Below are 72,089 nucleotides of genomic sequence, written 5' to 3' on the forward strand. Positions count from 1 at the left end.
GACCTCCATGCAGTGCTTGCTCTAGTCAAAGTTAGGAGCTTTTCATACAAACAGCACACTTCCCTGTCACCCGGTGTACAGCCTAATCAGCACAGAGAGGCTCAGCTTTCATCAGGTCTTGTGGTCACTGACTAAATAACAGTCATAAATAAAATTAGCAGGAACTGCTTAGGGATATATTTCTACAGAGGCAATATGATTCTTTCTCCTGTTGTGTTTTGTGGGGCTCGCTGTCTCTTCAGTTCAGTTCTACTACAGCACAGCTGGTTTCTCAGTTTTTTGGATTAAGAAAATGTAGCATGTGCTCTTTTTCTTCTGGGCTACAAAGGCCTCACAAATAGACTTCTAGCCTGGATGTGAGGTTTTTATACAGCTCTGCTACTTTATTTTTCTTCTTCCCAGCCATGTGGAAAGAGGCAGGAAGAGACTGCATTACAAAGAGCTCAGAGTTGATAGTGAAATTGCTCATGAGTAACACTGTTGAATAATGCTGCTCATCAGTCCACAATAGAGAATGTGGAGCAGCAGATCAATGCTGCTGGTCTCCCCATTTTCAGCAGTGGGGCATCTCTTCCCCCTTTTGCCCTTTGTCAGAAATCCAGGTGTTCACACTGGATACTGGCATGATGTGCTCTGCCTGCTTCCAGGTCTGCACAGGTCTGCACAAACTCAAGTAGACACTTGCAGGATTTCCCGGAGATATAGAAAAATGGTGAAGATAACGACTCCATGATTCTATAAAATCGAATTTAGCTGCAGTGATCTATTTCAACCCCCCCCCCCCACCATTGGAAGATGCCACCTATTGGACATTCTTAGAAAAACAAAATATTTCAGAGAAATTAGCACCTCGAGGTATTCTGAGAAATGATAACACTGTCCTTTCAATTCATTCTCCATCCAAGAAATGCTGCCTTTGCTCTGTGAGATTTGGATGGAATTGCAGAAGTCTCCGCAGAACTACCTGATCACACTGTGTAAATACTTAAAACTTTCAAATACTGACACTTTAAAACTCCAGTTTGATTCTGCTCAAGTGAACTTCAGCACTCAAGTAACTCACACTTGTTTAACAGCCCAAGCCAAAAGTTAGCCAGAATTAATCATAAATAACCCTCAACTAACAAATGATAAATATTCTCCTTGGATTGATATCATTGTTTACTAAAAAAAGGAAAATAGAATTTAGGTATAACAACCACATCACTTCATAGACATAATAAAGGAAAATAGGAACCAGTTTTTCATTGCATTTATTAAATATATTTCACAGCATAAAATATTCAAATTTTCAGAATTTTGTTAGTCTGTTCCATTTCTGAAGAAAAGTATAAAAGTTAAAATTATTTTGGACTTCACATAGCTGAAAGAGAAAAATCCCAACACATTCAATAAAGCCTATCACTGTCACGTGTTCTTGTAACGCCATATTTATTACAATCCATCGGAGTATATTCTGACCCAAAACATAGGTGTGATTTGTTTGTCACCGTATCCCAAGCTTGACATTAGTTTTGCAGTAGAGAAAATGTTACAATCAGCAAAGAACGTATACGAGATTTTTTTGTTTGTACTATCTTACATTTTAGAATGTATGTATGAGTCACGTTCAATTACGTGTATTACTTGTATCTAAAAATGCAATCCTCTTCTGCACTGAAAGGACAATCCATTTGTTTAACACAGAGCATATGAAGTAAATTAGAAGTGCTTCAAGGACTTAAAGCAGCTGTGGGAAATGATTCCCATCCCCTTCTACAGGTTTCTCACTGTTGGTGTTCTTGATGCCTTTTTCCTTTTTTCCTTCAGATTCCCATTCATTTTAATAATATTATCCTAGAATCTTGAAAGAAGTACTTTTGTTCGGCTTGCTCATTAGCCCTAGTGGAAATGCTTGTTAATTATCTAACTTCTGTAATATGCCTGTGAAGACAAGAGAATGATTGGAACATTTTTTTTCAATGAAATAATCACTGTAAATCTTCATTCTGTGCATTTGAGTAAATATGAGCAGTCTGCAGATGTGTTGCTGCCTCTCCTGTCATTATTATGTTAAGAGTCCTTGAAACAAGCCGGACTTTATTTCAAAGTTACTTTAAAACTTGGCACTCCTTGATGAAAATCTCTTTCAATGTTTGACACACAGACTCATTTCCTCCTGATGTCTGAAATATGGTATCCATATCAGACCTATCCTCCAGCTTCTTTCAAGTTGTTTGGTTTACAGTCTTGAACTCAGCCTTCCTGTAACAGGTTTATTAATACAAAATTCTGCCCACCATGAAGGTCTGTTCAGAGCTTTGTTGCCTTGAAGGATCTCGGCCCACATATTTTTATATAACTGGGAAAAAAAAAGAAAAAAAAGAAGACTAGCTTACACAGAAAATAAAACCAGGAAAATTTCTGGAAGTTAGATTATCAAACATACTGGTTAAAATGAGACTGTGAATGATTTTCTAGACAATGAATGTGAATAATTATGTACAGAGAAGAGTAAAAACAAAGATAAAGCTCAACATTTCCAAGTGCTGTGAGAATCAGGTATTTGTATAAGTCATTTACACCATCCTTGGACTAACAACAGTAATCCTTACAATCTTTTATTTGCAATTTGACATGAGTCGTATTATCAAAAGTAGACTTCTGTTGTAAGCAAGGTTAAATTAAGCAAATCTTTGTTCTGTCCAAACCTGAAGACTGTGTCTGAAAGCACTCACACAAGTCTGTTTTTACCTTTATTTCAATACATTTCTGAAAAGTAACATAACTTATCTTCCAGATGTGTACTGCTCAGGCTGAACATAACAAATTTCTCTTATAAGCAGATTGTTAGCTCATCACTCTTCATCAATTTGAAATTTAATGTGGAACAGTTATAAAAAGTACATAAGAAGTCAATTCTGCAAAAATGTGATTTCAGAAATCTTTGCAGGTCATAATTCACTTAGGCTTAAAACTTTAAATTACTTTACAGAAGGAAGATGGCTGTATCTTCAGCAGTAGGGCTGAGCACAGTACAGTCCCACATTAATGTATGTAGCATAAAAGCAGTCGCTGGTACGAAGTGGAAAGCTTCTCATGTACATGAAAAGAAGGCTTGGCCCTATGTATTTGTGGTGATTTAAATAAATATTAACACAAAACATTTAAATATTAAATGCATTTTCACTATGGTTACATTGGCTAAATTTAACTATTTAATCCATTCCAAGCTCATTATTTAACAATTTTTAATTAAATTTGAAATAATGGAGATAATATATTTAAGCTGAGATTGTCCAGGCTTCTACGGCGGGAAACGTTGTCCAGATTATTGAAGCTCCTTTCAAATAAAATCTGAATTCTTAGTACTAAAAGCTGCCCATTGTAAATTTGGAAACATTTCTTCTGCTTATTATGTTTGGCTTGTGGCACAAATCACTCCAGGACTTGTACTAAAATGACTGCATTCATTTTTGATAAGTTGCAAAGATAGCTGTGAATAGAGAACTAACACTAGACAGGAGACAGGAGTTTTATTAAGTATTATCTTTGACTGAAGGGCTGGTAGCCTTTTTCAAATTAGAATTGAAAATATTTGCAAAAGTTAAAAGCCATGGACTCAGAGGCAGTTCAGCAAACCTTCCTGAATTCTACAGACTATGGGTTGGCCATCACTACTCAGAATTACCTTCTCAATATGACTTAATAATTTTGCAAAGACTTCAGCAAGTATTTAGTACAATAGGAAATCAGTAGTGTTTACAGTCCTATCTGCTTGTCTCACACTGTTCAAAGTCTGTACTGCAATTAGTGCAGGTACGGTTGGCTGATGGTTTCAAAAATCCCAAACTGCTGTGCTGCTGGGCTGAAGATACACGGTTGCTAGAACAAATTGACATCACTCTTTCACAATCGATTTAATAAACTAAAGAAATTCTGTAAGAAGTGCATAAATTGTCTTAACTTCAGTGATGTACGTAGAAATAAAACAGTCCCAAATTCCTAATACTAATCCCTAACATTAATAAGTCCCCATGGCTCTTGTATTTGTGGAAGAAATCAATCCAAACTTTTTGTTAGAGTGCACAAAATAACCTAAAGAGAGATAAGTAAAATCCATTACATGACAGCTTTATCAGCTACTGATAAGCAATTTCCAGCTGACTGCTAGAAAGGGCGTAGATCTTAGGAACAGATTACTGTGTGTTTGCCCCATATTTTATATTGTTGGCTATAGCATCCACAACTTCTGTGTGAGAGAGACTATCAGGCACAAACAGGCTTTTGGCCAATACAGACATCCTTAGTCTTCGTATGATGTTCCTCCTTTCAGAATTACCTTGGGAGTGTTCATAAATTTAAGCCTCAAAAATTTACAGAAAGGACAAAAAACTTTCCAGGGATAATTACAGTCCTTTTGTTGAGGTGGCTTGAAATGCAGAGCAAGCCCTTCCTCCTTTATTTGTAGAGACTGGGTTACCAAAGTAATTGTTCTGTTAGGTCAGCATCTCTTTAACATCTGGGCTGCCTTCTGTATTTCTTGATCACCATGGGAACAGTGATCAACTTTAGACATGAAGACACAGACAAAGAGTATTGAAAAGCATTGTGTACACTTGACTCAGCAATCCTCTCAAACTTCCTGGCAGTCTCCCCAGGCTGTAGTGATTTTCTGCAGGGTCTCTCCATGCTAAACCAAACTGCTGTACTGTGACATCAGTCTCTACATAACAGTTATCCCACAGCTTGGCTTGCTGAATAGGATTGGCCAGTAAGCAAGAATTTTGGTTTGCTGAGGCTTTGCAATGGAACACAGATCTTTAAATATGTCAGGAGAGAAAAAAAAAGAAAAAAAAAAAGCAGAGAGGCACTGTGACCTCACAAAGCAAATCCACGGTACAGCCACATCCTGAATCCTGCTTGTAGGTCTGGTTATGACCCCTCTGAAAGGATATGGATATGGCAGAACTAGAGGATAGATTATATAGTCAATAAAGTAAGGAGAGGTGCTGATAAAACGCGTTCTTTCACGTTTGTATTAAAATTAGAGATCTCTATAATAATGCTGGTCCTTGTATTGGCTAGTACCAAACTGCCACGTACTGCATGGTATGACACTTGGGAAGCACTTCCTGACAGGTAGTTCTTAGATGGTCAAAGCAGAGTAAAACAGTGAGAGTAAGGAAGAGATGCAGACTTCTTGTGAATCTATCACAAATCAAGTAAAACAAACAAACAAACAAATGTATTTTTGTCTTGAAAAATAATTATATTTTTAAATATTTAAATATAATTGAATAATTGAAAGAATAGATCTATCATTAAATGCTCCTTCCTATAGGCTAATAACTAAGCCACAAGTAAGTCACTATGCTGAGGTGGAACTCTCTTCTGAAGTTCTTCAGAATTATGCATAGTCCATAGTAGAAACATTTCTACCTTGAATACTCCCATTTATACATTGTTCTCTTCTGTTTTTATGCATTCAGTGTGATTATAGTTTGCCTCTCCTCAAAGGCAGGAATACAAAGGAATACAAAGCAAAGTGTTGGTGCTACTTTCCAATTTTCCTTCAGTTGTTGAACCACTGAGAAGAATACAGGAAGGAAGCTGGTATGACACTTGGGAAGCACATCCTGACAGGTAGTCAGGAAGCTGGTATGTGAAAGATGCATTTTACCAAAGGCACTCTGAGAACTGTTGTTGCAAAGGTAGCACTGTACTTGGAGTGCCTGACCACACACTCTCCATTCTGATTACTCCAAAGCAGTGTCTTCTTCAAGTGGAGACAGGTTTCAAAGTCACAAATAAATGGACACTGACTAGGGAACTGCTTGTTCAATGCAACCTATATACCAGAAGTCTGTGCAGTGACAGTTCAGGAAGATGACAGGATGTTTGCATTGCCTTGTTCTGTAAGCACCTTGAACAGTTCATCTCCAAAGAAATTCCAAAGAATGCTCTGAAAGCACAAGTGCTAATTCTTGATGGATTTACAGGTATACCCAAGATTAAATCAGATAGATAGTTTTTCTTTGGGAATCTATATGCACTTTGAACTCCTGAAGATGCATGTAAATAGCCAAAGAGATTTCCCAAAAGACTTTAGGTCAAAGGATTTAGCCCTCCTTCAGTTCAACACTATGAGCAGAAGCTTTGGTTGAAAGCACAGGTGTTTTGGGAAAAACACTCTGATGATTCAATTAAAATTCCACAGGTGTGAACTACCATGAACACTCTGGTTTCCTCCACTGAAGTTCAAAATATCTATACATTCCTTTCAAAGCTCTCTAGCATCATTTATGAGATTGTTTGTTTTTGGTGGTTAAGTATGCATTCAGAAGAGCTATGTGTTCTGTGATCAGCTTCACAAATTTCCCTGAGTAAAAAAAATGGAATTTGGACCTCACTCATCTCCAGAATCTGGTAAGTAGAAGTCCAAGACAGAACTCTTCTTAGGAACTCAAGACTTTCCTGAGCAGAAAATATGGTTCAGATAGATAACATTATTTCAGAGATATACCTTAAAGCCAAGCAAAGTCATAACAGTCAGTGGCTGAGAGAATTTTGGCTTTAGCATAGGTTGGTGGAATTGCATTGTTTATTTAAAAATAGTACAGAATGGGGAAAAAAAAAAAAAAGGAAAATGAAAATGAAAAAGAAAAAGAAAAAGCTACCTAGTACAATTGTTTCCAGACCAAAAGAAGTCAGATATTTAAAACACTGTAGCCCAAAGTTTCCCATCTGAAGCAGACAGCAAAAGCCTAGTATCATTGTATCATTAGAATAGAAAGTAGGACAAGAGAAAATGAGGAATAAGAAATTTGCTTATGTCCCTTTGTGCACATTCCCTTTATGAATAACACAAGAATAAATGGTATAGATATAAAACACAAGAAGTTTTACCTCCCCACTAGCTTTACCAATAGGAGAGTTGAGAATGAAGTCAGGAGGAGCAAAGACATCAACAAGGGCAACTGCGTCATCTTTCAACTGTTTAAAAGGAAAAGACACACATTTGGCAACTTCTGCAGTAGTCTATAATTACCTGTGAACCACAGAGCAGCATAAAGATTATTTTCATAAAGTACCAGCTAGAGGTAACTTGAGAGAAAGCCACAGTAAGATGACACAATTTACTTTGCTCTTTTTCCTTGCTGTAATTGTCAAAAAGAAGCTATACTTTAAATGTTTTTTTCCTTTGCTTAGGAGTTTTAAAGTATATTTTAACCAATATTGTACTGCTTTTACACATTAAAAAGTGTAGTCTTAAAAGCTTTTTTGTTGACAAAACTAATTCATGAGTTAATACAATAGTGAAATAAATAGAAGTGAATCACAATATTTTGCAGTCATTCCTATGGCAACAAATTAAATATCATTATTTTTTAAGTTATATTATTTTTTAGTTCCCAGTGAATAAGATAGGACTTGATTTAAAGTCAATCAGTTACTATTCTTCTCTTATATGAAGTTATTCAGAAACTCTTGAGTCAGTAACCCCCTAATTTACTCTTCCAAGTATGGAACAAATGCTATGTCTCCTTCACATACGATATTATTATTTATGCACAACAAACAATATTGAAATACTTACCCTGCTACAAAGCTCCAGAATAGCATTTTGAATAAATCTACCAGCTTGTTCACCTGAAACATAGCCACCTGCAAATATATTCACAATAACATTTTCAAAGAAGTTTACAGCAATTAAGATTACACTGATAAAAACCCTTTTACTAAGGACTTTATCCATTCAGTATTTGAGAGACTGAAAAGATGCTCCTATGTAATTGCATGTACTGCCTTTTGTTAATGAGATAATTGCAAAACCATTAGGCTAAGAAATTTGGATCCTCTGTTTTTGCCCCATGCACTTAATCACAATAAAATCTGTGAGTCCTCTATCATCTCTAACATAAAAGACAGTATTCTGGATTAATGTCTAGCTCCAGATCCCTGCTCCTGAAATTTTTGTCCAGAATGAATGTTTTAAATTATGTGGGCAATAAGAAAATGCTATAATCTAAATCCTAATAATGTGTCCCTCCCCTTGCTAAAATACAACATGGGGAAAGGTCTCTAATCTTAGGGCTATTACAAAATGACATGAACAGTGTACTCAGGGAGTTGTCTCACCTTGATAGAGCACAGCCAGATGTTTACTTAAAGACCAGAGTCCATACAGAGCACTGAGATTCTTAAGCACTGGCTGCAGAGTAGGTGGTATGTTGGGATCATGAGTGTAGTCATGGTATCTTTGTAAGACTGTTTGTTCAACAAAAGCAATGGCTAATGATCGACAGTAATACACCTTAGGAAAAAGCAGAGAAGGATACAGAACAATGAATACAAGGATACAATTCCCTGCTGCAAAATAGTGTTTCTGTGACGACATCAGTGGAGATTTGTTGACTTAGATCTGCTGATACAATCTGAGATTAAATAAAGTCTAAAAAGAAACTCCAGGAGTAAAGCCCTTCCACAATTTCTTTGCAAAGTTTAGTCATAAAATGCCAAATGAAATGCCCCTAAGAAATGAGATCCTAATTTTCCACTGTTTTCCATTTCCATTTTCTTTTCAATCTAAAGAGAGCACATACTGTACACCTAAAACATAAACAGTGTTTTGGCAGTGCCTGTTGCACCCAGACTGAACAGGAGCAAGTAGCTACATTAGAGAGAAGACCATGAAAAATCAGATCTGCTAAGTTCATGGTCATTAATAAACCTATGTAACTCTAAAATAATAAAAGTAGGATTACATTTATCTAGAAATTTATAAAGATGATAATGGGTTCAGTAAGCCCTTGAAAACTTACTACAGTTCATTTAAATAATAAAATCTGATCATGTTAGCAAGAGTGGATTCAGTGCAATATGTTTTAAAGGAACTATCCAACTAATCCTTGCCAACTATCTGATCAGAAAGGCAAGTCAACTTCATAGTCACTATTAATATGAAGTATATAACCTTAAGTGATTGCACTCACATAGAAAGACTTGTCTACTTTTATATACTTCCCCTTTAAGGTATGATGGTGTATGTCCTATGATGAAGTAGATGATGACTGAAAACATACAACTTGATGAACAGAAGTGGATTACAGAATAATTGTTGTGGCTGATTGCTGCAGCAATATGAAGTGATGTTTGCTTTTAGCTCATTTATTCACTTTGTATCATTTAGAATTATTCAATTAGTTTTCCTTTTTTTATTATTAAAAAATAATTGCATCATCTTTACATTTAAATTCATTGTTAGATTTTAAAAGGAACGTTCCAAAGATCACTGTCTCTTTCTTGATAACAGGACACTGGCATACTTACGCTCAATCTCAGATGCAAGTTTGAATTGCAAATGTTTACTCCCTGCAAGCTTAGGGATGATTTCCCCCTTACTAGATGAACTTATTTATATCAGAAGATTGCAATATAAGTTCTCTAATGAGACTGAGATAGTTCTCAATATTCCAAATGAAGCATTAAGAATTAATTCCATACTCTTCTCTCCTACAAATTCTATTTCCTCCTTTACTTACATTTCTGTATTGTTTCTATCCAGATCCTGGCTGAAAATAAATGGATCTTCCTACTTTCTGAGGTTGGTAATCTTCCAGCCAGTGTGAGACACCATAGGGAAGTAATATAAAGCACTTTTCCCTTTCTGCCTTGGGACATAGGTTAGGAATCTCCTCCAGATCTACCATACCAAGAGAAAACACTGGGCTGACAGAGAATTGTTTCTTCGTGCTCAGAAATTTTAAAATCAAATATGAATTAAAGCACAGGTTGGAAATCCTGTTTGAATGTTTTCGAGGTATGTTGTTTAAAATGGCAAATCCTCTTTTCCTGGAGACAAATTGTAGGAAGAAAAGAAAACATAATGACCTGGGCTGTATCAAAGCCTATCTGAGAAGCAGTTGTGTGCCTACATTTCTTTACATTTTAGCACAATGAACATAAAAGAGAAGTGAGGTGAATAACATTCATACTGCTGTGCATTTCTCTAACATGTTGAATCTGGCATCAGCCTTAAAAGAATTGGCCAGGTGACAAGTAATCAGATTTGAATTTCTGGAACTTATTTTGCCTTCAACCAGAAGGCAACTCTCATTCTGAATTTGACCCCAAAGGGCACCTCTAATAGGCTGCTTCAAGGGCTAGAATAGGAAGGGCTACCTCCACCATTGGCTTTATAGATACCATTCCTTTTTGAAGGCAGGTTGGCTTTTTACAGGTAAAGAGTTGAATATTCCTTCCCACTGCTTTTAATGAGCTTTGCAGGTTAAGGTGAACCACATTGACCATCTTCAGGGAACAGATTTCTCTATTCAGTGACAAATGGCAAATTTTCTTTTCTTGGATGCAAGCCAGTTTCTCATGGAGGTAACAGAAGGATTTGGGGACTTTAGGGATATAAACTGAAATTTGGAGTTAAGCCACTACTAGCTGTTAAAACTCTCTGGTGAGAGAGTGGATCTGCTATTTGTAGACTGTCAATGTTTCCTTTTCAGGTTCCAATCCTGTCAGTCTGGTATCTTTCATGAGTACTTTGCACTATAGAAATTGGAGATGGAAATGACCTATTAGGTCATCTAGTTTACCTACCTGCCAGAGCAAGATTCTTTCCTACAGTATGTATTTGGCCACAAGAGCAGATGGAGATGTAATAATCAGATGCCACAGTAGATTTAATAGAAGTAGATTTAGTTTTCAGAAGTTGTGATATCATACTTACATACACCACCTAGCATACGCCTGCAACTTTTTTGAAAGGAAATATATACTGGAAAAGTTCTGCTGACCATAACTGTCCTCTTTCTATCATGTTCAGTACAATGCAAATGGACAGGAATTACATATTATTAGTTAGATGATTTGCTGCCTCGTGCTTGAGGAAATTTTACTTAATGACACAAGATAAAAAACAACAGGATCTGGCAAATGTGAATGAAAATAAGCAAGTAAAATAGGAAAGCTGAATAAGCACTACCTGACAGTTGTTTTTTGCCTCAAAATCACTGTGCCCAGACTGCTTCTCCTTTCTCAGCTTTAGGTCACTTTCTCGGAGCAAGTAGCAAACCAGCCATTTATATGCTGCTAAAGGAACTGTGCAAAAGAGAAGAAAGCCAAAATTCTTAACACTGACATTTAAAATGCTAGAATTCACACGCAGATTCTATTGCAGTCTCATTTGTCATCTGAGATGAAATGTGAAGGTGTTGTTAATTAATCCATTAGTGTAACACTTTGCCTATTACTGCAGCTGGAATAAATAAAAGCTGAGTAAGATAGATTGTAAGGATAGAGTGATGACATATCATGCCTGTCCATACACCAGTTCTAACTGAACCAAAGCAAAAAGACAAGGTATATACACAGTTCAGTTTTGACGCAAGTATTTTCTGATCTCATGAATTTTTTTACCTTGTTATATTCTTTCCTATATTAAGACTTAGGTCTAGAGGTACTTAGTCTCTTCTGACAATACAAAAATAGAAGCAAGCCTACATTTTGTGAGCCTACCCCTTCACTTGAAAACAATGGTATAGTGGCAAAAAGTCTAGATCACAAATGCTATTCTAGAATTCTATTTTAAAATGAAATGCATTTTAATACATTTAATAAAAAGAAAGTCATCAAATAGTAATGTGACAATGCCTAATAATCTCAAATCTCTGAGTCTGAAAGGAATTTAAGATATACTATGAATTGAACAACACCAAAAGGATACCTGAAGAGTCCATGCAATCATCAACACTATTGGCTTTGAATTTCCAGCCAATGATATGATAGTAGTCTTGCAAAAAGTTTATTGTTCCAAGAGGAGATTCAAAAGACACTTTATCTGAGAAAAAACAAAGAAAATAAAACTGACTTACAAGAAAATAAATCAGACTCTTTCAAACTAAAAGCACACTATAAAGCCATGCATCCTCTTGATAGGTCACATGCAATTAAGATACAATCCTCATTTTATTATGGCCTAATCCAGGCCAGTGAGAATTGGTAGACAAGTGCTGAAGAAACAAACTGACATCTCTGCCTATGAGCCTCGTAAGATTCAATTCCTATCTCTAACTTTTCTAGCCAGTGAAAAACACTGCTAGGAAACTAAAACAAAATCATTTATCTACAGAACTACAAAATGTACTGACAGAGGAGACTGCTACAAAGTCAGCTGATATGACTTTCAGCAATGTTAGTAGTTTCACTGAACTAAACTACACTTCTAAAGAAATAAGATATTACTTGACATAATTAGGGATGGCTAAACATCTAGCTAGCTTCTGCAAGACTAAGGACATTTATTGCAGCACATTTCTGTGTATTTGTGAATGTTATCATATGATGGAGTCTGCAGCACATTATTTATGCTCTACAAAATGATTAAACGACTATCAGTTGCTTTCAGTTGGAAAATACCTCTTAATTCCATTATTTACTCACTGCTGAGTCCAACACATGATTCCAGAATCAAAACTTACTTCTAATGCAATTCATCCAGCTCATTAAGTAGTTGCTGGTTTGCTGAAGCAGGACATTGTTATCACCCTCATATGTGCAGTTTGGATCATTATCATTCCGGATTTCACCCAGACGATTCACTTTAAAAAAGAAAGTGCATATTTTAATACATTGTTATATATCAATGGAAACTCTGAGGGATTAAATAACTATTCTGTGACAAAATGTAGAATAGCTGTCTGTTCCTGTATGTACAGACATTCTTACCAACATGTGAGCTTGCAATTTCACTGTTTAGTTTGCGAAAATGAATACATTGTGAAGATTTTAGAAATGCTTGGCATTCATCTTAGAAGGGGAATTCTCCTCAGTAAAATTTGAGTCTTTATTTTCGGAACTAAGACTGATTCATACAGACCCTTATTCTGTCCAAATGCTGGTGCAGATACTGCACAGGTTTAGTCCTTTTTTTTTCCTACTGTCAGGTATAAAATAAATGTTAAAATACAGATATAATGGAAAAAGCCCTTTTTAAACATATTCCTAAAATTCAGACAACATGACACAGGTTTAGACTACATATTAGGAAGAAATTCTTTACTGTGAGGGTGGTAAGACACTGGAACAGGTTATCCAGACAGGTTGTGGATGCCCCCTCTGGAAGCATTCAAGGCCAGGCTGGATAGGGCTATGAGCAACCTGTTCTAGTAGGTGGTGTCCCTGCCTTTAGCAGGGGGGATGGAACTAGATGATCTTAATGGTCTCTTCCAACCCAAGCTATTCTATGACTCTCTGAACACCAGTCAAATTACATGTGAATGTAAAGATTCTCCTTCTGATCAGTGCATGCAGTAGTTTGTGACTTACTGGCAAGGTAACCATGTCCTCCACAAGCTTCTCGACACTCCTGGGCTGCCTGCTGAGCAGTCCAAGAAGACAGTGGTTTGCTGGCAGCAGATAAGGCATGAATCTCACGTCCCAAATCAGCCTTTGTGAAAATCAAGTTGCAAGTCAGTAATAATTTTTCTGAGATCTATATAAGTGCATTTTTTTCCTTTTGCTTCCCCCCAGAGTAACCTCCCACAAAAGTTTTTGGATACTAACATTCTCATATAGGACAGGAAACATTTGTGCCAGGGAATGGACATATGGGTAGGTGGCTGGGATGTGCTACTGACATGGCATTGCATGGGACAGCTCACTGATAACCTCCCAGAGATGGAGTGGCAGGTGGCTGAAGGTAGCTTGTCCAGAGAAAGCTTCTGCCTCTCTGTGATATAAACAATCCCTTTCTCTCAGGTCAACAAGGGCATATTTACATTATTTACTCCCTTCCATGGTCTTCACTGATCTTTTAAGCACCATTTTTGCCAAGAATTTGAAAACTGTAATGATCCCCCCCAAAGTTCCAGAGAATTACTGTAGCCTGCATTTACACTACTAATGATGGCCTTCCTTTAAAGAATGCTTGGAAATTCCAAACTGCAAAGAGTTTCTGGAAATGCTGGGTGAAATGAAATGCTATCAAAGACAATTTGAGAGCAATTCTCCATTTTTGTTTGTTTCTTTCCCTTTTATCCCCTCTAGAACAAAAGGAATTTATGAGGATTAAACTGTTAAAATTGTTACAAAGATTCAGATTTTTTCTACTGCAATATTTCTCTGAAGGCCAGTATTTTGCCTAACAGTCGTGAATGGACTGGAGATCTCTAGAGATAAAATATTAAACAATCAAATAACATTAAACAATCAAACAGACTCTTCTTCTGCTAGAATACCTAACACTAGCACAGAAATCCATCACAGACCTTATTTTAGCAGGAAAAATATGAATGTTTAAATTATCTTAGCAATACACAGCCACTGTGTAGGCCCTAACAGTTAAAACTGTCAAGATTTAAATACATATATATAATTTATATGCTAAAAAAATTCATTCTGCAGTTATTTTGGCTGAGAATCAGTCCTTGCACAGAGACCAATAGATCAAACTACTTCATTTATGAAGGAGTAACTTCTGATGGACTGAGTGGCTGAGAAATTCAGCATTAAGACTCAAAAATCTTAATGTATTTCTCCAAAAGAGTATTTCCTAATGCTAGCATATGAATTGCAAATTCAAGCCAGACTTACATAGTCTGTGCAATAATTAAGAATAGCATAATTTCAGAAAGCTTTTGATAAATACCTTCTGCAGTACCGTATTCACAACAGTCATAAACTGAATTTACATTATCATATAATTACAATAAACAGTTCTGCAAGGAAGCATAGTCTTAAATACCAGTGAAACCAATAAAACTTTAACCAATCCATCAAAACTCATTTGGGTGCTCTTCTAAATGCAGCTTTATCCATCACTTTGCATTACCATATTTCTGAGATGTCACTCTTGACTGTAAAATGACCTAAGACTTCTAAGTAGGTCCTTCACTTAAGAGTTTCCAGTCTGTTGTACTAAGAACTCAACTAAGAGGAAATGTTTAAGTATCTCACCTGTCTCTGACTCTTTTGCTTTGTCAACAAGCCTGCATAAAATTCCACAAAGTTCTCAAACAGTGATTTGGAGAAATAATCTAAGGCATATGCAGCAGCCAGATATGGAAGAAGACGCCATTGCTGGAATAATAATTAAACAGATTTGATTATTAGTTGATAAACATATATACTTTACAGTTTTATATACATAACTATCTCATAATTTTGAAACAACACATTCATTTTTACTTTGTTCAAATTGATGAACTGTATTTTATAGTGAAGACAAGTTAGCAATAGGTCTTTATAAACATAATTTAGTGTAACTAGTCTATAAATAAATTACAGTTACACTATTTCAGTCCATGAATTTTATGAATTTCTGATAAACATCCTGTTAAACCAGTGCAAAAGTTCACTGTAGCTTTGGGGACCAACGACATATTTTTTCTCTGTGTTTATACAATGTCTGGCATGCCAGGGGCCCGTCATGATTCATATGTTTCTTCAGTATCAACATCATGGAGGGTGCAATTATTTCACTTCTTTGTTAATTGCTGAATGTAGGTTAGTGCTTGCTGCATTCTGTGAAAAAAAGCACAGGGCTGGATAGAAGAGAAAATAACATCTTAATGTGTAAATCAGATGGAAGTCCATAAAGGAAAAGGGAAGCTGCTTAAGGAAGCTTTTGTGGTATAGCATCAAGGGAATGAGAGGTTCAGCAAGCATAGCCTACAAAATAGGATGAATCTGAGCAAACCAGAGGCTTAAGGAAGTGGGATGTTGCCCCAAGTTCATTCAAGTAAGAAGGAAAGAAAGCAGCTTTTGCTAAAGTTCACTGAAAGCTGTGAAAACTTTCTAAGTTGCAAGACTAAAAAGCCTGCAAAGCCTGGGGAAAAAGAAAAGGCACTCACTTTGCATGCACAAACTGGCTAAGTCTGTTTTTAAAACTTCTTATATAGTGAACTTTCTCTTTCAATTGATCTGAGCTCTCACTATTTCCCAATTTACTACTACTATTCCTGTTTTATTGTTTTTCAGAACAAAAAGTGTTTTTCATCTGCATATTCTTTGGAAAAAAATAATGGCTATATTCCTCTCAAAATCAGTGATGGCTTGAGATATCACCACAGTGAATGTCATTGATTTGTATGCTTTTAAAAAATAAAGTCTAAAAAAGAGAAAATGAGGGTAACTGCAAAAGATGCACTGACGTTTTTTACACTAGTTTCTTCATCAATACTTTTTTGTGTGCATAAAGAAGAGTCTTTCTCAGAAAAGGTTATTGTTTTAGAAGACAGATGTTTCTAGATATTCATATTTTGTTGTATTTTAGCTATTCCAAGAACTTATCTGGAAAGCCAAATCAGGCCAAAAGCAGTGTAAAGAGGTCTTGAGTTGGACAGAACACTCAAAACTGCACAAGATGTACATTTCAGATGAGAAGGACAACTTTAATGTCACCATCTCCAGCACTGCTATTTTGATTTGCAATAGCTCTGTGTGTCGGTACATAAAAATCTACAGATGCAAAGTGTGAAGTTTTTACCTGTGTTTGATACTCAATAACAGGTATTTCCTCTTCATCAGTCGGTCCAAACTGACGGCGAGTTGCAGAGAAGCGAATGGCTATCGATAAGGCAAGCTTTAGATTGGTTGCAGAAACTGCTGTGATCAGAATTCTGCCAGTGGACAAGGATCCAAGAGCTGCACTAAAACGCTCCTTAACATCCTAAATAAATAAATAAAAAGCAAAAGCTAAATGGTGATGCTAATACTTCATTGCCTGCCTCAAAGATACAATTCTGGTCGAATGATCAGAAGCCCAGTGGACTGGGAAATTTTTATTTACTGACACATTCAGTTAAGCTGCTCAGAAAAAATCCAATGTAGTTTCTCTAAGCTACTATTGGACTGCCAAGGTAGTTTAAATAGCAGGAAATAAATAAAACTAATTAGGTGAATTGAATCATCTCTGAAGGACAATTTGAATATCAGTATTCACATCAAACTGCTTAACCAGCCATTTAGGTCAAGGTATCAAGCACATCCCAACCTATGAAGGCCGCATGCTCAACCTCTGTGTATTTAATGAACTATATTAATGAAACAAAACTGATTCATACCGTGAAAGAACTTGAGTATTTTCCTTCAGGTGACACATCTCCAGTTATATTCAGTATGTTTTCTTTAGGTATCCTGACATTGTGGAACATGGCAAACCTGGTCAAACAAACACACAAGTAACTTAAAATCTACCTTGGAGTAGAGTAGAATGTCTACATTACAGAAAAAGAAAGTCACAACAAAAACAAGACTGTACAGTACTTATCAGTGAATCCATCAAACCAGGGAAGTAATTTTCACAACGTATGCCTGAAGAACAAAGGCTTTCATACTCAGGGCAGTAGAGGAAGTTCAAGCTGGGAAATGATTTGCCATCACTCTTAACCTCGAGGCTTTTTCAATAATTAAGGTGATGCTTTAAAAAGAACACTGAGGGAGCCTTTTGAGCAACTCCGTAAGTAAATAAGTAAAAAAAGAACAACTAATGGAAGAGCAATGTATACTCTGCGAGGGGAGAGACAGTACGTAAAGTTACTTCAAAGTTACTTATTAGAGACTGTATACGAAGTCAGTGCAACAGACACTTTCACCAACGACCTACAAACCTGAAATGAACTTTCAGTCTGTTTGAACATAGGAAAGTTAGTTATCTCAGTTTCAGTTATTAAAAAGCTTGGGAAGTTGAACAACTCAACTTCCTTCTCCTGCTCAGAACTAGACTGGACAACTCTAACTTCAAAAAATTCCTCACCACAGGAAATTCTGCTGAACCAAATGGTTTACTGGCATACTGAGGTGCTGTCTGGAGACAGTATATACTTTGGAACAGAGACACTACATTGTAGTGACTCTAAAATACAGACCTGTAAAGTTCTTTCATATTATTTGTAATACAAACGAGGACCCAGCTGAATTAGTGCAATAAGAAGGAACTGAATGGAGACCCTTTCTTTGCTTAAACTTAAACTAGAATTCCTATTCCCCAGAATGTACCATATTAAGAAGGAATGAATGACATTGTCTTTTCTAAATTGTTACACTCTTGCATCAGCTATTAGAACTGGCAGAATGTCCCAAGTACTCATATTCTTCAGGAAGAAAGCATATGAACCGTCTCACCCAAATGGGCAATACAACTTGGCTCAACAGCAGTAATATCTGCTCCACGCACTAATATCTCAGCATCTAATAGCACTTGAAAAGCTGTATTTGTAATCAAAGCAAATTCCTTTTGCTTGCCAATACAGACTGATCTACTTAATAAGGCCCATGAGATCGAGGTCTTTCACATTAATAAATTACATACAGGCTGCACTGCTGCACATGCTTTAAAATTACAAGTTGTTTCCAAGGAAACATATCTGCATACTGAATTTATTCAGCCTTAGAGATACAGAGTATTTTCAGACTTAGCCACAGAGAAGAGCAGGCTATCCTAACTGGACTTACCCATTCTAAGAAGTGCTTTGTTAAGTGCATGTTTCAGTGAGGCAACACAACTTCATAACACAATCAAATTCAGCATTAACAAAAAATATCACATCCACCTTTGTTAATATTTCTGCTTATCACTGAAAGTAAAAAGTCTCATTCAAAAAAGATCATTTGGTTAAATTCACTCTCTCCACTCTCTATAGACCAAATAAAATCCATCACATATAAAAATGTATAGCAACTCTGTTACTTTTTAAGCAATAGCATGCCCATTAGATAGAACTTGGGGGGTTATTTTTATTATTACTCATTACGTTAATTTCAAGTGAATGTGCATGGCAATGTTTAGGCTCCTAGTTCAGTGCTCTGTTTTGCTAGTTGTGCATCTGCAGAACAAGGAGGAGCTTGCTACTAAGAGCTTACAAACTAAGCATTAGATTATAAGCTACAAATGTATTCAAACAATAAGGCAGACAGTGACTACTGGAAAATGCTTACAATCAGACATATGCATAAGGTAGCTACTTCTGCAGCTTATTGTTACCTACAGTCATTTTGATTTAAAAAGGCATACTCTTCTTATAATCACTTTTTTCCATAGCGAGTGAACCATAATACTAAATTTCCAATTATTATATAACAACCTATTTTCTGAATGTGAAAATTAGCTCATATACTAAGACAGTTTTTGAAAGTTCAGATTTTTTCTTTGATAATGGCCATGAGAGATTATTATTTCCTTTTTCTGTAAGCTGCTATCAAATTAGAGGCATGTACAATGGCAAAAACTTCGAGAAGCCAAGGATTGAGGCAGAATTAGCAATTAAAAATCCTGTAGGAAATTCTCACAAATAAAGAAATATGATCTATTGTCTATGAGTGTTGAAAATAAAAGCAGAACCTTATAGGACCTGGGAGTTAGGCAACCTTATGAGTTGACTGCCAAGTGCTGTTATGCTCCTTCTCCAACAACTTTGCAATTTGAAAATGTTAGACATTCCAGCCAACTTGAACTTGATATCGGAACATATTAAAAATAAACAGTAAGATTTAATGAAGTCAACTATTACATTTCTAATGGTTATTAGCCTAGGAAGCATAATGAACAGACACAGACCACATCTGTCAACGCATTCAGGGGAAAATCTCCTTAAATAATTGAGAAAACGTAGAAATGTTTTACAATAATGGAAATGTACATACAGTCATGGGGATATCAAGTACCAGTAAGTTTGGAAAATGGCTACATTTCACGTGGTGATGACAAGACCATAGGCTTGAAAGCTGCCCTACTTAGGGCCTCTTCTACATAGCAATTAGTGTTTCTAAGATTAAGACCCCTCTGCAGGAAAGACAGATAGCTGTCACTTCAAATACGTTTCAGAGAGCTCTAAAGAAATGTGAAATTTTACAGAATCTAATACATGTGTAAAACAACTGTATTACATACATTTCTACCTAGATTAGAAGAGCAGAGTTAAAAACTATTCCAATAGTAGCATTTTTGTTTGGGTTCTTTGGCCAGTAGTTTAGGGAACATTTCAAGCAAAGTTAATCTTCCTGACTTTAAATCATGCAATAGTAATTCATCTGGTGTGCAGTAATGCTGATAAAAAAAAGAGCAGCTGGAAAAGCCATGAGCTTCTCTTGCCAGTACTCAGTTAATAAGCTGTTACCTATGGTACAAATAGCTCAAATATGCTTCGGTGAATTTCAAACCCACACAAATGCATTTCCTGACAGCTTGTATTATTGACTATGTTAGAGATGGTACACCGACAGTTTCTTCCATCCTTCTAGGCACAAAAAGGAGGCAGATGAATGGAAGACTACAAATCAATGGCTGTTTATGGGACACAGTAAACCTTGGGAAGAAAAATACTAGAAAGGTTTGTTGAAAAACTTGTAGAAGAGAAAGAAAACACTGCATATTCCATACTGAAACTCACAGAAAGGTTAGAGCTGAGCAGAATTACAGACAAGCTGGGGAAATCTGCAAGGCAGAATTTAAGCTCCAGCTTCTATAAACAGGACCCTAATCTAAGAATGAAGGTCTGCAACAGAAATGCCCAATAGTAGTATTAAAACAACACAGGCCTCCTAATCCTATCTTAATAGACTTCACGGAGACACTAAGACCCACTCACCATAAAGTGAGTGAGTTTAAGTGCCAGTCTGGCAAGGAGTTCTGAATGTGTAGACTCATGCAAAAGTCAAGAGCTGACACAGCTCTGCTGAGGAAAAGAAAACAAAAAAGGCCGTCTGAAATGCAGTGCAGATTTGAAGCCTTAGCTCTGCTGGTGATAAAACAAGTGCATGACCAGATCTGAATCCCCCTTTTCCCTTAAGTACTGCCAGTGCCTGTTACTGAGATATGCATCTCAATGTACTGGCTGTGGCTATGCAGTTTTGAGGTACTGGAAAATGACAAAAATGAGGAGATAAGGCAGTTCTCTTCAGCATTGTAACATCTTAGCAATGTGCACAGTATTGCATGCATCCACACAATATTTCACCTTGACTCCAGAAACTAGGTGGAAAGGGCAAAACAGGGAAATATCAATAATGCAAAGTCACTGTTTTGACTTAAATTGCAAATACACAAGATACGTCTCACAAAATATTTGGTTTAACTTTGAAAGTGGCACTGTTCACAAAGATTGATGATAATAAATTCAGATAACTTAAGGCATTTTTAACAATTATTTTTATATCATAGCTGCTTCATTATTATTGCTCTTTACACAATTGTTTGTGACTCTGGCCAGAAACTGGAGGGCAATAAAAAATACAGACAATTATTACTTGCTTGAGAAGCAGGACTGATCTCTACACTTGCTTTCTTATTTACATCCCTGTATTGTCCCTTTTCCTGTACAGGAACAGTCTCTTCCGTGGCCTTGCAGTGAACCAGACCTGACAAATGATCTGTTTGAAAACAGACTGTATTTTTGTCAGATTAATTTTCAGACAGTTCCAATGCCCTAGCTGTGTCCACTGCACAGCTACACAAATGCCTGTCCAGCACAAAGGAAAAGGCAGTGTGGGAGTAGAAACAAAACCCCAAAGGAGCATAGTGCACAACTTATCTTCACCAAATTCTACTTTGGATTGTAAAATGCAGCTCTGAGAGACTATTTAGGCTCTAATATTTACAGCTCCTACTTTCTTAGTAAAATAACTGCAACCATTAGGAAATCTAAGTAAGATTTAAGGGTATAAATACTTATCTATACAAAAACTCTTTGAAGGAGCACGCTTTTGTTTGGTCTATGCTTAAAACAGCAGAAGCAGAATCTTTATGAATTACTGGCACTGAAACTGAAATACTACTGAACACATGATAAATAAATTAATTAACCATTTAAAAGACTTAATACAAAGGACTTGAGGATGTATGAGGCATTATGGCTTCTCTAGCATGCAAGGAATTGCAGTTCTTAAAGCCCAGAATACAGTCTCTTTCCAGTAGGGATTCTTTTACATCACCTACTGCTTTTCTGACCAACAATTCCCGTTTACCCATTCCCTCTTGGGTGCTGTGTTTGTTTTCCAGTATCCAGAACACTGAATCTGGCTTCAGACATTGTTAGAGAGCACAACTGAATGATTTTGCAGGCTGTATGTGCAGAGAGATCGCATGTTAACTGTATATGAAATGTTAAACTGCTAGTGAAAAATTTTCAGTTTTCTGAAGTCCATCATTATAATTACACAATGCTAACAATTCTCCTTTGTCCAGAAAGATCCTTTTTTCCCCTACAAAAAAAAAACAAAAACAGTTTGAATAAATAGCTTTCTCTTTGGCACTAGTTTGCTGTACCTTTGATAGCTTAATTTGACTTGTTCTTCATTTACTATATTTTTTGTACACTCAGCAAACCGTATGCCTGCTAGCAGCAGATGCAGCTGAATGAGCTCACAACTTGCTTTACACAGACTGGTATGTTCAGCACTACTTCAGAAACAGAGAATTAATTTTCAGACTCTTTCCTCATACTCACTTAGTTGTTTTCTCTTTCTGAATGGGGAAAGCAGCAGTTAGAACCAGACACGAAATTGGTTCACCACTGATTTGGTGCCAATCACTTACTGATGTGCACTGAAGTAATGGATAATATTGGCAGTGCTACTGAACCACAGTAGACAAAAACAAAACAAAAGCCCCAAAACCAAAGAGGAGAAACAGAAATGCACATCAGCACTTACCAAAGCTCTTGTCTTATGTCTCTCTCCTTTCATACCTGCCACACATATTACGGAAAAGCCCCTGACTTCCAAATACTCAGGAGCTTTTAGTAACTGTTTCTTTTTTTTGCCCCAGATATTTCAATTTTGGGACCTCAGTGATCAGTGCATTTCAAAAAGTGCTGGACGTCTTTGTATTATGAAAATGAAGACTGAAGCACTTGCATCCTCTGGTGGCAGCCTGATTTATTTTTTGGTAACAAAACACAGAAAGAGCCTAAATTTACCATAAGAAAAAAATTGTACTTCTGTCTTTTATCATGCATACATATGTTACAAAACATTTTTTGAACGATAGAAAGGAACAGATTTTAAAGTGCTTTAAAGTGATTTTGTCTTTTTTAATAGGTAGCAGAAATTACATTGATTTGGAACGTATGTGATTTTAGGATATTCTAGCAATGATGCTGAGAAAGACAGATTCTGAAGGAGCAGGCCAGTCAGTTGGGTATACACTTCAAAATCTCCCACATTACTTCTTAAATTCTTTCTCCTACTGAAAACTGTATGTTCTGCATTAGCTGTAAATCACCCTTCAGCCAAACAACCCAGAAAATTAGTTTTCTAAAACCAGAGGAGACAGCTATAGTCATCTAAATAGTTTTCTATATATTTTATAAAATATAAAATTTTAAATAATTTTATAATTATTTTATAATTAATGTCATTTTCTGAGCATGGGGAATTTCTTCCTCATGTCCCATGCACCATATGCATGTTTAGGATACCTGTGTATCCACACTGAAAAACAGCATAAATTTCTCCAAGTACAGGAACAAATTCTGGTATCTCTTTTAAATTCCCTATTCTCAGAATTAAATTCTGACCATTTATTGTGAGTGTAACACTGAAGTGTCTATAGTAATTGAATCAGACTTCACACACAAACAGAAAAAACAGCATGCCGTAGAGACTAAAAGTAACAATTAAGTCATAGCATAATAGGATCTAATTTAACCTGCTTTATGAGATAAACATGAGCATATAAATTACATGCAAAATTTTCCTTTTTCTCTTTTCCTTATGTGGTGCTTAAAACAATATTGCAAATTGAGAATGAGGAGCAGAATTTGACTCTTTCTACCGAAATATGAAACTGAACTACTTTTGGAATGCTCAGGCCCATGCTGCTGTGCCATCTGGTGGCTACAGGTTCATAACACAGATGGAGGCAAAATAATCCCACCAAAAACCCTAGAATCTCTTTTACAGTCACCATCTCACATTTTTCCTCTACAACTTCCTTTTCTGCATGTTTTATTTTCCCTTTCATCTGTACCTTCATGTAACAGAGCACTGATGAGAATTATCTGTATACATATAAACTTCAGTTCCATTTTTTACATTTTTGGCTCTAGGGACAATGGGAGAATTCTGGTACAGGCAACAAAACCTAGAGAATGCCTACATCCTTCTGGAAAGACAGTCAAAGCCATTACATTACAAAGAAATATACTTTAATATGTCTACACTTAGTTTACTTCAATGGCATACAGTGTAGAACAATAACTGAATAACAAACTGAACTGACATATGAAAGAGAATTGGAAGTAAAAAAAATTGACATAAACTCTCACTCCCTTTCCTATTTTAATCTCTGTCTTTGCCCAGAGCTATATAAACAGCAGAGATTTTAAAATATTAATTTTAAAAATTGGTTGTTCATATACCTAAATCTACCTCAGTTTCCCTGCCTCCTTCCAATCAAACCACAACTGAGAAATAAAGCCATGGAACTTCTTTACTTCAACCATACACAAAAATTATTTTCCGCAGTGGACAGCATTAGTCCAGGAACCCTGTGATTTAAACAAGACAGCTAATGGGTCTTTGACCTGGGTTTAAGATTCTGCCCTGCTGGGTCAGACTAATCTAATATCTTTACTAACAATAAACCTTGCCTGTGGACCTGCATTATCCTTGCTGCAGGCTGGAAATCAACATGCAAGATAACTGAGAGTTTACATCAGGATACATTTAGAGGCTGACATACTTTAGTTCATAACTTCGTGGTTTTATTTCAGTATTACTGTTGCAGAGTCTATGAATGTAAGACTGTCTGGGAACATTCACAGAGTTATCAGCAGTACTTTAGATTCTAAAAAGTAAATGGAATGAAAAATCTGAAGTTGCAGCAATAGAAAATACTGAATTTCAAGGTTCTTCAAAATTGCTGTGTGTGAATGTATATATCTGTGTATATACATATGTAACTTAAATAAGAACAAATTAAAGCCACTAGCTACTCCAGCTCTTTTACAATCTCAGAAGCACAGAATTGACAGAGGATATTTGCACCACTACACATGATACACTGTAGAGTGCTTCCTCATACAAATGGATTGACTTACCCATTATCCAACCCATTCTGCCCAATCTTCTTTCCTATGTCACCAACCATTACACCTGGCATTGGCAGGAGAGTTTTCGTATCTCGAATCTGCATAGAAGTGGAAGAATATATTATTTCAGTTGAGAACAATGAAAGTTCTTGATTAAACTTTTCAAATAGTGAAAATATTTCCAACTTGTATTTTGTTACTAACAACTTTTACTAACTTTTCCAAGTACACAATCCTGGATTTAAATCATACTTACATATCCTTTCATTAAGGGCATGGATCCCGTAATAAAAATTACTTAGGCCAGTTAAATTACTGTGTTAAATAAACTTTAACATTGGTTGAACAAGAACTGAAACCTCATTTAGGCATTAAAAAATATAGAAGAAACCAACAAAACTTCTGTATAATGTTCAACTTTGAGATATTCCCTGATTTTGTAGTAAACTCTCAGTCTGTTTTACTGTCTACAACTTAACTTTTCACCTTAAGCCAAGAGTTTTAGGACTTCATATAGCATAGATTATTTTAATTGTATTAGTAGTGTGATAATCTCTTAACTATTCTGTATTTTCCAGCTGCATAAAATTGACATAAAATTGGCTGTACAACCACCACAAAAATACAGTGAACATTTAAACCCTTGTTGCATTTGTAATAAATGTTGAAGGCATTACTTAAAGTAAATGCTGGTCAGACTTCTTATGTCTGTATGCTGTTATGAAACAGCACTACCAAAAAATCTTTGAGATCCCTCAGCCCCACAGAAAGACAAAAGATTAACCATGTTTCTATCCTACCTGTACAATAAAGGAATGTAATCCTTGGCACTGTCCATCAGGAGTGTAGAGTTGGGCATACACAACTGCATGTGTGGCATGTTTCCCCATATTTCCAACCCAGAACTTTGCAGCTTCGAAGTCAGGAGAATTGATGATAAATTCCTGTAGCCACAAAATAAAGAGAAGTAAAATGATCAAAATGATACAAGCTATTGAGTTGTTCTTCATGATGAAGAATGTTTTGAAAACATCCACTAACTACCTAGTTTTCATTCTGTACCCTGCCCCAGTAGCTGAGATCTCTCTTGCAGTGTGCAACTTAGGAGAGAATACATGTGGCCAAGAAAAATTTAGAGCAGATTAGTTCATGACTTGATTGTAAGGCCTAAATTTCAGCCTCTAAATTGCCTACGTAAGTAGTTATCATAATAAAGCAAAGTGATGGACTGAAGCATTCCCTGGGTCTGTGTTAAGTTGAGCTGAGTCCACACTGTGCTGCAATCTGCTCAGGGACCATTTCCTTCCCATGCAGTTTTCTCTGGATGGGAAGCTTGCTTAAAGTGCAATTAAAGACAGTGTATTTCCCAGTTTGGACAACTAGGGGACCAGGAACAGCATCTATTCTGTAGAATATATGTATTCTGAAATGTAGACATAGCTTTAACATTCCAATTTTTAGATTCCAAGTACTGTGTTTTCTGAATGTAAAAAAAAAACAACTAACAGCATTGAGCACTACTACTGTGCAGCAACAACTAACCTGAGTGTTATGATCAAATGTGGCAGTGGTCCGTATGCCTTTTGTATTAGTTCCATGGCTGAGTTCAGTAAGAGCAAAACATCCAAAAATCTAAATAAAGAGATATAAGGCATAATTCAAGACTAGTTAATTAGGGCAATTAAAACCATAAAATTTGCAAACGATTGCAAATTCAGCTGTTAGATAGTAACTTGTATTGCAAAGAAGCCAATTGGATACAATCCTAAGGCTGGGAGTATCTACACTGCCTGCAGTAAGGTAAAAGATTTTTCTTCTTTGCTGATGGCTGACTTATTTAGACAGGCACAGATGGACAATTTTCAGGTCTGGGCTGAGAGAAATACTGCGCAGTGAAAATGGGTGAGTTTGCTTTCATTACAAACAGTTCTCATTTCTGAAGTCAAGGGAAAAGTAGAATGAAGCTGTTTAATTTTACAAAGGCAAGCAGTCTAAAATATTAGCAAGGGTTAAATCTGTATCATAGCCTTACATGCACACATTTGATTCTCTTTTCTGTTTGGGCTTAAAGCCACAATGAATTGTGCATATTGGCATCACTTTATCCTAGACTGGTTTGGCCCACAGCATATACTCTTGGGTTATAAACTTTGGAAAACATCAAAAAAAAAAAAAACAAAAACAGGTAGAAATAGGCTGCTCTTCATGAGCTGAGAGATAATTTCAGAAGATTAAATAAGCAAAGGTGAATGGCTAACAAAAAAAAGATAAAAAAGGTCATAATAGAAGAAGCATGAAGCTCAGTTTGACTGCACTCAAGTGTGTACCTTGCATAGGCCTGAGGATCAAGTCAGACAGTGAATGCTGACTGGCATTCTGCTTTGGATTGGCCTTTTCTGAGTCAGACAGGATGCACTTACTGTGCAGGGCACTCAGTTCTAGATCACTTTTGGACTCTGTGTGGTGTTTCTATGGCATTAAGAAATTAATATTTTCAAGTTTATTGCATTGCTATTGAGTATTTCTCGCCAAGGATATGTGCTGCACAGTGTATGATGCAGATGATGTGGGAGTGTAAAAAACTTGCTATGATATTGTTAAAAGACTGGGGGGAGGGAAGAGAAGAACTAGCATAGTGTCATCGATATTGTCTTTTGGGAGAAGTCTCCAAATTTTGTCTCCATGTTAACTTGTATAGACTAGAACAGATTCAGGAAATGACATAACAATTGGGAGTGAGATTGTCAGGGCTGAGTTCTTGAATGTGCTCCTCAGTCTTCCTTTACTTTGTTATTTATTGGCAACTAGATATCTACATAGATAAAAAATATTACAAAGATGCATTGAGTTCCATGGTTATATTTATGAAAATACCCAGTTCTAAAAAGCTATCAAAAGAAATTTACCTCCATGTTATAAATTTTCTTCACAAAGTCAGCAAACCTTTTTGAAGCACTCAAAATTGTACCTCCAAATACCTGTAAATACAGAAAATAATGAAAGAAGTCAGTGACCTCGTGATGGAAAACACAAATACATAAGCATAAGAATTTGTAGCAGTGATGTTCATTAAAGAGATCAGGTAAAGTAGGCTTGTAGAAAACAAGGCCAAGTATAGGCCAAGTAGAAAACTGCTACTTGGACTATACCATGAGGAGGTAAGTCAGGACCTGATCTTTTGCTACCCTCTTTACAGAGGACTAAATGTCCTCTGAGGAAATAACACTGACAAGTGAGAGCAAAGACTGAATGTTATTTTATTGGGATAAAAAGACTATTGTTGCAGTACCAAATGTTCACTGTTCAAATCTGATCAAGCCTTCACTACAAATTCTTAAAAATGCTTTGTGAGCTCACTTTCCACTTGTGCATGTGGATATCTTTTTGAATAAAATAAAACGTTAAGAATATTCTAGTTTGCTGGGAACTGAAGGTATTCGATTCATGACCAGACAAGAATATTGTTTTTAGAGATACCTTCAGTTTACTAGATGGATGTTCATATAGCAAAATTCTAAATCCTATACCTTTCCTGCCCTGCAATGAGTGTTAATAATTCAGCTCATATTATTTGAATAACCATGTTAAGTATTCTTTCTAAGAGACTAATCTAGGGGGGAACTGATGAACAGAACCCCATCCACTGATGTCAGTGATCATCTTTACACAGATTTCTGTTACTTCTGTATTCTGCCCTGAATCAACACACTAGGGGCTGAGGCAACTGTATATGAAGTTGTAGTGAAGACACAGCAACCAAATAGGGTCCATAAAATCTAGTTCTTTTCACTGCTACTGCCATTGAGGAGAAAGAAGGGACAAAAGAAGGTGGTACTGAAGTTGTCTAAATAATAGCTGTGCCCATGCTGTTCCACTCATCAGACAGGATTCCAACTGAGAACTAGCTGAACAGCTAAACTGAATTAGATTATTGAAAACAACGGGCTGGGAAAATATATTGCTTTAATAAAATAGGCAGAAAAACAACAGAACAAATAAGAGTGTTATAAGATACTTCAAAAATATTTTTACAGCTGTACTTACACCACAATGTAAGAAAAACTGGAGACATGGAGACCAATCATACATTCCTATACAGATAACCAAATTCAGTATCTTCAGTGGGTTCTCCATGATCTCTTGCTGAGTAAGAAAATCATATTCAAAGAGTCTTTTACAACGCAGGAATGTCAACTCCTGATATTTCTCACGGCTCAATTCTTCTCCAGGATGATGTGCAAAGAAAGGATCATTTTCTAGAGCAGAGAAGATTCTGCTCTTGAGGAAGGAAAAACAGTGGAATTGAGAATGTTAATACAAAAGAAATAACAAGTTAATGTTGATCTAGGATAATACCAGGCCTTAAGCTACAATGGTTTGATTTAAGTTTATAAAGCAAAACGCTCACAGATTAAAAAATTGTTAAAATCGTCTATCATTAGATGCAGTTCATGAAACTCAACTTTACAAAAGCTCCTTTGTCATTATATAAGCGTGGGACTGATTCATTCTGACTGTAAGAGCATGGTTTCACTATGAAGCTGCTGGCAGGACTATACAGGGCAGTTGTACTTAGATTAAGTACAAAAACTTCCAGAGGTAGCATTTAATTATAAATATGTCATAATGGTAAAGTCAATAGGCTACCACAACTGTTCTGCTCCCAAATGAAAGCAGAAATGTACTCCCTTTAACAGAATCATCATATGAACCCATTTTATATGGATGTACAACTTCCCAAGTTTTAATTTTGATATTTTTTTTTCTTAGATAGAATCATAAAATCACAGAATTATTTGGTTTAGAAGATCATCCAGTTCCAATTTCCCTTTCCATGGACACCTTCCACCAGAGCAGGCTGCACAGGGCCCCATCCAACCAGGCCTTGATGGGCCAAGGGATGGGCCATCCACACCTCCTCCAGGCAATTTCTTCCAGTGCCTTACCACCCTCATAATAAACAATTTCTTCCTAGTATCTAATCTAAATTTACTCTCCATTTCAAAATAATACCCCTTGTTCTATTACCACATGCCTTGTAAAAAGAACCTCTCCAGTTTTCTTGTAGGCACCTTCATGTACTGGAAAGTTGCCATAATGTCTTCCGGGAGTCTTCTCCAGGCTGGACAACTCCTTCAGACTCTTCAGTGGAGATTCCTCATCATCTCCACGGCTCTACTATGGACCTGCTCCAACAGGTCCATGTGCCCCTTATACTAGAGGCCCCAGAGCTGAACGTAGCAACTGAATGTGGGTGCTCACAAGAATAAGCTACGGTGTATTTTTTACCTCAGAACTCTTTGTCTTGAAGATATCCATATATTTTTAATTGTCTTTTGTGTCATTTTGGAAACTCTCTTTGGTAAAATCTTCAAAAACAATTAAGCCTCTCCTATTCTCTGAGGAGGATGTTACAGTAAAAAAGAAGTATAAGAGAAGATTCCCCATGCTCTTCTTTGAAAGTTAGGGTCATTCCATCTCCCTGTGTTAATAATTTGCCCATATTGTTTTGAAACTCCCTCAGACACAGAGCAGTTGTTTTTTTTGCCCGTTCTTTTAAGTGTAACAGTTAGATGCAGAACAATGTCTCTGGTTCTCCTTCAATTATTTTAATAATTGTGATGAACCTACAAGATTTGCTTAAATCCACAAAACGCTGCATCACCATCAAAATGTTCATTCTGTCTCCCCCTCCATCTCCCAGGTCATGCATTCCCACACCATGTTTTGTGTTGCAATTAATCTTTTTTTTAGTAGGGATAGCTTTCATTCAGTTAGGCAAGCAAAACTATCCAATGCACACCACATAAGCATTATTGCAAACACAAAGATAGTAGGAACTTATGTCAGGTCAAAGAATTACAGAAATAACATGTTTGGTAGTAGGATGTACTCAGATGAATTTAAGTAAATTGTAAAATTTTAATTGTAATTAAGTAAAAACCAAGAGCTATATGATTTAACGTCTCTCATGAAGAAATATGATAGATACAGATTCCTCTCAGCTCGAAAAGAGTAAGGAAGTCCTGTAATGCTGCACCTGGTCATGCCTTATTAGATAGCAATGTAGTTTGCTTAAAAATTCAGTTCTGTTCTGAAAAACAGATGTGCAAAAATAATTTCTTCATGCTCCATATCTAAAGATTATTATTAAATACTCTGTGTTTGAGAATCATGTATTTGCTTCTATAAGTCCAAAATTAAAAATGCTTACTGTCTTGCTTGCTTACCTTAAGCCGGATGATATCTTCACCATCAAGGAACACTGCCATCTCTTTCCAGTTGAAGGAAGCTTTCTTTCTATATTTGGAGAGAGGCCCCTTAGGGAAATCTGGTAGCAAAGTATTCCAGGAACTTTGATTGCCAGTGGCTTCTTTCACATTCAGTATGGGTGCCATTGTTAGTCAAACTGCAACAAAGAAAATTTACTTTATGCACTGAAGTACTGCAGATTAAGAAATCAGAAGGGTTGTTAATTAAACCCACAGACTTGTTCTGTGGTGTAAGTGTGAGTAAAGCAGTGCAGAGCCAACAAAAAGCTTGGCTGTCCATTTTTCTAATCCAGTTGGCTTTGCATAAACTAAGGAAAAAATGCCTTTGATCAAATGTAGATAAATTACATAGTCTTTGTTATTAAAATGTGATCTCAACCTTTTAAATATAATTTAAAACAATATAAAGCAGGAACAGCACTGGTTAATATTCTGTATTAATAAAGGGGTGATCCAGGGAAGATAATATATTTCCATTTCCTTCAACTGAGTGAAGTAAGTAAGTATGAAAGCAGACTTCCCAAACCCACAAGATATTTATTCAGGAACTGTCATAATCATCTACTCTCACACATCTGCAAAGTTCTCAAAAAAATAATCTTTTGATATTAAGGCTTTTTTGGTGTGGTGTTTTCTTTGTTTTTCAGCTTGGTAATATGACCTATTTTGCAATATAAGCTAAATTTCTCATGCTTTTGGAAAACACAATAGAATTTTTCCCACTATCTAAAATCTGTACAAAGACTGTAAATCCTCCTAAGGATGCTTCTTAGCATCCTTAACAGCTAATTTGGCATTCTACTTTTTTCTGTCATTCCTTTTCTTCATCATCTTGATACTCATCTTTCATTCATTTGGCTTCATTCAACCTACTAAGAACAGAATAAAAATGCAGCAGAGGAGGACTGCAGGACAATATTTCCATGTGCAACTTCTAGATGGGTTCCAGGTGCAGTTCCAGTGATGAGATGTGTAGTGGAAATGCTAAGTCACAGCTTGAATCAGTGATTGAGTACCTGATGGGAAGGCAGGGTCAACCCAGGGAGCTCAGCTGCATGCAATGCATCTAAGTTACCAGAATGGATGGAGACCAGATTCACCTCTTCCCAGACCTCATTTAAGGACTGGGCCACCCTGCTACTATCACTGTACTTTCCATTGCATTACAAGCTGGAACAAACAAAACCCAAACAAAAAAAAACAACACCAAACTTCAGGCACTGGGAAAGAGCATTTCAGCCAAACAGACATTCACCTCCTACCAGCAAACAGAAGTGAACTGGAAAGCATTAAATCAGGCAGAAGTTCAAGGCTTCTAGCTCAGAACAGAGAAAATCTGGCATCAGAACACTGCAATTTTATTTAAAGGTGTCAGACTTTACTTACATTGCAGATCAGTGAGATTGCTGAAATGCTAAAACCTGTGCTTTCATGAAAAGAGTCCTGAACTGCAAAAAAAATTTTAAATTTTTCTCTACCTCCCCACTATGTTTTGATACAAGTTAGATCTAAGCACACAACCTTAAAATTAATTAGTAAATCAAAACTGGCAATTACAATAAGAAATACAGCTGAAGATGGCCCCAGAGAATCACTTCCATGCTGCTTTCAGCCCCATGGAACTGAGTTCTGCTGACGTTTTGAAATCAGCCTAAGGACATGGCAGAAAATAACAATATGGATTATTTAGAACTCACTGAAAATTGCTATAATTTCACACAAAAAATGCTGAGTTAAAAAGCTTTTTTATCTGGAAGTTAGTAATTTGTTAGTAATTCAAGCTTAAGACTAGACAACCCTCTTCAGAGTTTCAGTTGTAGAATCTCTATTTGAACTGCCAAAATTCAGGTGACTTGATTTTTTTGGTTGAAATGCAAAATAATGATTGCAGGAGGTGGTACTTTTTAATACCAAAGTGTGCTGAGATGTGCTTCCTCGAACAGAAGGGGTCAGAAAGGCATTTCTATACTGAGGTATTGCAGTCAGCATAAGTTGGACGTTATCACAGAATCATACAGTCATTCAGGCTGGAAGGGATCAAAACATTGTCCAGTTGCAAACCCAGTGCCATGGTAGAGCTACTAGCCATCAGATCAGGTTGCCCAGGACTCCCATCTAACCTGTCCATGAGCACCTCCAGGATGGAGCTTCTCACAGCTTCTCAGCCTGTGCCAGTGCTTTTACCACCCTGAGTAAAGAATTTCTTTGTAACATCAAACCATCTAACCTTGCCCAGGTTACCAAGAAGGCCAATGGCATCCTGGCTTGTACAAGAAATAATGCTGCCAGCAGGAGCAGGAAAAATGATCGTCCTCTCTACTCAGCTCTGATAAGGCCAAGTACTGTGTTCTGTTTTCAGCTCCTCACTACAAGAAAGACATTGATGACCTGGAATGTGTTCAGAGAAGGACAAAAGAGCTGTGAGGGGTCTGGAGCACAAGTTTACGAAGAGCGGCTGAGGGAACTGGGATTGTTCAGTCTGGAGGAGCCTCTTTGGAGACCCTATTGCTCTCTACAACTCCCTGAAAGGAGGTGGTGGCAAAATGGGGATTGGCCTCTTCTCCCATGGAACTAGCAATAGGACTAGAGGGAATGGCCTCAAGTTGCACCAGAGAGATTTAGGTTGGACTTTAGGAAATACTCTCTCCAAGAGAGTGGTCAGGTGCAGGAATGGGCTGCCCAAGGAGGTGGAGGAGTCACTGGTCCCTGGAGATGTTCATGAAATATTTGGATATTGTACAAAGGGACACGTTTTAGTGGGAAATATTGGTGGTAGGTGGATGGTTGGATGGGACGATTTTGAAGGTCTTTTCTAATGTCGGTGATTCTATGACTCTGTGAATCTTCCCTCTTCTAGTTTAATGCTATTCCCCTTTGTCCTGTCACTATCAGACTGTGCAAAAAGCTGGTCCCAGACCTGCTTGCAAGTTCCCTTCAATTACTGGAAGGCAGGAAAGAGCCTTCTTCCATCAGAAGAGGGGTGGCCAGCAGGGGTAGGGAGGTGATTATTCCCCTCTACTCTGCTCTTCTGAGGCCCCATCTAGAATACTGCATCCAGGTCTGGAGCCCCCAGTACAGAAAAGATGGGGAGCTGTTGGAGAGGGTCCAGAGGGAGGCAATGAAGATGATCAGGGGACTGGAGCATCACCCCTATGAAGACAGGCCAAGGGAGCTGGGCTTGTTCAGCTTGGAGAAAAGAAGGCCACGGGGTGACCTCATTGCAGCCTTTCAGTACCTAAAGGGAGCCTACAAACAGGAGGGGAATCAACTCTTTGAAAGGGTTGATAAGTGCAGGACAAGGGGAAATGGTTTTCAGTTGAGGGGGGGGGAGATTTGTGTTGGATGTCAGGGGGAAATTCTTTACAGAGAGAGTGGTGAGGTGCTGGAACAGGCTGCGCAGAGAGGTTGTGGATGCCCCATCCCTGGAGGTGTTCAAGGCCAGACAGGATGGGGCCCTGGGCAGCCTGGTCTAGCATTAAATGGGGAGATTCATGATCCTTGAGGTCCCTTCCAACCCTGGCCATTCTTTGATTCTGTGAAAGGGCCCTCCCTGGAGCCTTCTTTCCTCCAAATTAAACAAGCCCAAATTCCTCAGAAGAGAGTTGCTCCAGCCCTCTGATCATCTTTGTGCACCTCCTCTGCACCCACTCCAACAGCTTCATATCTTTATTGCGCTGGGGGCCCCAGGCCTGGACACAGTACTCCAGATAGGCCTTACAAAAACAAAGTAGAGGGAAAATCTCTCTGCCCTGCTGGACACTCCCTTTTTGATTCAGCCCAGTATATCACTGGCCTTCCAGGCTGCAAGAGCACACTGCTGGCTCACGCCCAGCTTTTTACTCACCAGAACCCCTAAATCATTCTTTGCAGGGCTGCTCTCAATGTCTGCTTCTTCCATTCTGTACTTGTATTTGGGATTGCCCAGACCCAGGTGCAAGGAATTAAACTTGGCCCTGTTGAATCTCACTAGGTTCACACGGGACCACTTTTTAAGCCTGTCCAGGTCCCTCTGGATGGCCTCCTTTCCTTCTATGGTGTCAACCGCACCACTCAGCTGCACCACTCAACTCACCACCATCAGCAAACATGCTGCGGGAACGTTCAATTCCGTCATCCACGTCACTGTTAAAGATGTTAAACAGCACCGGTGCCAAGATGGACCGCTGGGAGACACTGCTCGGCCTCCACCTACACACAGAGCCACTGACCACGACTCTCTGGCTGCGACCACCCAACCAAACCCTTTCCCCACCTAATAGTATCTCCCGCATCTCTCCAATTAAGAGATGAGGTTTGGCAGAGCCACGCTAAACACCTCGCACAAGTCCAGCCGACTGGCAGCTAATTAGAGGAGCGCACTGACACGCCGTTTACCTCCGCTCGTCGCCGTCTCCGCCTCGGGAAGTGACGGCAGCAGCCTGCGACGCTCCGCCTCCTCCTGCCGGCCATGGTGCTGCTGGGCACGGCGGCGGTGCGGGCCGGCGGGGCGGTGCTGCCCCGCGGCTTCTGGGCGGCGGTGCGCGTGTGGCTGGAGAAGCCGCAGGTGGCCAACAGGCGGCTGTGCGGCGCCGCTATCGAGGCGGAGGGCGCGGTGTTTTTCGGGGAGGATGGAGATACGTCTCCCCACGTCGGGAGCGGCGAGGAGCCGGCGGGGGCTGCGGAGCTGGGCCGGCTCTGGAGGGAGCTGCGCGGGGAGCTGTTGCCTTTCCTTGCGGCCGGGCCAGGTCGGGAGCTGCGTGCTGTGCTGAGGGTTCTGCTGCCGCGGGCGCGGCCCGCGGGGCTTCTCGCCCTGCCGGTGAAGGAGCTGGTGGTGCAAGGTGACTCGTTCAGTCGTTTCTGTTCTGTGGTTGGGGCCGCACCGGCACTGAGTGGCGATAGGACAAGGGGAAATGGCTGCAAACTGAAGCGTAGGAAGTCTGGACTTTTGGAATCCGTGGGTGTTTTGGTTACTGTACCCACCTAGTATTCTAATTTTGGAGATTTGCAGTTTTTAGAGTGCTTTGATGATAGCAGGCAGTTTACAGAATAGGAAACATTATTCTAAACAAATCCCCTTGGATAAGCAGAAGCTAAAAGCACTGCTGTAACTAGCATGTAAAGTAATAATGAATGCATTTTGTATGCTGTGTGGCACAGCATAACTTCCATTAGAGTTATCTCTAGGAACAAAATAGAATAAATTAAGATAAATTAAGCATTAAGATGTAGCGTGTGATGCCATTTTTATTTTGCTGCCATCTCCTTTTTTTTATTGGTTGTTCTGAAAGACACTCTGTTCTTCCTTGTGTAGGATTTAATTGTATAGGTCATGTTAGAAAATGAAATGCAACAGAAGTTCCAGAATAGCTTCTTGAAATATGGTAGAGACACTGAGGGGCATGGCCATCTGTTAGTCTGCTTATCTCAGCACTTCCTAAGCCTGTAAGTTTTGAAACTCTGTCCCTGGGCAAAAGCACTTTATTCCACAGGTGAGAGATACCATTAAAATCAGTAGTGTGAACATAACTTTGAATGTTACATAACTTTACCTAAAAGCAGACCTTCTCAGGCAGTACCAAACAAAATAATTGCTGATAGTATTACTGATTAGTTGATAACATTGCTCTGATAGTTTGCCTAATGTTAGAGTGATACATGCAATCATATAATCATAGAATGGCTTGGGCTGGAAAAGACCTCAGGAATCATCAAGCTCCAACCCCCTGCTGCAGGCAGGGCCACCAACTTCCACGTTTAATACAGACCAGGCTGCCCAGGGCCCCATCCAACCCAGCCGTGAACACCTTGAGGAACAGAGCATCCTCAGCCTCTGTAGGAGGTTGCGCTTCTGTTAATTTGAAGTGTGCATCCCAGAACTCCAGATTTACTGTGGTAGGAGAAAGCAGCAGTAAAGCGTTGTCCTCAATAGTTTGCAATTAATATAGCAAGGAAATGAATGTATTTTTTGTGCTGAACAATGTAGTTAGTACCATGGAATAATATATCGCTATTTACGTATATTTTCAGATGTTTGCAATGGAACTGTAACCTTTCTGCCTTTGGAGGAAAACAGCGAAGGAAAATACCGAATTAAAAAGTGCAATATATATCAAATTCAATTTACACACATAAGAGATGAGGAATGGTAAGTGCTGCAAGTGAGAGAGAAAGGAAATCCTGAATTATTGCAAGGACCACATCGTATTTTAATATTGGTATCTAGGTGATTTGGTTTTCATAATTTGTGTAATTAATAAATGACTAGTGGTGTGATCTGAGTGCGTGGTGTTTTATTAAACACAAAATACTAAAATCAACGTAGAAGAAATATTTTTCAGTTTTGATTATTATCTTTTTACATTTGAGGTAGTGAGATGTATAAGTACACTCTACTTCATTAAAGTTTTTATTTTGTTTTTTAAGGTCTGTGTCTATTACAGCTCCATCTTCAAAAGATTGGTTTTCAGATGGAATAACATACCCCAAACTATCATGGCTTGGAGATGTACTTTTGTCCAAACTGGCTAAGTGGTCTGTGGAGCAAAAATGTAGTGAGTTCAGAAGTACGCTGTCACTCATTCCTGTAGCAAAATACAGCAAGGTTTATCAAGACCTTAAAGAAAAATACAAGGAAATGGTAAAGGTAAGTTAGGTGACAAATGTGGTGACCTCATTCTTTCTTGTCACTGCTTTTTATTGTTGTTTCTTGTCTTATGAAACTGTGTCTGTTGCTATTTGTTTTAAAGTAATTTACTTGAATTGTACTCAGTATAGTTTGTTGCGTTGTTTTTTCATCTTTTACTGTGTACGTAAAGGAAAAAATAATAATTTTCATAGTATTTGGAAGAACTAAACTGGAAATGCAGAATTCTGAGCTAAATTTGCACTGAATATCATGTGGAGTCAGACATTTACCATAATGCTTGCCTTCATGTAAGGAGTTAGCAGCAGATCAGTGGATGGAAATACTAAATGATTTTCACAATTAAGCATAAATATGGTATGTCCTTCAAAGCCTCAAAGGGTCAGGAAGCACCAATAGTAGTAAGTAGGCTAAACATTTAGTACTCTATTTAAGGTAGGTGCATTGATATATATGTCTGAGTCAGAGGAGCAGTGTTTTTAGTTTTTTATCTTGGAAACACCGAAAAATGATGATGACAATCTTAAATATTATGTGGCATAATTTGGTAGAGACAAAAGTCTAGCTATAAATGAAGAAATTAGTAAATGATCTTGTAAAACGTCAAGAACAGAACGAACTGTTCTGTTGTGCCAGGGTAATTCTATGTCCCATATGTTTTGAAAATAAATTTATGAATACTAATTTTATTTATGTGTTTAATAGGAATAATGTTAGTATTTTTGCTGTAAGAATTAGAATAAGCAAAATGATGTGTACTCTAATGAACAGATACAGCAGTTTACTTGAGAGCCTTAAAATTCTTGGAAACTTTACTGATTGAACAATAGCAGACTTTTTTTTTTTTTATGCAGTTGTTTTCCGTGCAGTTTATATTTGTTTTCTGTCTATATTTCAATCAGGTTAAAATGCAAAACTTGTCAAGTGCAGAATCCCGTTAAAGAGCTCTGGATATGCATCTTCTTTAACTGAGCACTTCTTGAAGTATTTAAAATGATTTTATTTTTATTTTTCCTCTGAAGGTATGGCCTGAAGTGACGGATCCTGAGAAGTTTGTTTATGAAGATGTTGCCATTGCCACTTATTTGCTGGTAAGGAGCTGTTTTGCTCAATAATCACAGAATCATGGGATGATTTGGGTTGGAAATGAGCTTGGAGACCATCTGGTCCCAACCCAGTTCCATAGGCAGGGACACCTCCTGCTTGACCGGGTTACTCAAAGCGTCATCCAGCCTGACCTGGGGATGGGGCATCTACAGCTTCTCTGGACAGCCTGTTCCAGTGCCTCACCACTTTCATTGTAAATAACATCTTCCAATTACCTAATCTAAATCTACCCTATTTTAGTTTAAAGCTGTTATCCCTTGTCCTATCACTGCCCTTCCTGGTAAAGATTCCCTCCCCATCTTTCCTGTAAATCCCTTTAAGTACTGGAGAGCTCTATAAGGCCTCCCTGGAGTCTTCCCTGGAGTAAAGAACATCAGTTCTCCCGCCCTGTTTCATCTAATATTTACAAGCTTGTGTCTTGTAACAGAAGAAGCTTTCTGAAGAAAATCAGTATTTTCATTTTATAGTTGTTGCAGTTTTTCGATTGACCTGAAGGTATAAAAAGAAAAAGGAGGAGGTGTGATAAAAGGGTGCGAGTGTGTGCTTGTGGTTGTTTGTTTTTGGTATTTTTGCTTTTGTTCTGATTTAAGCATACAGCCTGGAGTGCAAAAGTGCAATGATTGTTACATTTAAAAATATAAACACAACCTGATGATCTTATGGTGTTTCTGCAACTTTTTCCCCTAGCTAAACTGACATATTAATAAGCAGCAATATACCAAATATTTATTTCCATAGGTAAATACTCTTGACAATTTTTGTTACTCATAGGAAAAATAAAAGGGAAGTGTTAAGAAGCTACATATTCATCATTGAAGGGGAAAAAGTTTTTGACAGACACAGCAGGGATCTACTCCAGGTCTTGGAGGCAGACATGCAGTTATTAAGATAACGAGTTCAAAATAGCATTATTATATGGGAGTAAGTTCCTATTTACAGAGCAGGGACCAGGACTGGGCTGAAAGCTCTGGGATCCCTTCAACTGATTCAGAATTTGTAGCAGCTGACTCTTGCAAAGTAAATGAAAAATTCTTACCAAGTTGGTGGGAAATTGCACGTACCGTTTTATAGCCAGTTCATTATAAAAAGAATTTTGGTTTTGATTTTCAGCATTGTCATCAGTTCTTTCTTTTATACAATGAATATAAGCTCTTCCGTAGTATTACGTAGTCTTGCAGATACACTGTTGGAAGTTTGCTAGCTACTCCCCCTTTCTTCCCAATGTTAATCTCTCGGGCCATTTGTTTTATCACCTTATTTTATCTCTCTGTTCTTTGATCAGTTTCTACTTCCAGATGCTCAGCAGTGAGTGAAGGTTGCTTAGCACTTTAAAAAAAAAAGCTTGATACTCTAAAATATGATCTCCTTTTCTCCATTAGCAGTTCTAGAGTTTGTGGGTTTTTTTTTTCTTTTCTTTCTTCCTCAAGTTGCTTCCTCTGCAAGTACAGCAACTGCGTTCTGTCACCTCTCCTTTGTCTCCCAGCATTTTCCATTCATTGTCTGCTTTTTGCTAGGGAAATGTGAGAGTGTAAGTCAAAAAAGCTTTCTTTTCTTGTCTTAGGTTCTCTGGGAAGAAGAGAGAAAGGAAAAAGGATTGGCCAAGAAACAGTCATTTGTAGATCTGGGATGTGGAAATGGTCTACTGGTGCACATTCTTAGCAATGAAGGGGTAAATAGAGTGCATTTTACAATAATGAAAAAATATAATTCAATATTCTTGTTTTGCTTTTCTTTAATCTGGCATGCAAGTAGCCAAAACTCAGTTAATTCTTGTTATTAGAACAAGGCTTTGTTATTCTCTAGTTACCAAGAAAAAGTCTTAGCAAAGCTTTAGAAACTTTAGATTAATCAGCTGTTTTTATTAGTGCAGTGGGTTGTCCTGAAAGCTATTTATCTTTCTGAGGCAAGAAAAAATGAAGGAAATTGGAGGAAAAGTAAAAGTAGCAGTATAATTTAATCATGTTGTAAACTTATCAGAAAGAAATGGGTAGTTTTAAAGTAGAGATTCTCTTTTGCATTATCTTTTAGAGCAGATTTTTTAAATGAATTTTATCAAAACTGAAGTCTATTCATTAAAGCCTGAAAATGTTTTTGTACGTAAAATGCAGCTCAGAGATTTCTGATATTGAAAGGTCTAACCAATGAGCTTTGTTTCTGGTAGTGTTGCTTTTTTGGCAGCAGCAAAATTCTGATTCTTGAAGGTCATATTTTGAAACAAAAGCAGCAAAGAAGCTCTCTGCAATTCAACAGAACTCAGTGACTCAGTTGACTAAATTTCATTTAGAACTTCTGGGAAAACCTAGTAAAATTGCAGAGGAAGTTCATTAAACAAACTTTCATGTTCTTGTGTGACCAGAAAAATTTGGTCTAATACTGGATACTGTATTTCCCTGTGGATGTTTCTTTTTTCTACCTCATTGACAAATACATTACTGTCTATCAAAAATTATGTCTGAAAATTTCATGAGACACATTAGTATTTAATTTGCAGTAAATATTACTACTACACAGGATTCTGAACTTCAAATACAGTTACTTAATGGATTTTTTTTGTTTATAACTTAATTTCCAGTTATTCCTTTTCATATCAGCTTGTGCAAGAGAAAGTGTATTTAGACTCCAATAAATCAGTGGTTCAGATGGTTGTTTTTCCAGCAAGGACTGTGTGGACTAGTGACTTTTGCCTGAAATGAAGCTGTATTTTGTTGTGTGACTGAAGAAGTCAGTGTTAACATGTAGATTTGTTTGAGAATTTCTACTAAAAATGGTGCTTAAAAATGATACTTTGTTGGTCAAATATTTCAGCACTTAGGTCGAGGAATTGACGTGAGGAGAAGAAAAATATGGGACATGTATGGACCAGAAACTCATTTAGAGGTATTATACAAATGTATGTAACTTTATTTGTTTGTTTATTGCTTCAGACTGTGTTGATAAAAAATATAATTAAACACAGTGGATTGTAGACAATTGTCTAAAGCATTATATGACTTTGGTGTAGTGCCACCCATACGTACTAGAGGTAGCTATAAGGGAGTATTAATAGAGCAATGCTGTATCATGTTATTGCATATTTGCAGTTTGCTTATTTGCAGCTTAAAAGAGTGATTTCCTATTATTTGTGCAAACATTAACACTAGGAGACAGTCCTTGATTTTACTGGAAGTACAATTGCAGACAGCTTTGTTTGCAATGCTGTACTTGATAAAATATGTTAATATCCAAAGTTATGGATTAATAGCAGAATCACTTGGAGTGTAACTCTGATCTTGTATTGCACTGTGCTGTTTGGAACAAAAGTGCTGAACCTCAAAAGAGGCTCAACAGAAAAGAAGAGATCTGGATCTTTTAGAACACGTCTAGAGAGAGACTGCAAAAACGATCGGTGGTTTGGAACACCTTCCCTAGGAGGACAGGCTGAGAAAGCTGGGGCTATTCTGCCTGACAAGAGAATGCTCTGGGAAAATCTGGGAGCAGACTTCTGGTGTGTAAAGGGAGGCTATAAGAAAAAGGGGACAGGCTCTTTAGCGGAGTCTATTGCGACAGGACAAGAAGAAATAGTTTCAACTGGACTTAGGTTGGATATCGTAAAAAAAACTTTCTCCTTATAAGGATGGTAAGGCATTGGCACAGGTTGCCTGGAGAGGTAGTGGATGTTCTGTCCTTGAAGACATTCAAGGTCAAGCTGGACAGGGCTCTGAGCACCCAGTAGTGCTGTAGGTGTCCCTGTTTATTGCAGGGGAGTTGGACTAGATGACCTTTAAAGGTTTCTTCCAACTCATGATTCTGTGACTATCTTCTGTACTGGCCTTGTGGTAATTCATTGCAATCACGATCTTCAAAAAACTGGAAAGTAAAATCAGTTTGAAAGAAGGATTGTATTTAAAGTTCCTCATCCTTTTTTTTATGAGGACAGGAACAATTTGAGCACAACATCATTTGTTTGAGCTCTGTCTGATTTTGGTTTAATTCTTGTTAATGTGGTGAACAGTTGTCCTTTGGAAATGAGATGTTCCTAGCTTCTTGTTCTCTGAATTTCCAGAGTTTCTCATCTAATTCTGTCAAAGATTGTGAGCTTCCTATATAAAAATACAACCTGTAGCTATTCTCTAGTAGTTTTGCTTAAAAGTTCATTCAACAAGTTTTCAAATTCTGACAACTTAGTTCAGATCAACAGAGGGAGCAGCAGCTTTCTTGCTTTGGAAGTGGAACTGTCACATTCATTTCGTTGGCGTCTTCTCTTTGTCACTGTCATTTTAGGTATAGGTTACCAAAACTGCCAGATTCCTTTCTTACAGTCTGCAATTAGATCTTACAAACAGCTTCAAGAAGCAATCCAAAACATGAAGCTGTAGTGCTCCTTCATTCCTTTTATGCTATATTAAGTTACTTTTGATTGTACTGAGCAGTGTCTTCTCTTTTTCTTTGTTTTATATATACTTTTTCTGCCCCTTTTTTTGAATTGTGGAAATCTTTGAATTTTGCACATTCATTTTATATTAGGATTTGACTATTTACAATTTCTCAGATTTCCTGGCACATGAAAAACTCTTGAGCAACAGTTATCGCTCTGCAGCATGAACAGGGTGGGTCTTATTTGTCTTGCGTAGGGGAGAAAAATGGAATTTGTACGGAACACTTTAAAAAGCCATATAGAAACAAAAATATTCAGAATGTAGATGGAAGAAACTACTAACTTATGTGGGAGGGAGTGGCCTAATAAGCAGGAATGATGATTTTGAATTGCTTCTCCAGCCATGGTACCCACAGAAGGAGAAAGAACCTGCTCACAGCCTTTTACCATCAGAAGTTGATATTGTTTTGATTTTAATTTAAAACACGAGTTGCAGAATAGATCATAGAATCATAGAATGGCCTGAGTTGAAAAGGACCACAATGATCATCCAGTTTCAACCCCCCTGCTATGTGCAGGGTCACTAACCACCAAACCAGGCTGCCCAGAGCCACATCCAGCCTGGTCTTGAATGCCTCCAGGGATGGGGCATCCACAACCTCCTTGGGCAACCTGTTCCAGTGCGTCACCACCCTCTGTGTGAAAAACTTCCTCCTAATGTCTAACCTAAACCTCCTCTGTCCTCAGTGTAAAACCATTCCCCCTTGTCCTGTCACTATCCACTCTCGTAAACAGCTGTTCCCACTTCTGTTTATATGCTTCCTTCAAGTACTGGAAGGCCACAATGAGGTCTCCCTTCTCTTCTCTAAGCTAAACTAGCCCAGTTCCTTCAACCTTTCTTCATAGGAAAGATGCTCCAGCCCTCAGGTATTGCTATCCCTGGCAATCAGTGCCAATACTAACAATATAAAGGAACGTAACAAGTGTCACTCTGTGTTGCCAAATTTCTGTGAGATATGTTGAATATAAATTTAATTATGGGTCACTGTCAAAATGCAGAGTACAACATTGATGCTATGTCTAAACCGAATATTCAAAACTGAAATATAATGTAGGAGTGACTTGTTTGACAAGTGTTTATCATGCTTAGTCAAACACTTGTTTTAATGTGTACCAATTTGCTGGAAAGAAATTTGTTATGTATATTATCTGGACATCTATATGCATAAATAAAAAATGATAGAGTTGGTGCTTAATGTATACAGCAATGCACCATTTTGATACTTAACAACACCCAAACCAGTGCTTTCTGATGAGTAGAATAAGAATGGAATAGAAATTGAGTGATACTTCTGCAATTCCCTGTTAACTTTTTTGAATTCCTGTGAGTGACTAAGATGCTAAAGGCTAAAGCTACGATGCTAAAGGCACTTCGGAGCTTCTTAAATTTGAACTGAGGAACTTGTCCTGTGTTTGGTGAGTTTTGTGGTTGTGGGGATTTTTTTTCTTTTTTTTTAATTTTAAAGAATAGCAGAATAGGGTATTTTTTGATACTAGCAGCTATTCTTTGAGTCAATAATTTGTTGTCAACAGGTGGTGTCTCCTTGGTTCTGTGCACTGAATTCTCACAAGTAGAATGCTACTGTAAAGATCACCAGTGAAACTTTCTTTCCTAACATATTGATTCCTATATTTGCTCCTGATATCACATGTATCATAAGGTAGTTCTAACACAGCTTGGACAAGAATGCACTGGCAACATATACACAAGAGGTGTTAGGCTGGATTAGTTCTATTATTCATGAAGCGCGGTATTCTGTATAGTGAGATTTAATTTAGGAAATGCCTTTGAAAGAAGAGAAGATAGTAGGGAAGCTATGATTAATTAATGACCTAGGTCTGTAAGACATAGCAAAGGGAGTAGGACTCTGAAAATACATGTAGCAGAAATGAATGTGACAAGTAGCAAGAAATCTAAGTGATGTATGATATGTGTTTACATATATTTAAGATGCCAGTTTTCTTCATCAGACTTACTATTCTGCTCTGTGACTAGTATTTTGTGGATTATTGTTGCCAGATCCATCTTTTGTAGCTCTAAAAAATTAGTGGCTGGCAAAAGTACAAATTGTAGAAAATACTGTTCTCTTCTGTGGTTCTCATTCCCCCTGTGTTTTTCTGCTTTTAGGATTTTACATGGTTGCTTAGTGCTTTATTAACAAATAGAATTAAACTTTCAATAAATTTCTGTTGGTGTTTTTTTGTTTTTTTTTGTTTTTTTTTTTTAAAGGAATCTTCTATCGTGCCAGGTGACAGTCATCTCTTTCCAGATACTGACTGGCTGATAGGAAACCATTCAGATGAATTAACGCCATGGATACCTGTAATTGCTGCCAGGTATTTGGTGGTCCTGGGGGAGCAGGAGGGGTGGAATTTAATAGAAATATTATTTGCTGTGCATGCTTGGTGAAGACTGCTTCTTTTGTAACCCCACGAGTTGTTCTTGCAAGATTTGCTTCTTATGATGGCAATTGATTGTTTTTTACAAAATGTTTCTGTTTTCCTGTGGAGAAACATGGAAGTTATATTTATTTTATCATAGAATTCAGTGTAGCACTCTACTTTCAAATTTCAAAATGAATTTTGTATTTATTTCTTAGATGTGAAGTTTGTTTAAAAATAAATTGCTGTTGATCGCGCATTTCCTTGTTCTGCTATAGTAGTTTGATGCCTAGAGATTTATTCCTGCAAAGTTGGCACTGTAACTTACTATAGCAAATAACTTACCAGTAAATATCCTGAAGTAGTATCATGTAAATATAATTTCTTGAAGCTCTGTCACTTCATAAAACTTTACATCGATGCTTTTATCTGATAGGCTATTTCTTAAATTTGTGTGTTCTTGAAAATAACTTTACATTTAGCAGTTCATTGTCCTTCTTGTAGGTCTTCCTATTCGTGTAGGTACTTTGTGCTGCCATGTTGCTTCTTTGATTTCCATGGAAAATACAGCCGAAGACAAAGCAGGAAGACTCAGTACAGAGAATATCTTGATTTTGTTGCTGAAGTGGGACGTGTCTGTGGTTTTCATGTGGAAGAAGATTGCCTTAGAATTCCATCAACAAAAAGGGTAATTTTGGACTGACAGGTTACAATCTGAAATACAAGAGAGAATGAAATGGTTTATGGTTATTTACTATATACTTCTCTGAAGGGTGGAAAACTCTTCCACTTTCTGCTTTAATTTTTCCATCTGCCAATATTGGTTGCTTGCACTTAGCTTTGTAGGTTTTCTTATCAAGAATTTCAAAGTGAAAAGCAGAAAGAGGTGTTCAGCTTTATTTTTTTTAATAATCTGTCAGATCATTTAAATGTTTGGGGCTGTGCTTGTATGGCAAAATGTATTATGGCTTGGCTACTGGGTTTCTTCTGTGTCACCAGTATTTAAAAGCTAAAACTAAATAAATAATTAAAAAAACCCCTCAGATGTTAATGAGCATAGAGTTCCAATGGATATCTGGCAGTTAGGTGTAGAAGCCTGTGTAACATATGTTGGTTGTTGACTGAATACTCTGATGTAGGAATTAGACTGTATAAATGCTGCAGTATAAATAGAGATGTGTCTGTTTCTGCTAAGATAGGTGTGCCTTATTGGAAAAAACAGGATCTATCCACCTACAGAACATTCTTTGATGGGTGAGCAGATAAAGCAGTTTATTTGTAATCGTCAGACCTGTGCTGTGGTTGCACATGACAAAGAAGATGGATTTAATCATAACGATCACTCTGTGTGCAGAGGAGCAAGCTCAGAACTCCCTGAAAATGTGATGGAGACTGCTGGTGGAATTTGGATGCCTGGATTTCAACCCAGAGAAAAAATAGAACAAACCAGAAATTGTGCTGCTCTCCCTCGGGATTTTGTAGATGGTGTTGTTCTGAATGTGGCAAACTTGCTGTTAAATGCTGTCCCTGCAGGATCACGTTCTAATACGCGTGGTGGAAATAACAATACCTGGAATCAAGGAGGTGAGATAGTCTTTCTAGCATTGCTCCATTGCCTGTTGCTTCTGCTGGTGGGGGATGTATTTTCTGATGAATTTATGGTTGTAAATTTGGCAAGTGAGATAGACTTTAGGAAATACTGTGAACAGTGTGTAGGAACAGTTAGGTTACGACCTGAGCCAATGATTACCTCTTGAAAGAATGTAGCCAGCCTTTGGAAGCATAGGTAGAAGCAATTCACCTGTGTGACTGGAAGGACCCAGGGTCCACCCTCCTTAACCTCATTTAAGGGCTGGCAGCCACAGGGGAAGCATCTCTGCTTGGTTACCTCCTTGGAAGTACCTTGATCTACCTTGATCACTTCCTTTGGAACATTCAGTGAGCACTGATCCTTGGAAAGGATAAGCTGTTCCTCCCTTATTACTGGATTGTAACTGCTGCCTCTCTTGGGTGATCCAGAACTGTTTGAAAGGAACTATATATCTAGTGCTTCCTATCCTTACAACAGTATTGTAGGAAAGTTTTTGTTATTGCTTTTTTGTGGTGTTTTATTGCACCCTGGAGCGCAAATAAGGTGCGTAAGTGTATTCTGAAACTTCTTTTGTTTTTCTTTTACTCAATACTTACTTACTAGGACAGAATCAATTAAAAAAAAAAAAAAAAAAGAAAACAAACAACAAAGCTGTTCAGAAACATAACTTTGCATCTAGATGGAAAGGATTTTAAATATATTTTTGGATAATAACTTGGTATAATTCTCTAAGAAGTGTTTTGATGTGCCATTTTTTTACAACAAAATGAGCAGTTTTTAGTTGTCTTAGCCTTAGAATGAAAAGAAGTTGCTGTTTATTTTATAAGCAGTCAGTAAGTTCCGTTTTCCTGCATCCATTTCATTATGTACTTGCTGTACTTTGTTATATATTGTTATTATAGAAAAGAGCCCTTTTCTTTTTATTATGTTCATACAAAAAGAGTGCTTAGCACAGTGAAGATTGTATGTTACTGAAGAGGGGAAAAAAGAAGGGAGGACACAGATTCTGACTTGAGCACTGTTGAATGAAAACTGTCATTTTACAGACTACGTACATAGAAAACATACATTTTATATTTGTGAGGTTGAAAGCACAGAGTTGCTGCAGTACTTACAGGTAATTCTTAGGTTCTGTTTCATAAGCAATAATTTATGCAGAAGTTAGGGCTTACTAGGAATTTAGTTACATACATTTTTATAGCTACACCACATCTATTGCAGAAAGCCTTTCCTTGAAAGAAGTAGCAGAACATTTAAATAAGGAGACTTTAAAGAGACTGAAAAGTGAATATGGAGGCCTGCAAACACTGCTCAAGAACAATCATCAAGTATTTGAAGGTAAGGAATAAACAGGACTTTTTTTTGTTTGTCTTGGCTTTTTTCAATCATCAGTTCTACTCCTCCTATCCAGTTAAACTTGACTGAAAAGTCTAAATTTCAGTCTAGATTCTGAGCATTTTAGTATAAATTATTTTAACGGATTTTGGTAAACAAAAACCCAACCTCTATAAGCACCCTCTATGAAGATGCTAAAAAGATGCCTCAGCATGATAGTAAAAACATCTCACAGAGAAATAAATTATTTTTCTTTAGATTATCTCTATTACTTCAGTTTCTTATGTATTACTTTCTTTTTCTATATAAATGGTACATTTAGTTTTGTCTGAGTGATCCATTTGTTGAAAACATGTTATTGGCTGACTGTCACTATGAATTTTTTCCAGTACAATTCCCATGGCTGTATATTAACAGCTGAATTTGTGTTTTTTTTTTTTTAATCTTAGTGCTAGATGGGAGAGTTCATATTCGTGACTGGAGGAAAGAGAAGCCATCAAGGAAAACTAAGCCTGAAGTAAAACGATGCCTTTCAGCTGAAGCATTTAAAACACGTCTCTGTTGGTTTTTCATTCATCATCCTGATGGTTGTTCTTTGCCTTCTGAATCTTGTCCATATGCTCATGGGACTGAGGAGCTAAGACAGTCTGAGACTATTAAAAAGAAAAAACAAATACAATGATAAAATGCTGCCACTTATGTTGAAGCTTGTGTACAGGAGTGTATTTGACTGACTTTGGGACTGATTAGTGCATGAGAACCTGCAAAATTTGGAGGTTTCTCTTCTTGTTCCAATCTATTTTATTCTTCTAGTTAGTTTGCAAGTTCTATATTTTAGTTTCTGTAACATTTATGTGAAAAGATTATAGTAAAATGTCTATACTTCTGGATTTTGTTTGTTTTTCTTTTAAAAAAAAAAAAACCATACCATTCCTTCTTTCTCTCATACTGATTCAAAATGATTATTGATTTGATGAAAAGCTTTCTGAGAAATTGTGAAGGTTAGAACTTGGAAATGATTACAGGACAAATCTAAGGTTGAGTGAGTAATGCATCTGAGAATTCTGTAAGAACACAAGGAATCTGAAAAAAGAAGGAAACAATTGAAGCCCAAGCAGAGGAGCAGTGAAAGATGAAACTGGAAAAATTTTCAGAACAGTTTCAAAGCCACTTTGTTTACTTTCTTGCCTTTCAGATAGCAGATTGCAAAGAACTCTCAGAAGTGTTGTGTTCCCCTCCTCTCCTTTTATATTTCTCTTCTGATCTTGGAAAAAGATAACTAACCTAACAATTGCAGTAGGTCATGTGTTACATTATCTACTGTGCTGTGTGTGCACTGCTCCCTTGCCTTCCTCTAACAGGGGCAGTTTTTGACTGAGCCTTTCCCAAAGGCTCTGCAATGGCGTATTCGACATCTTGACTATAACACTAATCGTTACTTTGTTACACACATTACAGGGCATAAACATTTTAAAAGAGAGAAGCTTTATACTTTGAGGGGTATTTGAATGTAGTTACATTGGAATAAGGGGAAGGAGAAAAAGTACAGCTCTCAGGAGCGGGACAGCATAGTAAGGTGATGTGTAGTTCCTGTTGTAACAATTTCTGAAAAATGGTTTGCTTAAGAAGGGCATGAGTTAAGGAAAAGACATGGAGTTACATATATATTACTTGAACGTAATAGAGTGATATTGTGCCTTGGCTTTTGTTTGGCTACTTGCAGAGTAAGAGGAGCTCCTGGAGATGCTTACTTACTAGTATGTTTGGTGACTCCTCCAGGCGAAGATTTCGTTTCCACATGTAAAAACCAGAAACAGACTTTAAATTATTTTCCAGTTATTGCCATCTTCCCTGATGATTCCTGCTGTGGTACAATGTGTTTGACTAAAAATGTGATTTCCTGAATTAGAATTCACTCATCTGTGCAGACTTTAAGTCAGATGGATTTGCATTATGTTGGGATTCAGAAGCTGAAAAGGATTGTTTTTATTTCCTTGTTTCCGACAAAGGGAGAAGAAATACACACCTGACTGACTGAAGTTGAAGTTGCTGACACGTGCTAATACTCTAGTGTTTTAAAACTGCATTTTGTTTGTGCAATGCTATGCTAACTAGCATATTAATATATTAGTATAGCACATTATTTCCTTTGAATAGTCTTTGTATTCTAAACTCACCAAGATATAGATCTAAGTTCTTGATCGCTGTTCTCAGTTTGACACCACTGCAGGTGGCCAGCTGTCCAACAAATCTGTAATTACAGAGCCTTCTTTGTTTGGAGAATTGGTAATAGAATGTTCTTTCTTCTTATTTTTGTATAGAAACGTTAGCTTTATGTAAGTTTAAATATACATCTGAAGGTAAGTGCTAAAAGCATAAAAAAGTATTTTATATGATTACTGTATCTTGTTGCTTTCTCTGTGATCCACAGTCTTAGAAGTCATTAACATAATATTCAACTTTGGCGATAAATGAAGGCCAGTAGTGGATAAAAACTCTTAATAAAAACCTACTTACATAAGGGGTTGAGCCTGAAGTCTCAGTCATTGATTTGGCGCAGTCATTTTGCTGCCTAGTTTACTGCCATCACTACCCATTAGTAAATTTGGCTTTACTTGAAACCTGTCATTGTAGAGGGAAAACAGTTGCTGTTATTGATAGTCACAACACACGTAGACAGGAGAGTTAGATGACAGATTACAATCATAGAAATGCTGGTAGCTGGAAATGTTATAAATGCATGTGTGGAAGAGTTACGTTTTCATAAAATCTACAGATAAATATTCGGCATAAGAAAAATCTGAATGGTTCCTCTCTTATACCTCAGTAAAGGACTGAATTTTAGGTTTCCATTTGAAATGTAACAAATTAGAAGAGATTGTTTTTCCTTTTGGAATATCTATATGCATCTTCAGAAGGCTTCTCTGGCACATCTCAAGCCAGTTAATTTTTCTGTGTTTGTATCATTTACATTGTTTATGAAATTACTGTGTATGCTTTATTATCAATTATTAGGCTTAGATTATTAAAGCCTTAAGCCTTTAGAGGATGTCTGTCAGCTTGTCTAACAACAAATATGGGCCTGAAAGTATGCCAAGTTTTGGGGCTTGTTTATTCAGGTTCAGAGTTTTAAATGATAATGCTTCAGTGATCTTGAGGATGTGATTTTTGTAAGCTGGATTCTAACTTAATCTAGCAATATAAAATAAGCAAGAGTTGAGCAATCATGAGCTTTGCCATCATAATGGCAAATATTTCAAATCAGCAGAAACAAAGAATAAAATCTGAAGAAACAAGGACCACGTGCCAGCGGCATCAGATATTGGGATGAGTTCACTAATGTATGTAAACATCTAGCATCAGCTGCAGTCAGACATGCACACCTGCTTGGTTATGTTTTGTTACTGCTGGTAATTTGTATGACTGAAGGAGTATTTTCAAATAAATATTGCAGTTATTAGGATATTGTCCTGGAATATAATGCCCTCATCTTATTACAGGGTATACCTTTCACAATCACCTTTACTGACTGTTGTATCATGCTGCATCTGAGAGGGGCGTCTTAAAATTTTCCTTTGGGGTTTTGGTGTATTTCCTCTCCTGAAACAGTGGTTTCATGATTAGGCTTTATGAATTGTGATTCTTGTTGTCTGATTCTTATTTGGACCTGCTGAGTTTGTGTAGTTCCTTCCTGGTATAACTTCATATTTTTCAGGTAGACATACTTCACAGTGCTCAATTACTTCCTACAATTTCTGCTGTAAGTAGCTTCTAATGGAGTGCTGCTAAAATTCTGCCAGATGAAATCTGCTTAGCAATCACAACCCAGTTCCATTCTTCCCTGCCCAGTTTCATTATAACAGCTTTCAGCAACTCTTAAGTAGGTGAGTATAACTTCAAATTCTTTTGCAACATGAGCGTCATGGCAAATCTCTGTAACAGCAAAGAAGGATGTTAATAATTCAGGGATCACTGAATCCATCTGCATTAGCCTCCTAACAAGCCACCTTGTGCTCCTTACAAAACTGCATAAGGACTCAGCAAATTCAACCCTACCCATATTACGTGGTGGTGTGCATGCTGTTGAAGCTGCGTGTACCTGCCATGTTTTGAAAACACAGTCTGTCAAGCTGCCCGTTAGTCGTGTTGTTTGACAGCTAGCCAGGCACTGTGTACAAAAACAAAGCAATCTTCTCCCAGAAAGCCTGCCTGGATTTTGAATGCTTTGGTGACTGCTTTGCTGTAAAAGCAATAAACTCTCCTCACTGCTAATTGATACTGTGTGGAGTGTGTGCATAATACTGTAAAAGCTGTGACATTACAGCATTTTACTTCAAATTCTAGGCTTCATCTAAGTGTTTTTGAATGCAGTGAATAAACATGGAACTGAGAGAGGAAGAGAAAATCATTTTTTTTTTTTCTTCTTAGGGACAAAATATGGAGACAATGAAGAGTTTTCAATTTGCCTGGTTTTTGGCAGTAAAACATGTTTGTTTTGTTGTTTTTTAATTTTTCTTTGGATGCATGACTTCTCCAGAAATTATTTTACTCTGCAGCTACCTTCACTGGCCTTTGATCCATCATGAAGCACAGAACAAGTATTGCTATCATCATCTCTATTTTACTGTGTAACAGTATGGGTTTCATCATCGTGGTCCTTTCTTTCTTTTCCTTCTTAATTTCTTTTTTTTTTTTCATCTGCTGTATTAAATGTTTTGTGAGGTTGTTTCAGGGACTTCATACCAGCAGTGTATGCATCACATCACCTATTAGCAGTGTCTGATAATGCTGTGAACATTAACATTGACCCTTTCTGTCCAGTTTAGTCCAGCAGCTATTCTTTCTTGTATTTGGAATCTAAGCAGATACAAAATGCTTTCACTGAGTGTCGTTTTCTGCTTTTTGAAGAACTTTAACAACCTTTTGTCCTTTCTTTCAGTGTTGTTTGAGTGCATTGTTTCTGATCTCACTTCTAACAGTAAAAAATAGTACAGAAAGACTTTATTAATAACCTATGGAAGTACCTACATGTGATTCATTGAAGTCAGATGTTCTTGTGTAGGTGCTGTGCTGCTTTGCAGCATGGCCAGCAGGTGGAGAAATTGAAAAAGAAAGCTATAGTCAGTCAGCTCCTACAGCGGCTGCAAATGCTCTGGCTCGAAAGAGTTTGGGATTGCTTCTTGCAGTGATTGGAAGAGTAATTGTGTTGTCAGGTGATTTAAGTAACAGATTACTTCATCGCTCATCCAAAGTATTATATTTTTCTCTTGAAAATCTAATTCTCATACAATTCTCTCTAGGATCTTTCTTCTGTATGATTTTAATTGTATAAGAAAAATTACATTAGTAAATTTTTAGTATGTTAACATTAAATTGTGTTATTTTCATAATTTTCATGATTAGATAGAAGGCAGTAGATTATTTCGAATCTTTTTTGCAGTCTGAAGTGCAGATCATTATTAAAGAAACTAGATATGTAAGTGATGCTGCACAACATTATTATTCCTCTGAAATATTGTTTTCTTTCCTGAAAGTGCCTGTACTGTTCTAGGTCTTGCAGTGGATGAATAAAGAAGGCCCAACTCTTCTCCAGTGGTGAGTAAGGAGGTTCTGAACTGCGCAATGATTACTCCTGATAGAAATGTCGCACTATTACATTTTTGAAGGCCTCTTGAAACATCTTTAGAGGCCAAAACAGGAAAATCCTGTGCAGTTGTACAATTTAGTGTCTCCCCAGGAATCCTTAGGTGAAGAAATGTGTTTATGATACAGTTAAGTGCCTTTGTGTCTCTCCTGTGGCAGCATTTTAGCAATACCTCAGAGAAAGACTGACTTCCCAGTAGAAAGATTCTGACTTTAAATGCTTTAAACCAGTATAAAAGGCGTTTGATATGACATCACATCAATGTCATGTCACTGTCAATCTGGAAGCAGGGTCATGGAACTATGCTTCAGTGCATCACAGCTGAAATCTGACCCTTGGTGATTGCTTGACAACAGGGGAGAGGTACCTCCACAGCTGACGTGGAAGCCCCACAGCTCCCATGCTTCACTTATTTACAGCCAGCTTCTGGTATGGGAGAAAAATGTCAAATCACCTCTCCTATATACCTGCCTATGTTAAGCTTTGCATAATCCTTTATATGATTGAATGAACCATTTTTTTAAGGCCCCTGAAAGCAATGATCTTTCTGTTAATTTCTTTGAGATGCAGGATCAGACCTTGATGCAGGTTCAGGTTCCTTTGGACACCTTAGCTGCCGTTACTCATCTATCTCTGCATTCCCCCTCTGCACTTCAGTAGATTACAGGCTCAATTTTATAAAATCCAGACATATTTTGTAATTTTTGTCAACAGGCGCTCAGCTTTGTCTGGAAACACTATTCTTAAATGTGAGCACTTAATGGGAAATGGTTCTTTTTGTTGTGTTTCCTTCACAAATGGTGATTGTCACTGTTTAATCAGCAGTGAAACAGAATTCAGCATTTTCATACAATTTCGTTGAATAGAAGACGGTTATTTCTGATGAAAGAAACAGGGTATGCCCCAGCTAATTCTTTAAAGTACTTTCATCTGTGGATCATTGTTATGTCTTCTGTAGGGTCAGGATGAGTCTGCTGCTCCTTGCGCAGGAACTAATTTCTTCCAGGCATTGTGACATTTTGCAGATAGCAACGTCTACACCTGTAGAGAGCAAAAGAAAGAGTCAGTTATATGTTCTTGGCAGAGAAACCTATAGGTTGCTTTTCCACCTCTAAGTGCATATTGAAGAGAAAGGGATAAAATAAATCTCAGTAGGAGAGAGCACAACAGAAGGTTTATAGAGAGGATGAAAAGCAGAATTGCACTTGTATTCCTTGGATCTTTCAGAAAGAAAGAACTGCTGCCTACATTGCAAATATATGTCCACAGGAATAGTTCTGGTTGCTGACTGACACTGAAAATAGAGATACTGTACTTTTTGTCATTGAATATGTCAACTGCTTCGTCATTTTCTTTGAGCAAGTGGAAAGTGTGCAGGCAGAGATGAGGTCTGTGTGCTCAATTCTTTTAAAGACTTCTTTAATAGAGTACGTCAAGCAGATGTGAACAACTCTTTTTTGACTCATTAACTGTCAGAAGCAAACGTATGCTAGAGGCGTAAAACTGTCTCTTTCAGAAAAGAAAAGCATAGCTGCAATGTAGTGTTCCTCTGTATAGAAGTGTCCTCCACACAAATCCAAGTTTAGGCAGGAGCTAAGCGCATGGACCCAGGCTCTTCTCAGCAGTGCTCAGTGACAGGACAAAGTCACACACTGGAACACAAAGTTCCAGAGGAATATGTGGAAGAAATTCTTTGAGGATAACAGAGCACTGAGACAGGCTGTGCAAGAATGATTGTGGAATCTCCTTCTCTGGAAATATTCAAAACCCTCTTGGACACTTTCCTGTGTTCTCCTGTAGAGAACATGCTTTAGCAGGGGGTTGAACTAGAGGTCCCCTCTGACCTTTCCATTTCTGTGATTCTTATGTATAAGCAAACACCAACACACTAAATGGTGTATTATTAATATGGTATGGAAAGCTATAAACAACAATTCAGCTTCTTAAACTTGACGTGCCTCTTAAGATGCTGTTATCCCATCTCAACTTATCTCTTGGTTTCTCAGCAAGTTTCCTGGACTAGAGGAATATAGAGCTTCCATTATGTCCTTTAACATATCTGTCAGCCTCGTGTGAATGTATAATTTGTCCTAGGGCATGTTAAATGTCCGAAGATACTTATGAACGAATGACAAATGAGTTAAACCCCTGTAGGTGTAAATAGCATGAATTTTGCCCCTGTTTGAAATACAGCCTCTTGTGTTATGTAAAACTTGAAGAATACATTGAGTCCTTTTGCACAAATTGGTAGTCTTAGGAATCCTATTATTTTTTGTAAGATTTGAGAGTATGCATACTACATTTTTATATTATGCCTTGCAGAAGGCCCTCTGAACTCCTTGGAGTAGCTGTTGGTAAGAGTACTTAAAACTGAGAGGATAAGATTTTTTTTATGTGAGTAACAACCATATCAACAAAAATAGTAAACTAGATCTAACAGTCTTTGATTTTGAGCTTTGGTGTGGTGATTCTCAGTAGGTAACTGCCTGGCCAGCAACACGCTGATGTTGTAGTACTTGTTACATTTCTGGAACAAAGTGATTCTGATGCAGAGCTGAGTTTATAGTTAGAAAGGACGGCAGTTCCTGGAGAAAGAATGAAAGTAAAGTACATAATTAATCAAGATCATTTTGAATTATAAATGTGTAAGTTATTTGAGATCATTGATATGAAATTTATGAAGTCTAAGTGCAAAATACATGGTGAGATGTACATGTTTGCAAGCAGGGAGGGAGCATTACTAATAGCACGTGGGGAGTTACTAACTGCATGGCGAGACATAAACTAAATGGAGATCAGTGGTATTTGCCAAAAAAAATAAAAAAATAAAAAAAGGATAAAGTAGATTCTTTAATTTATGAACAGCAAGATCATCTAGAGGAAGCAGGAGGGTGAGACTTTGGGTGAAGTACATGTCTGTATCTTTATGCTGTGGCATAACAAAGATGTACATACATTAAAAGAAGACCACAGGAGATCGATAAAAATGATTAGATAGCTAAAGATCAGAGGGCATGATCTTCAGATGATATAAATCACTTCAGGCTCAATAACTCCCAAAGAACTAAGCTGATTCACACCAGCTGAGAAGCTGATTAAGAGAGTTATTTTTTAAATTTTCTTTTTAATCTAACCTTAACAGTGGCAATTTGCATTAAATTCTCAGTGCCATCAAGTTTTCCCCAAGGCATCCAGGAAAGAATTATTTGAGTGTCATAATTTAACTCACTCTTCTTTTCTTTCATTTTTATCTTAAATTGATTTCTTTTTTCACTTTCTATTTTAGCTTTATTTAAAGATGAACACAGTTAAAGAAGGAAGTACTTTTTTTTAAATACAAGGCACAATTAACCTCTGAACTTTACTGTCTCTTGATATCATTGAAGCCAGAAGCATAATAGAAATAAAAAAGTGTAATAGATAATGAGAAAATCTCATGAAACATTAGAGGAAATTAAAATAATAAAGACTTTATCAAAAAAGGACATAAAGCTACACACTTCAGGACATAAGACAGCCTTTATATATCCGAATGGAGGAAACTGGTTTCTTTAGCATCACGTTGCCCTATAGCTGTACTTAACGGGCCTGTCTTACTTTAAAACATGTTAGCCTTGTTGGAGGATACTGAAGCAGATGGACACAGGTCCACAAGTCTGTGTTCAGAGTTATCTCCATAAGCCCATTAAGAAAATCTTGTGTTATCCTGTTCACAGGCACACAAGGCTTGGTAATTTTTTTTTTTTTTTTTTGTGTGTGTGTGTGTGTGTGTGTGTGTCAATATTGACTAAACTTTTAATGATGTGGAAAGGTTCCATGAAAGGCCTATTGGAAAAAAGAAAAATATTTTTCACTGAGAAGAGGGGTGAGGTATTGAAACAAGTTGCCCAGAGTGGTTGTGGATGCCCCATCCTTGGAGATGTTCAAGGCCAGGCTGGATGGGGCCCTGGGCAATCTCATCTACTGCTTGATCTAGCAGTTGGCAATTGCTGTGTCAGGGGTGGTGAAACTTGATGATCCTTGATGTCCCCTCCAACACATGCCATTTTATGATTCTATTAACCAGATTGCCTTCAGAAGAAAATGACTAGTTGTGTGTTTGTGTCATACATTTCTACCACCAGCATCCCCCAGAAGGTGTGGTGAGAGATGCTAAGGCTTTATCTGCTTAGGGAAAAATGTCATTTTTCTAAGAGATATGAAAGGAACAAATAGAAATTTGCACTATTGAGCGCTAACACACATCTCCACAAGCCCGTTAGGAAAATCTTGTGTTATCCTTGAAAGGTAAACGTCCTTTCCCAGTCAGATATAGGCACTTTGAGAAGCAGGACTGGGAGCCCCCTACAATCAATAGTTTTCTCAAGAAAGTTTTTCATGAGTCTCCTTGCATGGATCCTGAGCCAAGCTAATTTAATACGGTGATTAATTTTTTTTTGTGGTACTTTTCTTCTCCGAAACCTACGTATTGTTCTTTAGGTCTATCAGTGACTCATTCCTAACTGCGTAACACTGATGGAGCTATATTTTGATGCCAAAGTATGTGAGATTTCGTTCATTTCTCCTAAGACCAGGTTGGCCTAGGAAGTGTTCTTTTCTGAAAAGAGAGATAGGCTGGCTCTATACGGTGATCCTCATTACATCATTATTTAGAATTAAGCTTAACAATAACTGTTGAATAGCACAAACTGGGATTCAGAGAACTTCGCACTTTGTAACAGGCAAATTAAACAATAGACGTGTGGTATTTCTGATGTCATCCTGACCTTAGGGAAGCAAGAATTAATTAACTGAATAGGACAATGTGGTTGAATTAATAGCTCTGTGATGCATTTTAAATTCTTCTTATAGTCTCTTCCACACCTTCATACTCCATACTTTCTTATGGACCTTTTGAACAACATCACAAAATCTTTTGCAGCATCTTGTAACTATTTGACATGTGTTAATATATCTGCTAGGTTATGTGAAAATCTTTTCTAGCAAAAGCCCTGTTTTAGGAATTAGATATTTTTCAGTGCAGCTGAGAGAAAACAATGTGCCTACGGTGATTTACGGTGATAGAGGATCTGGCCTAATAAGCCTATTTCTGTCTGCAGCATATAGTCTGTGTCTCCTTTATGATGCATTCCGTCTGTTGGTTTTACTTAGTGCTCTTTGCTAGGAAAGGCCAAAAAACAGAGAAAATAATGGATTGAGCTGGAGAAAACAAACCTGCTATTTCAATTTCAAGTGTTACTGTACAGACTTAAAAACTTTGTGGATGTCACTGTTTTACTTCTGAGGTCCTCAGTTCAATGGGAAGAGTCTCCAGGGGGCAGCAAAGGCACAACTTCAGTCTGAATCCTCGTTCCCTTTGATTGCTTGTTCATTAAGCTATAATAGATTTATAGAACTAAAGATTGTGACTTTCTTTCAAAGATGTGCTCTGTCTTGATTTGAAGGTCTTGTTTAATTACTGTTGCAGCTGAAACTTAATCTTATTTCCAATCTGAATTTGACTTGATCTGTCCTGCTGCTTGGTTTCCCTCTGGTTCACTGTAGACACTGCTTGGACTCAGCATCCCTGTGGGTCTCTTCTTGTCTGTTTCAATTCTAGAATCCCGCTAAGTCACTGGTTTGTCAATACAGATCTATTCTGTAGATATGATTTGCTTTTGTCTTTTTGGATGTGTAATGCGAATTTGATTTTATTAAAATAGCTTTTGGGCTTGAATTGTTTTGTATGTTGATGTACTTCAGATCATTCTGTATAGATGTCCTATCTTTGCTCTTTTTCATTCCACCTCTTTTTGTCATCTGTAGCTGTTTCAAAATTGTATTAGCCTTATTTCAGAATCATTTATGAAAATGTTATACATTCTGAAGTCCATTGCCAGCCCTGAGGAATCATAGTAGAAGAAATTGCTCCACAATATTTTCCCTTTTCTGGCTATTTCTAGAGGAGGAAGATGTAATTATTATTTTTGTCCATATTTTCATGCTCCTTTGAAGTCAAATCAACCTGTGTATACTTGAGATTCAGAGTGTGTGTCTTTGATTCAAGGGCAGATTGAGCACCTTGTATAAGCAGCAACCTCAGTCTTCATATTAACTGGAAAAAAAACAACCCTGAATCTACTTTAACCAGAAAGGAACAGTGAAAATCAACAGTTTATGAACAGGAAACAGAGACAGCTGGGAGAACATCAAATCTGAGCCTTTTGAGGAGTTGTCAGAGGAAGATGAGAGGCAGCCTGGAACTGAGGGGGAATAGTTGGTCTCCAGAGAGGACAGGATTCGAGCTGCAGCTGTCATACAGGTGAAGGAGGAATTATCCAAGCCAAAAAAAGAGCACAGAAGGGAAATCCTTAAAAGAACAGATAAGGAAACACAATAGCAGGAGCATGTGATGGGAGGATGAACAGGGAGCAGGTACAGGTCTGGGAATTGAAAATGAAGGAAACTACAGACTTTATTTGATGTTAACTCAAAGTTCATCTAGCACAAAAACTTGATGGAGGCTGCTCAACAGGAAAGGAACCGAACACAGGCAGGTCACTTCTGTGCAGTAGATTAGGAAGAAAGCTGTGTATTGACAGTATTTGGATAAGAGAAAGAATTGTTTCCAAAAGGAAGCAACTCAAACCAAAGGATAATCCCAAGGAAGAACTCAGTGCTGTATAGCACTATACGTTTAGCTTTATCTTCTTTAGAGGTCTATGATCTCCAGGAACAGCCAGAAACATCAATAATCATCACAGAATGATAGAAAGGCTTAAGTTGGAATGGACCTACCCTGTGGGCAGGGTATTCACTAGATCAGGCTGGGGCCATCCAACCTGCCTTGAGCACCTCCAGGGATGAGGCATCCACAGCTTATTCTGGCAGCCTGTGCCAGTGCCTCACCACCCTCCTAGTAAAGAATTTTCCTCCTAATATCTACACTAATTCTCTCCTCTTTTAATTTGAAACCATTCCTCTTGTCACTAAATGTGAAGAAGAATGTTCTCCTGTTAGCGATGCAGGACCAAAGCTTTTGGAATATGTTGGCACAATTCTCTTGTAATTTATTGAGGGGATTAATAAATAAATTCAGTTTAGATTTTTAAAGAGATTTAGTCTTTCAGATAGAAGTATTAAAACATACAAGTCTGTTTCTGTTTATTCTGGGGAACTTTGAGTTGAGCCAAAGTTGGTTATCTATTTTATACATTTTTGCATGCAGGACTTTTTTTTTCCAAGTCAGACTGCAAAAACAGTATTTATTCTATTCAGTGCTCAAGGTAATTTGACAGATAACACCACTGTTTCTGAAATGACATATACTTACTCCTCCTTCAAAGAGAAGAATCTGTGTCAACTCCACGAAGTTGCTAGGACAACATGAGGGAACTTATGAATTCTCCTCCTCAAAGAGCAGCACTTTTCCTCCTGCTGCATTAATTACATTACTCTATATTTATCACAGTTCAAGAGAAAAGTGACTATTAAGCTATGACACTTCTCTGGAGAATTGCCAACGTATTTATAACCAGAGTGAAGATGGGGACACGTAATCAAAATGAAGTAGAGATGCTTGCCACACTGTGCTATCAACTATACTTCAGATATAAAGATTCTTTTTCTATTAGAAGTCTATTTAAGAAGTAATACAGTGTTTGCTAGCGTTTTGGAAACATACGCTTGTTTTTAAGAGCACCAGAAGTAGAGTAACCTAAGTTTTACTCTTGTGCAGGAAAGTGTGGGATCGGTTTTTATTACCAGGAGTAGTAGAAAATTTTCTTTGAGCTTTCTGTTGTGCCACAAAGTTCATAAAAATTGGGATATTTTATAAACACAGTCTTTTCCAGCTTGAAAAATGTATACATTTTTATAATTCAGCAAGATATCCTACCTCACATTGTTTAATATCTGAAATCAGCATCTTGATTATTATATAATGTTAATTATATAATTTTATTTATTTATTTATTTTTACAAAAGAGAGATTAATTTCACCTTGGAAGTCTTCATATTAAAATTTCATATTGATCTTATACAAAATATTCTGACTGTCTCATAAGAAGAGTCAGGTGACTAATTGAGGAAAATCATAGAATCATGAAATGGCTTGGGTTGGAAGGGACCTCACAGATCACCAAGTTTCGGCATCCCTGACACAGGCTGGGTCACCAACTGCTAGATTAAGCACTAGATGAAATTGTCCAAGGCCCCATCCAGCCTGGCCTTGGATATCTCCAGGGATAGGGCATCCACAACCTCTCTGTGCAGCCTTTTCAGTGAAAAACTTCCCCCTGACATCTAATCCAAATCTCCCCTCCTTTAGATTAAAACCATTCCCTCTTGTTCTATTGTTATCTACCTGTATAATAAATTGATTCCCCTCTTATTTATAATCTTCCTTTGAATGCTGGAAAGCTGCAATGAGGTCTCCCTGCAGCCTTCTTTTCTCCAGACTGAACAAGTCCTGTTTCTTCAGCTTGTCTTCATAGGAGAGGTGCTCCAGCCCTCTGATAATCTTTTCTAGCCCTCCTCTGGACACTTTACAAAAGCTCCACATCTCTCCTGTGTTGGGGGCCCTAGACTTGGATTTAGTACTCTAATTAGGCCTCATGAGGGTAGAGCAGAGAGGGTCAATCCCCTAGCCTGCCCTGCTGATTACTCCTCTTCTGATGCAGTGTAGGAAGCTATTGGTCTTCAGGGCTGCAAGCACATATTGCCAGTTCATGTTAAGTTTTTTATCTACCAGGATCCCAAATCCTTTTCAGCAGGGCTAGCTTTGCTCTTTGCTTTGTTGAACCTCATTAAGTTCCTGTGAGCCCAACTTTTGAATTTGTCAAGGTCCCTCCAGATGGCATCCCTTCCTTCTGCTGTATCAGTTGCACCACTCAGCTTGGTATCATCAGCAAACTTGTGCACACAATCACATTGTCATGTCATTGATAAAGATGTTAAAGTGCATGGGTTCCAAGACAGACCTCTGGTCTCCGCTTGAACATACAGGCATTGATCACAACCTTCTGGCTGCAAACTTCCAACCAATTCCTTATCCACCAAATAGTCTACCCTTCAAATCCTTCTCTCTCCAATTTAGAGATAAGGATGTGGTGGGTGACCATATAGAAACTGTAGATCCTTAAGTTGCTGCCCTATGACTGAAGGAAAAAAAGTCCTAAGAGTGAATAAATTTGATTTGCAGACATCCTTGCCCTTCTAAGTCTGTAGGTGGACAGTTCAGATAGAGCTAAGGAATCATGTTCTCTGATTGCTGAACATCATCCCTGGGGTAAGCACGGGTGGTGCTCTCTAAAATACTTATACATGCACCTGCTTATTCTCTTTCTCCAGCAGCATGGCAAGGAAGCAATCTTCTGAACTACTGTTACAGTAGGGGTGCACCTTCTTTTAACACCAGGTTAGGCTGTCAGATAACTCTCTCTCCCTAGGGAGCAAGGAGAAAGCAGGGAAGGATGTGCTTTTAGATGCTTCAAGAACTAATCTTCTAAATCTTGAAGCATTAAGACAATTAAAGTAACTTCCATCCTGTTTGACCATAATTGAAATTGCTGTGAGAATAATTAGATACAACATTTTTTAACTTGGAGAACTGATTTTTTAACTTGGAGAACAGGTACTTACTAAAAGAAAGGGAATCAAGCAGAGGACACAAACAGTGGTGTGAGAATCAGAATGTGATTTTTTTTTTCAGAATCTAGCACTGTTTTTCTGTGCTGCCTACTAGATAAGACTGAATGTATTCTAAGTGCTTTATGATCCATGTGCACTGACTTATTTTAAGAATGTTTGATCTCCTTTAACTGCCATTATATCTAGTGTTATATCTTATACTATTTCAGTGCTATTGTTTCAGTGCTAATTGTGAGCAGAGGGACATGATAGGATGCCGCAAATATCTACAGTGTTTCAGTACCTCCATGAATCATGATGATTACTACAGTTTTGTGAACAAATTCTAGTTTAAAAATTGCAGTTTTTCATTGCAAGATGAGCCCTGTTGTTGTATTACTTTTTTTCAGTTAATAGTAGGAGATAAAAAATAACACTATGCAAACTCTCATCATGGTAGTCCTCTGGAAAAAGTAATAAAACATTTTATTTATTTATTTTCACCTCCTCAGCTTACATAATGGGGTCATGTTGCAATACAAATGTATATGAATGCAAACCTCAGGAGCCAGAAAACCAAATCCAATTTTTTTTTACAAGTATTTGTATCTAGTTTTGTTTTGTGCTCCTAGTTTTGCCCTACTGATTTGAGACACAAGACAGAGGCCTTTTAAAGTCCACATCAAAACAAATTTGATTTGCACTGCTTGGTTTGGCAGCTGAGAGCTGTAGGGTTTGAAAGAAGACACAGCTACAAAAAATGACATTAGACTCTCTAAGTAAATGTGCTTTCAATATTTACAAAGTTTTTGGCCTCAAATTCTTTGAACATATGTGTTTATAAATGTAACTTATTACTTCTCAGAATCTTTTGGATATTTTTGTGTCGTGAAATCACTCTAACAGATGGTTAATATAGGGCCCTAGAAATTCAGTGGATGTCAGCAAAGATTTACTAGTTTAGGTTCATCCCTGGTTGAATCAGATCTTGCCAGCTGAGAAACAAGTCTGTATAATCTACCTGACGGTGCTGTTCATATATATCCAGTCAACGATTCATATATATCCAGTATTTCCCTGCAATAATTCAAATAATTTTGGTCAATGATATATTGCAAATAGATCTTTTCTTTTTCAGGAGAACTATTATTTTACATCTTTCTTTTGATGGACGTGTACTTCTTTCCTGTGTGTTTTATAGATAAGGAAGTCTATAACATTATAAATATTTGCAGATGGTATGAAATTTGAAAGATTTCTGGAAAAGATTGATTCAAATGAGTAAATAAGAGCCAATAAATCAAACAGGAAGATGAGAGGGATTCAAACTATCTGCAGAAGACAGTCGAGAGTTGATTCCATGAAGTCACATGCAAGAGGAAATAGTAGCAACACAAAGCTCAGTGCTGAGGAGGAATTTTAAACCCTGAATGGCAGAGTAACGTCATTTCTGTAATGCTTTTCATGCCAGTACTCATGAAACTTAAAAATAATAGAAAACTTATCCTCATAAAACATTGCATTAAACATCATGACATTATTTTATAGATTTTACAGTTTAAAAGCTGGCGCACATCTAAATGTATTCTTCAGAGAGCAAAGCATTCTCAAGAGAAGCAGTTTTCTGGCTTAAACCAGAAAAGCTGCTCCAAGAAGCATTCATCAAGTGAAAATGTGATACTTCTAGACAGAAGCACAAAATGGTCCTCCTCAGCATGAGTTAAAGAACTTCAGTTCTGATATGAGCTTTAGCCATAAAACTGTTGAAATGTTAACTCTCTTAGAAAATAATTGATTGGACAGTGAATTATGGGTAGAAAGATTTTTCTGTATGTCTCCAGTAGTAAGATGTGAGTACGTTTAACCTCAGATTGAGAAGATATGCCTCCTTGTTCTGTAGGTTTTGGGACCAGAACAATTCAGTTTTCAGTTCTGGACATCACGATATAAAAAACAGATCATGTTCCAGTAAGTGAAGGAAAAAAGCCAGGGGTGAGCAGAAGAAAAAATAATAATCCTAAGAAGAATTTGTGCTAGCTTTGCACCTAAATAAAAGGTATAGTTTTCAAAGATGCTTAACACCTAACATCTCCTATTGATAAGCCTTAATATAATGGTGGCTCATGTGAGCTCTAAGAGCACCATGTTGTTCTTGTTACTCAAGTGCAGTAAAAGGAGTGCATATAAAGGTAGCCATAAGGTAGCCAAGATTGTGTTTACGTAGACACAAGGAGCAGGCATTTACCCTTAGGAAAGAAACTAGCTTTATGCCCACTATACTGTTTAGGTACCTCAGTGTCCAGCCCTGACGTATCTGAAATTTGAACTTGCATTTGCTTGGTTCCCTAAGTGGAGGAATTGAGCTGTCTTTCTCTTAGTCTTTCTTCTTGGAGGTATTCTACATTGCATTAATATTGTACAATTACTTTTCAGTGTGATTTGCCCAAGGAATTAAAGAAAAAGGAAATCATCTTCTGTTCTTTTATTCCCCCCACGGAAACTAAATTTGATTTGCTCTATTTTAGGTTGACTTGCAAGAAAGTTCACAAAAGAGTGTTTAAAACTTAACAAACAAAAATCTTGCTGCTGATTTATTTTCATTCCTGCTGTCATCTTCTTGCCATGACCATTTTGTCACCGTCGGACAGGATCTACTGCCATGTCCCAAACATACCATATTCACTGCAGCTTGCATTAGAGGTCAACAGTGAGATGGAGCTGAACTTCAGTTACAGCTTTAGGAACAAAGACTGTCAGAAGGATATAGCAATCTGCATATCAGAAGGAATAGTGATTTGCAGAGCAAATTATAAAGAGAGGGCTGCTTTGTGCCCTCAGGCACTGCTTGGGAACACAATCTGCACCCTTCTAGGATCAGTACAGAGCTGCTCCATAAGCATATCTCTCCTCTCCAGCAGCTGGTCCCTCACCTTGGGAAGCCTCCTCTAGCATGGAGAATCCCAAGCAATGCTTCATAAGCACTGCTTGCATTTTGCAAAGAGAGTGACTGTGGTTTGCTTTTTCAGCCAGCATCTTTTGTTGCTGTAAAGAAAGGCAAACAGGATAAAAATTCTCCCCAGATGGCAGCCTCATGGATGAGAAGGTGCTGTCTTTTTTTTTTTCCACTTTCTCATTTGTTGAAAGCTTCCTACTCCTTTGCTGCTTTAATTTCATCTTGCTGGCATTTTCCCAGTGAACCTGTTTTCCCCATATGTGAATATTCCTTTTGCTAAACAGAGGTAATACCATTGGCAAATGTCCCTAGATAGAAAAAAAACCAAGCCCTTTATATCATGATTGTAGTAACTTGTTTTATCCCCTAAACATGTTTTTATGTGCAGTCTCTCAGAAGGCCACCATAAAAGCATCATGCTATTTGACCTCTGCGTTCTTTTTTATAAATAATCACTAATCAAGAGTCTTTCCTTGCCTCTAGGGCAAACAATAGCTGTAGTTTATGTCTGTTGTCCTTCCAAGCTTTTTCCAGATAATAGGTGCATTCTCAAATTAATGAGATAAGATTTTCACCTGTTTTTGTGCAATAACTGGGCTGTTGCCAGATGATGGCTATGCATCACTGTGTACAGTCTACTTAATTATACCAGCAAAGGAAAAAAGAATTAAAATGTACCCTATTGATAAAAGAAGGTACAGAGAAAGTTGGTACTGTTTTGCCACAGATACTTATCTTTTTTAAGCCTGAATTTCTAGATAATCTGCTGCCTATTGCAGAGAATCTGGCACAGTCTGAAATAGGAAAATACAGGCTGGCTATGATTCTTGCAAAGTGTGCTAAGACTGTTTTGTGGCTTTGATGGCAAGTGATGACATTGTTTGCATCTGTTTTTTCCCCCTTCCTAAACAGTTGCCTCAATTATTTTCAAAACTGCATGTTGACTGGGAGACTGATGGTTAGCATAAGCCAAAGTAGTACTAGAGAAGCTAACAGTTAACAATGTGAGCAATCATGGGAACCTTGGCCTATCTTTATATTTTATTATTGTAGATATATCCTCAAAACCAATTCAATTAACATAAATGATATAGAGTGCTGCTTAGTAGAACTTAAATGATTCAAACAGAAACAAATAAGTTCATTCACATTTTAGTTTGGTCAAAATCATTGAGCTGTTCTACTTTGTATTAAACAAGTATCCACTGAGCCAGAAAACATAAGAGAATAAGAGAACAGTTGAATATGTTCATATAACTGCAAACAGACTGGCAAGCCTATTTAGTTGGATCTGATGCTGAGACACACTGACTGATCCCCTGCTTGTTTTAATCATTTGTGATACATAGCAAATAAGTAAAAATTTTTCTAAAATATGTGAATTTGATACTTTAAAATTAGGTGGTCATGTAAATAATTGTTAATGTGAAAGGTGAAAGTTTATCTCTTCTGCAATAGAAATGGATGCAAGAAATCAAACCATTACTGAAGTCGCATCCTTGTTGATGCTGATTACTTTATTTAGCATTCATTTTCCTGGGTCACTGTGCACATTCTCAGAAATATATGTATGATAATTATATATAAATAACCATGAAATAGATTTTCTGATCTCACTTCAGGCCTCTGCACATTAACCAACACTTCCATGAGGTTTCTGTCATGATTTCAATTAAAGAACTTCCAAAGATGTTCAGAAAATAAGGAAGGTTGAAAGATGCATTTTCTTTTTCTTCCATTAATTCTGTTACACACATAGCAACTAAAGTAATTAACATATTGATTCAGAGTAAATGTAAATGAAACTCATAATTTCTTAGGTGAAATGTATGACAAAGCTTGGGAAATTAAAAGCTTGAGAATAGTGCTAGAAAAATGTTCAGATTTTCCATGGATATAAATTTTATGGTCAAGAAATTGGGTTGAAAAGGAGGGTTGTAAATCAAATACTGACATTCTCTTTCATCTAACAGGCTTCCTTTTTCTAACTTTTGACATCAGGAGCTAAAGACAGACCCTAATGAATGAGATTAAGATATGCCCTCTTACATCAGGTCTGAAAGTTGCGCCTGGTTATTGGTAGGGGAATAATAAAGATGACATAACTATATTTTACTTGGTTAGAACTCTCCTTATGTTAACCAATATACTACACAAAAGTTATGGGCTAATGAAATTTTATATGAGTGCTTTTAAACATAAAACAACTGTATAGCACTGAAAATTTATGGGTCATTTATTCAACTACTGGAGTGCAGTTCTGGCCAGATCAAACATTAAGCTACAGGACTGAGGACTTAAATTTATGTTTTTTAGAGGACAAAGGAAATCAATAAGAAATAGTGTTGTTCTCAGGGCTGTAGTCACCATGACCTCTGTCTGTTGTAGATTCTTCTGTTCAGCTTGAAAAGAATCATGAGGCTTGGTTGTGAGCTGACAGGAAATCTGTTTGCTTCAGTGGAATAAAGAAGGAGCAGTAATTACCATTACCAGTGTATTCAAGCACCCCTTGTTAATTAAATCATACCTAAAGGGGGTCTATGCATAGAAAATTAGGCTATAAGTCTTAGTCTTAAATATTTTAAACATCTCACTCAAAGACGCAGTTAGGATGGGATTCATGTTTTAAAAAAAAAAAAAAAGCTGAGCTTTTCTTATTGGTGATTTCCAAGATTTGTCTTTCTAGTATACCATTCTGAGAATGTGAATTTGCAAATTCTTTTATCGGAAGTTAAGAAGAACAAGCTAAGTATTAGACTAAGTAGCTGCCTACTTCAGACTATAGTCTTAATGAATACATGGGCAAGGAAAACAAAGAACAAAGCAAGTATTCCTTTGTTTTTTCTTCCATATCACACACATCCTAATCTGTCTGAAAACCTTGGATTTCTAATAGCCATTAATAGGTATATCCACTAACTATAGTAGATACGGAGCTGCTGGAGATTTCAGACCCCTTTATGTAGATGTTAAACCATAAAACATTATGGTCTCAATTCCATTTCTCTTTCTTCAAGGAAAGATACTCTCTTCTTCACTCCTTCAACACTCATCACCTTCATTAGTCATGCTTATGAGGTGATGGGAATGGCTTTGGGTTACGTGTTCCTGCTTCCTTCTGCCAGGAAGCTCACCGTTACCCGGATCACATCTCAAAACAGGTTGACTTTGAATAATGACAGCCCTTGATGCATAAAGCATTATCACAGTACATAGTCTTATCTCTGATGGTGTGATGGGTTCAGCACTGGGCTGTGCCAGTGGTTCTTCTGAGCCTGCATTATCCAGGTACAGAGCATTCATATATTCAAAGCACTGACGTGTGAAGGAAAGAAAACCCAAGAAGAACTTTGTCTTGCAGATTGTATGAAGTGGCTGCTCTGGACAAAAAAAATACAAAATGGTCTGTCGGACAGTACTTGGAGTCTCAATCTCTAGCGTACAGCTTGTGCCTATCCACTCTGATACCTGACGCGTATACCTCAGCAAGTCAACAAAATGAGTATGCTTGCGTGCATGTAGCCACATAAATCTCTGCCCTCATGAACAAAACTGTGCTTCTGCAGTCCAAGATGAAGCCATATATCTGAAATAAGGGAAGGTGCTCTTCCTGTGCTAGTTCTTTGCCTGTTGGACTTCAGTGAGGTTAAATATGGCTCTGTAGCCAAATAAAATAAAATTTTGGCAATCAGGAGAAAGGATGTATGGAGACAAAAATATTTTGATCTGTCTACTCCAGTTGCATATAAACTTTTCTGAAAATTGAATTTGTTTAAACGTCAAAGGCATTTCACATGGGATCAGGAGCTGTATATTTTGAAGAAGTTCATTTCAGGACAAATCTACTTTCCAAATATTGTTGCAAACAGCTTGATTCACCTTCTCCAGGAGGCCTGCTGGCTGGACTGGACTGGACTAGGTGACTGCATTCTGGCTGCTGTCAGTCTTTTCTAGCAAGGGAGCACTTTGAAAATGTCACAGACAGTCATAACATTTTCAATTGCTGGTATTATTAAACATGTGGTATTGGTTAAGGAACATTCCAAACACCACTAAATGGCTTCTGTGCAGTCTAAGAGCTGGTTGTATCAGAGATAGCATGCTTAGCACATTATCATGGGAGTTTTATGGCTGAATATATGCTAAGAAGTAAATATAACTTTATGCAATAATTTGTTTTTCAGCTGGTCAGTTTGAACTGGTGCTAATTCCTGTCCATTGCTGGAGATTAGTGCTTTTCCATGCTGCTTTGGTTTCTTTGCCTTTTCCTCTCTCCTCAGACTCTCCTACAAACCATTTCCTGAGCTCTGACAGAGTGGCTCTTAGCTGTGTGCTTGTAAAAGGTCTTTTGTGCATCTTTTCTGCTGGATTCATCCCCAGATGCTAATGCAAGGAAAACATTGTTAAGGGTGTATTTTGTAACGATGGTTCTCAAAGCCTGTCCTTGTAAGGTTCCGTGTGAGCTGGATGCCCAGTCAGTGCTGGCTCCTTCGTGTTGCTCAGCAATACTGAGAACCAGATGAGAGTATATTGCTGAGAGAAATTTTCTATTGCTTCATCAGAACCTAATGAAAATAGGTAACCAGGCTCATTAAACTGGACAGTGGAGCAGGGGATTCACAAGAATTAATTTTTGTTATACATAATGATAAATGAACATAAGTTAATATCCCTAAACCCCTCTTGAATGGAGAGCAGTGAACTTAGACATGGAGTCTGCACAATCTGGTCTAACTGTCTGCTGTGGAATGAAGGGAAATATATGCCAGAAGTACCTGCTTTCCTCATAACCCTAAATGATGTATATGGAGCCTGGCTCAGGTGTAGCTATCCAGGGCATGCCAAAACCATTTCTGTTGTTTCTTTGAAGGAAAAAAAAATCTTAATTAGAAGATTACCCACGTTCTCTTGAACAATACTTGGGCACTTTTCTGGCTCTATTTTCAGTATTAAATCTGTGATGTTCAAAGTTTTGTTACCCCTTCAGACACAACTGAAGTCCACAAGCAATGAAAATGCTGTGGAATATCTTCTGTGAGCATACTAACATCCAGAGTACAACTTTTCAGGTTATGTTTTGTAGACAGAAAGAAAGTGTCTGACATCAACAACAAAAAAGACTACATAAAATCCCTAGT

At 37.4% G+C, this 72,089-nt stretch overlaps 2 protein-coding genes across 6 annotated transcripts; one reads left to right on the forward strand and one right to left on the reverse strand.

The window, feature by feature from the left end:
* Nucleotides 1-1,242: 1,242 nt before the first annotated feature.
* Nucleotides 1,243-35,765, reverse strand: ACOX3 (acyl-CoA oxidase 3, pristanoyl). Of its 4 annotated transcripts, none has more exons than XM_048943703.1 (18): nt 35,669-35,765; nt 31,253-31,431; nt 29,067-29,300; nt 27,929-28,000; nt 26,565-26,654; nt 25,823-25,966; nt 25,032-25,120; nt 17,058-17,154; nt 16,481-16,663; nt 14,950-15,072; nt 13,321-13,441; nt 12,474-12,593; nt 11,720-11,833; nt 10,979-11,094; nt 8,122-8,296; nt 7,580-7,647; nt 6,889-6,975; nt 1,243-2,341 (listed from the first exon to the last, which is right to left on the reverse strand). In XM_048943703.1, the coding sequence occupies exons 2-18, from the start codon at nt 31,418-31,420 to the stop codon at nt 2,222-2,224; spliced, it is 2,121 nt and encodes a 706-aa protein (XP_048799660.1). In that variant the 5' UTR covers nt 31,421-31,431; nt 35,669-35,765; the 3' UTR covers nt 1,243-2,221. The 4 variants fall into 4 exon arrangements, with proteins under 4 accessions (XP_048799660.1, XP_048799659.1, XP_048799661.1 ...); XM_048943702.1 differs by lacking the exon at nt 35,669-35,765 and adding an exon at nt 35,367-35,656; XM_048943704.1 differs by lacking the exon at nt 35,669-35,765 and adding an exon at nt 32,681-32,747.
* Nucleotides 35,701-52,208, forward strand: TRMT44 (tRNA methyltransferase 44 homolog). Of its 2 annotated transcripts, none has more exons than XM_048943708.1 (11): nt 35,701-36,018; nt 37,301-37,418; nt 37,697-37,916; nt 38,939-39,007; nt 40,585-40,692; nt 41,829-41,900; nt 45,668-45,774; nt 46,324-46,507; nt 47,019-47,403; nt 48,632-48,748; nt 49,195-52,208. In XM_048943708.1, the coding sequence occupies exons 1-11, from the start codon at nt 35,742-35,744 to the stop codon at nt 49,425-49,427; spliced, it is 1,890 nt and encodes a 629-aa protein (XP_048799665.1). In that variant the 5' UTR covers nt 35,701-35,741; the 3' UTR covers nt 49,428-52,208. The 2 variants fall into 2 exon arrangements, with proteins under 2 accessions (XP_048799665.1, XP_048799664.1); XM_048943707.1 differs by having other exon boundaries at nt 35,702-36,111.
* The last annotated feature ends 19,881 nt before the right edge of the window (nt 52,209-72,089 follow it).

Source organism: Lagopus muta, chromosome 4 (genome assembly GCF_023343835.1).
Source record: "Lagopus muta isolate bLagMut1 chromosome 4, bLagMut1 primary, whole genome shotgun sequence".
Classification (NCBI taxonomy): Eukaryota; Metazoa; Chordata; class Aves; order Galliformes; family Phasianidae; genus Lagopus; species Lagopus muta.

Coding starts and splice junctions, on each gene's coding strand:
- ACOX3 (XM_048943703.1), bottom strand. CDS start 31,420: ATGGCACCCATACTGAATGTGAAAGAAGCCACTGGCAATCAAAGTTCC. Junction 16,664..17,057: donor AATACTCAAGTTCTTTCACG/GTATGAATCAGT, acceptor TTATTTATTTAG/GATGTTAAGGAGCGTTTTAG. Junction 15,073..16,480: donor TTATTGAGTATCAAACACAG/GTAAAAACTTCA, acceptor TTATTATTCCAG/CAATGGCGTCTTCTTCCATA.
- TRMT44 (XM_048943707.1), top strand. CDS start 35,742: ATGGTGCTGCTGGGCACGGCGGCGGTGCGGGCCGGCGGGGCGGTGCTG. Junction 41,901..45,667: donor GACCAGAAACTCATTTAGAG/GTATTATACAAA, acceptor TTTTTTTTAAAG/GAATCTTCTATCGTGCCAGG. Junction 48,749..49,194: donor CAATCATCAAGTATTTGAAG/GTAAGGAATAAA, acceptor TTTTAATCTTAG/TGCTAGATGGGAGAGTTCAT.